The sequence below is a fragment of the Ammospiza nelsoni genome, chromosome 15 (assembly GCF_027579445.1).
Source record: "Ammospiza nelsoni isolate bAmmNel1 chromosome 15, bAmmNel1.pri, whole genome shotgun sequence".
Lineage (NCBI taxonomy): Eukaryota > Metazoa > Chordata > Aves > Passeriformes > Passerellidae > Ammospiza > Ammospiza nelsoni.
Window position 1 is genome coordinate 6,222,522 of NC_080647.1, and position 57,024 is coordinate 6,279,545.

The 57,024-nt window shown below is 51.6% G+C and overlaps 2 protein-coding genes across 2 annotated transcripts; one reads left to right on the plus strand and one right to left on the minus strand.

Annotated features, from left to right (window-relative positions):
- Positions 1 to 14,327: 14,327 nt before the first annotated feature.
- Positions 14,328 to 23,325, plus strand: EDA2R (ectodysplasin A2 receptor). The gene is made up of 9 exons (XM_059483207.1): positions 14,328 to 14,484; positions 19,021 to 19,123; positions 19,760 to 19,938; positions 20,753 to 20,838; positions 20,998 to 21,162; positions 21,631 to 21,777; positions 21,903 to 22,372; positions 22,604 to 22,652; positions 23,030 to 23,325. The coding sequence occupies exons 2-9, from the start codon at positions 19,037 to 19,039 to the stop codon at positions 23,323 to 23,325; spliced, it is 1,479 nt and encodes a 492-aa protein (XP_059339190.1). The 5' UTR covers positions 14,328 to 14,484; positions 19,021 to 19,036.
- A 13,487-nt stretch (positions 23,326 to 36,812) lies between these two features.
- Positions 36,813 to 42,588, minus strand: LOC132080095 (G-protein coupled receptor 83-like). Its single transcript, XM_059483093.1, has 4 exons — positions 42,205 to 42,588; positions 41,292 to 41,417; positions 40,473 to 40,606; positions 36,813 to 37,407 (listed from the first exon to the last, which is right to left on the minus strand). Exons 1-4 carry the CDS (start codon positions 42,586 to 42,588, stop codon positions 36,813 to 36,815), a joined length of 1,239 nt encoding a protein of 412 aa, XP_059339076.1.
- Between the last annotated feature and the right edge of the window lie 14,436 nt (positions 42,589 to 57,024).

A 57,024-nucleotide genomic window follows, 5' to 3' on the forward strand; every position in this document is an offset into this window, starting at 1 on the left:
CCTGACCAACCAAAGGCACCTCTGAACTCTCCTGTGACAGCAGCAGGAACAGAAGAGACTGTTGCCCGAGGTGAAATGTTGCTTTACAAGAACTAAACAAGAAATAACTGTGCCAAACCCAGACGTTTTCCTAAGGAATTCCCTGCCAGTGCTCGTGGGGCACTGCGGTTTTATCTGAGTTCATGGAAGAAGGCAGCTGGAAAGCCTCAAAACTCGCTGGAGGAGAGAACAAAAAGGGCTTCAGGGCACAGAACTGGCTAGGAAAGTGTCTTTGAAAGCTGCCAGCATGGAAACTGCTAGCTATTGCTGACCTTTCCATGTTTACAGAAGCAAAACTTTCAACACCTGTAACTGGGAGGGAATGAGCCGGAGAAAGATCTGACTCACATCGTCATTTTCACCTCCTAAGAGAAACAATTCTCTAAGGCTTCAAGCACTCACCATGCAAGCCACAAGGCAGTGTCCCTGGAGAACGAGCTGTCTCTGAGCTCTGCCACCCCATTTCATTCCCGGTGTTCATTCCACATCCCTCTCCAGCATCCCGACATCGCGCTCTGGCTGTTCACTGCTGCTGCTCCAGCCCTTGCCTCCCTCACTGCTCCTGCCAGGCTGGCAGCAGCCAGGACAGATCCTGCCTGACCTCACCCTGCAGCTCTGCTCTCCATCAGGGGCTTCATGAGGTCTCTGTCACCTCTCACTGGCCCCACTGGCAGTGCAGGGCTTGGGCAGAGCAGGTTCCTGGCAGATCCTTCTCGCTGAGCTGAGTGATGCTGCCCAGGCTCAGAGGGAACAGGAGCTGGGCAGAGCAGCACCTGGGGCCAGGCTCCCTCGCTTGGGATGCAGGTGAGAAAGGGATGCCGGTGATGCAGGCACTGCTGGGATGTGTAAGAGCCTGAATGAGAGATGCTGGACTCCAGGCAGCTCTTCAAAATGCACTTTATTACATCCAAGAGGTTACAGCAGTCCAGGGTCGTAGCTGACAGAGCCTGTGCCTACAGCTGTCAGCTCCAGCTGCAGGCAGGCCTGGAGACCCTTAGTTTAGGCTACCAATGCATTATATACTTTTCTTTTGGTTACAATGCATTATATGCTTTTCTTTTGGTTACAAATGCATTATACGCTTTTCTTTTGGTTACATTGCAACATATACTTTTCTTTGCTGAGCATCTTCATACAGTAGAACCAATCTACACCTTAACTTTCATCTATAGCCTGTCATAACTACTATAATTACCATATTCATGTTACTATTCTCCAATCACAAAGAGTTAGTACATTACAGCTTAAGCTAGAAGTTGTTTTTCAGTTTTCTTGCAGTGGGAAATTCTGAGACCTTTTTTCTGCTTGCCACATCCACAGGCTTGTTTGCCTGTGCTCTCCTTCTGCTTGGTAAAAACATCTTCTTGTTTGGGGTGGGTTTATCCTCTGCTCTAAGTCATAAAAACCCCTTTTAACTAACACACCCTTTGCCTCTTTGATTATCCAGTAAAACTGGCTCAGCAATTCCTTTCTTCTATATCCAAACTTGCTTCCATCTCTATTCATTATTCAGATTCTGCATTCAAAAATCTTTCTGCTAAGCACACATATTTGTGAGACTTTCTTGTCAAACTTTCATCTTTCCCAACAGGGATGTTCTTGCAGGGAGAATAAAGAGTGAAGCTGTTGCCCAGCCTGTCAGGGTCCTCAGGGAGACACTGAAATGCTGGAAGACAGGACAGATATAATAATATCTCATTATTCAGATTTCTGAAAAAAGCTCAGTGGAGAAAAAGCAATTCAGTGTTGTTGAGCTTTTGGATTGGTTTTTGGTTATCCTGAGTAACCTGAGGATATTTAAATTTCTGCTTTCCCAAAAACAAACCAATGAGGCTGAGGCTGGGATGTGGTCATCTGGCACCCGTGGCTGACACTCAGATCTGCACATTGCATAATTAGTGATGAAATTCCACGTGTTGGCAATGCCAGTGACAATCCAGCTGTAGCACAAGTCCTGTGAAGTTGCCCCCATGTGCTTCTACTGTTTCTTGAAGGAACTCAGTATTTGATTTTCCTGCCAAATATTTACCCAATTCCTTTCTCTGAACAAGGAAATTTGGGACACGGGTTAAGGAGAAAGCTCATTGGAAATAACTCTGGGGGATTTTTATTAATATCTCACTGCTACCAGAGTGTGGGTTTGGGTTCTTTTCCTTTCTTTAAAGTTTATTTTATACCAAGTTTATAACTGCAACTGCATTGTTTTTTCTGCCTATAAAATACCAAAAAAACAGAACTAAAATCTGTGAAATGGCAATAATGTACTTTTATTTTTTCAATCTGAGGTAGATTTATTTATCTCTATTAATGCTAGACAGGCATATTTTAGAGATTCATGTAAAGCCAGGCACAACAGGGAGAAATATAGCCATGGTATTGTTTTGTTAGTGCAGTTTTAATGAGCAAATGGAAAAGAACAATCCTTTTCATGCTCTTCTGCAAGAGCAATTCCATGATTATTGATTGTTACTAGAAATAACTGTCTAATATTGAAATAACTGTTTGAGGCACAGGATGCACAATGTTCATGCTGCTTAAGCTTTTTATTTCAAAGTGTTATCAGTACTCATAAATCAGAGTTTCAACTGATTTCCTTCCATAAGATGAGATTTAATTACAAGATTCAATTATTTCTATACTCAAGATTGATTTCTGGAGAAAGAAGTGATAGAGAAGAGGGAACAGAAGGGTGATGCAGAACCAATCACAGTTACACATGTACTCCCAGGCCTAGAAGTCAAGACATTCCCATTTCATCACTCGCAGAAATAAATGATCTCAGCAGTGTGAACGTTGCTAATTTTTTTCCTGGGTATTTAAACGATATTTAAATTTTCTCTCATTATCCAATCCTGTGGTGTTGTCATATAGGGCTCAAATCTGACTTGCCCCAGCTGTTGGGGTCATGGTCCCAGTTCCCCAAAGTACAGATGGGGAGGGAATGGGACAGAGCTGGGAACTGCAGCAGTGCCAAAGCTGCAAGAGGAATGTCTCATTTTCCCTCACAGCCTCACAGCATGCCCAGACAGGCTCTTTTGAATTAAATGCACATAGATAGGTGTGGGAAATCTCTCCACAGATATTTTTAATGGTTTTTTCTTCATCATGCACTGCCTAGGTTAACCCTTATGGTACATAGCAGCTGTCCTTAAGAAGAACAATTTTCTCGGGAAGGCTTTCTAGACAAGCCCCTTCTCTGCCCCAGTGCTGTGTTGTGGAGCAGCTCTGTGTTCTGAGGCTGAGGCAGCCCCGCTGAAGGCGGAGGAGAGGCAGAGGCAGGGACACCCAGCCCTGCAGCTGTGCCAGTGCCATGGGTGATGCCACTTTCCCTCTCCTTGGGAACACGGCCTCTCCCTCCCACTGTCGGCTCAGCACAGCTCTCAGCCCAAGTCAGCTGTGCCTTTGTGACCCTGGAGTGCTCAGAGCCCCGGGGTGGGCAGGGCTGGGATCCCAGCTCCAGGGCAGTCACGGGGGCAGGGGCACAACCTCAGAGCCTTTGATCAGTGTGGCTGGCAGGAGCCCTGGCACAGGCTGTGCATGGCATCCTGTGCTCAGTCTGCTGTCAGCTCTGAGTGTGACATTCCCCGAACACCTACGAGTCACCCTCCAGCTTTGATCATCTCAGTTTGTTGGGAAACAGAGATTGTGTGATACCACTGGGCTGAGCTTCTTGGAATCCTGCAGTTAAATCTGCAGGCAAAGGTAATGCACAAGGTCTGGCCCACAGAAAGTATTTTCTGTAGGATAATAACCACCTTTCATTCTTTTACTGCTCTCAGGAAAACACACACTCGGTTTGGTGTGCATCCTGAACAAAACAAGGAGAACCTTCTCACAGTGCCCCTTTGCCCTCCTCTGCTCTGGGAGACACTCACTGCTGTGCCTGCAGCTGCGGGGAAGCTGGCAGTGTCAGTGCTGCCATTTAGGGATGTTCCCCATTCCACTGGGACAGAGGAGCACCACAAAAAACACAGAAATTATTTTGTAATGGACCTGAATTACTGCACCTGTGTTTCCCTGGGTCAGCTGCCAGGGTGCAGCTCTGGTGCACAAGTTTTGGCAATGTTTGGTGACAAGGAATGGCAGTGCCATGCCCAGCCTGCTCCAGGAATGCCCGTGCTGCTGGAAGCACAGTCACAGTAATTAACACATTTGCACCTGCTGCTGGCTGTGACAGGCTCAGCACTGTGGGAACCTTCTGTTCACCACAGGCAGCTCTGCAGCATCTCCTCATCCTCAGTGAATCATCCCTTCAGTGAGGCAGTTATTTGCATGTTGCCTGACTCTTTGCACAGGGAAAAATGCCACAGAAGCATGGAAGGGTTTGGTTTGGAAGGAGCCTGCAGGATCATTTCATTCCACCCCTCTGGCACAGGCAGGGGCAGCTTCCACCAGCCCTGGCTGCTCCAAGCCCCATCCAGCCTGACCCAGGACACTTGGAGCCCAGTCCTGTCACTGCCCTGGCACAGTTCTGTGCCAAACACCCATCCTGGCTCTTGGCTGGTGAGAACACATGTCCCACAGGGTGTGGGCTGGGAGGGTCTGTGATTTGCTTTACTCTGTCTGTGCACACACACACACACACACACACACACACAGATGGAGTTTCAGGGGGAGCCAGTTCTGGGGTTTTACTGGCACCAGGTGTCTCCTCTGTTGCGGTGTTTGCTTTGCAGATTTGTGCCATCCCCACATCCCTGCCTTGGTCAGTGACTGCCACAGGAGCTGTCAGTGCAGGTGTTCATTCATCCTGTGATGGGATGAGTGAAAATCCCTGCTACCTGTCCCTCCCTGGGCATGTCCCTTCACAGGCCCTGCTGGGCTGTTTGGATGCACCCCCTTCAAAAGGAGCCTCCAGGAGCCCCTTCCAGAGGAGGGGAGGGGGCTGTGTGAGCACTCTGCTCCCAGTTGGGTCACAGATACATACATTCCTTGCAATGTTTGTAACTTGTATTTCTCATTGGGCCAGACATACTGAGGAGAGAAAAAAAAATTATTTAACTATCACAGTTTGTTGAAGTTCCAGTTAAGCTTGAAGTTAGGCAAAAAGGAAAACAGAGCTAGGGAATACAATCATTTTTCATCAGTGACTCGAGATAAAAGATTCAGTGAGAAGCACCCTCTGAAATGCTAAACTGATGATGAGTTCTGGAGACACAGATCTCTGTTCTGAAAGGACCTAATACCACATAAAAGATATTTTTCAAGAAGCAGTGCTTTAAACATTTACTGCTCAGAGACAAGACTCTCAATGAGTACATTTATGCAAAATATAAACCACAATATTAACCTTTACTGAGGAGCAGATAAACATGCTGTGCATTGCTTGGAAGGCACTAGAAATGTCATTTCAAGCATCCTGATTTTCTTCTGCCTCCTCTTTTTTATCATAGAGTAGGAATAGCATGCAGGATCACTGCAGGTTGTGCAGGACTGCAGCTTGCACGTGCTGCCTGTGGTACAGAGGCACTCAGCTCCCATGGCTTGGCAAGGAGAGCCCCAGCTCTGAACAAGCTCAGGACACTCAGAATTCTGCTGCTCTCACCATCCACGCAGAAATGTGGGCATCAGGGTGCTGGAGCCTGGGCAGTGGGCTCACACTTCTCCTTGTGCCAGGCTCAGGAGCAGCTCCACTCCATCCTGCAGCATTCTCCTGCAGCACCTGCCTGCACCAGCCTGCCCTCCTGCTTCAAGCCAGGCTGGCATCTGTACCAGGGGAGAATTGGCAGCTGAGTGCTGTTGTGAGGAAGCTGATGGCATTTTCTGGATGCCAAGGGGTTTATCAGTTTCTTTAGTTACTGAGTAAGACACACCCAATCCAGTGAGAGCCCAAGTTCCACATCCTCTCTTAGAAAAGGCCAGCAGCATGCCTCAGTGCCCTGGCCCACAGGAATCAGCCTTTGCTTTACCCACACAATGAGAGCCTTTGTTCCATGGGAAGAAGGCGCCTGACTGAGGCAGGTGACACCCATTTGATTCTGGGACCTGGGGAGGTGAAAGCTCCCTGACACTTTGTGATGCAGAGCCTGCAGAGGAATGGTCCCCTCCAAGACACCCTGCTCCTGCTGGCTGGGCTGGTTGCTAATGTTGTTATCACTCTGCTATCAGTGGTGCCATCAGCCCCTCTCCATGCTTGGTGAGTTTCCCTTTGTTGTCATCCAGGCCACAAGGTGATCCCTCAGCTGTGGTCCCCACGATGAGCTCCACTGAAGCCAGACTTTGTTTGCTTCCCTGGGATTTCACAGGTGCAGCCAGTCATGGACTCCAGGCACGTGTTCCTCTGAAGGGACAAAAACAAAATTCCTCATCAATCTAGAAATGTTCATGTGAAGCATTTTCTGTGAAAAATCAGCCAAGCCAGTGAGGGAACAGGGAGGAAGAGCACAGTTCTGCTGGGGAGAGGCTGAGGGGGCTGGGGGTGCTCAGCCTGGAGAAAAGGAGGCTCAGGAGCTCCCTGGCAGGAGGCTGTGCCCAGGTGGGGTCAGGCTCTTTTCCCAAGTAACAGGAAAAGGGAAAACAACCTCAAATCGCACCAGGGAAAGTTTAGGTTGGATATTGGGAACATTTCTTCCCAGCAAGGACTGTCCAGCCCTGGCACAGCTTCCCAGGGCAGTGCTGGAGTCCCCATCCCTGGAGGGATTTAACAGGCTCATGGATGTGGCACCTGGGGACATGGGACAGTGGTGGCCTTGTCAGCTGGACTCTGTGATCTCAGGGTGCTGCTCCAGCCTCAGTGCTGTTGTGATTCTGTGTCTAAGGAGGAAGTGGAAAAGAGGAAAAAGGGACAGAAACTCGTGTGCAAGTTTGCTGGCTCAGTCCACCAGGAGTGCACTCTGTGCCAGCCATTCACATGAACGTGCTGAGATAGGATTAGCTTTGACTTCTCTGATACTTATCTGCATAATTTGTTCTATGTTTTCACTTATCTCCTCTTCAATAAGGAAACATGCCAATAACAGAATGCGTGGGTCAAGTTCTATTTATCAATTTAATTTGTTTTGGCTACAAGGTGCAGATTAGAACATGCAAGTGAGAGGGAAATAGGCTGAATATGAAGGCAGGTGATCTGAATGCGCAGCCAGAAACCTGTCCTGGACCATCCACTGCAAACCCCCTGCTTGGGTCAGTAATACTTTCCTGTAAAAGGGAACTGGTGTAGTCAGGTTCAAACTTGCCTCTGGTGAGCCAAAAGGATCTGCTCATTAAATATAAACATGTACCTCAGACTCCCCATTCGGGATTATCCTAAACAAGATTGATTTGCTTTTTAATTGGCTAGTAAATGCAGCTGAAAATAATTTTTCTTTTTGTAACTGCTGGTGTTGTACAGCTGTGGCATGGCCAGTGTTTTGGGAAGAGGATTTAAGGGAAGGTGCTTTCTGCTCAGCTGAAGAACAGAAATTCAAAGGGGAAGCATTCACTGGCGTTCGCCACATCTTGCCCCTGAGGGGAAAGGACAGTGTGTGTTGGACACCTCCATGGGTGTCAGAGTAAGGGACTTGTACAGAGAGAGCAGTTCATCCTGCAGGCAATCCAGGTACACCCTCCCTCTGAGCAAAGAGATTTTTCCTACAAGAAAATCAGTAGTGGAAAGGTAATGTAAGAAAGAGTGATATTTAATGTGATGTGAGAGAGATCATAATTCATGGCAGATGATGGTGACAGCTGGGGAATCACAGTGTCAAACTCCACAGAGTGATGGAGAGGAGTTACAGGTTGTACACACAGGGAATTGCTCCTTTCCTATGAATAAAACATCCTTTGCTTTCACACATTCTTGCTGCTGTGGCAGGCAGGACAGGGCAAAGGATAGAGTATATTTTCACTAAAGGCCTTCTAGGAAGGAAATCTTGTTTTGTTGGGTTTCTTATTTTGCAGAAGTACCTTATTTTTAAATCCAACCCTCCCTGCTCTCAGCAGAAGGCAGCTGGAACTGAACCCTCACACAACCTAGGGTAACACTGTGTGTGTGCACTGGGGTCGTGGTTAGGCTTGATGACCTTAAAGGTCTTCTCCAGCCTAAATAGTTCTGTGATTCAGTGGAAATCCAAACTAGCTAGGGTAGCAGCTGGGACAGACCAGAAAGGACTGTTTGCTTTTCCTTGACTCAAAATGCAGACTGTGGTACCTGGGAATGCTCTCCTTGGACAGGAGCCTGATCAGGGCTGGCTCCTCTTGCCGTGGGGTTTTACAGAGAGGGCTCAGGAGTGTCCATTGCCAGAGCAGGATCACACAGGGATTCGCTGCTGGAACCCACTCAGTGCCCAGGCTCAAACCAAGCTGGGAAATCTGGAGTTGAAGCTGAGCCAGACCCAAGGGACATTCACCCTGCTGGCTCCTGGCATCCCAGCCCACCTCACCCCTACTGCCAGCAGTGACAGCACGAGGGATCTCTCCCCAGAGCAGAGGGGGTCACCCATCAGCAGAGCAGTTCTGTGTTTATTATCTGCTTCTACCTTCCAGGAGCCAGGAATGTTGCAAGTGAGCGAGCAGCTACAAAAGAACCATCTGATTTTTATGACCTCAAGTCATAAATCTGTGATAGTTTGTTTTCACTGTGGCTTTATTTGCTACTTGCCTCAAAAAAAGATCAAGAGAGTCAAGGGCAGAGCAGGCTGTAAGGAATGAGGTGATGGCTTTGTCCCCTGTCTCCTCCTGCACCAGCAGGGCCCAGTGTGGCACAAGGAGAAGTGGACAGTCCTACTCTCCAGCCTGAGGAACAAACCAGGCACGAGGGGTCTGTGGGCTCATCAGACACTCCTCACACTGCTCACACTGCTCACACTGCTCATCAGACACACCTCACACTGCTCACACTGCCCACAGGGCTCTGCTGAGCTGGGCCTCACAATTCTCCCTGTTCTGGGGAGTCTTTGGACTTGTGCTCACCCATGGACATACCTCACCCTCTGGAGAAAACAGATTTGGTAAAGCTGAGGAGAGCAAAGCAAGAAAACTTCTGTCCAAAGTGTTCAGATCAAAGTCAGACAATGAAGATGCTGGAGGCAGAAAGGAAGAAAAAAATCTGATTTGCTTTTGTCTTCCAGAAGAAAATGAGCCTAGGAAGAAACACACCAAAGAGTGGCATTGCCTGGATTTCTGAGCAACTTTCCTGGGCACTCCAAGAGCTGGGCAGAGAAATATTTGAAGCTGTGAGTGCACTGGGTCCTTCAAAGCAGACTGACACAATGACAGCTTTCTCCACAGTGTGCAGCATGAGGAATGATGGCCTGGGCCCCTCTTTAAGCAGTTTCTGCCTCTGCAGCCCGACATCCCAGGCTGGCAGTGCTGGAGCTGCCTGCCCTGTGCCCGTGATCACCGTGCTGTGAAAATGACCTGGAACAGCTCATGGACATGGCTGCTCCTTTATAACACGGCAGAAAAAGTCATTGTCACTGCCAAGGAAAGACAAAAGGCCACCAAACAATAACCCAGCTGTAAATGAAGGGTATAAATATGGAGATAGGTGGGAGGTAACTACAGGATTCCTCTCACACCAGGGTGGAAAGTGTCCTTCAGGTCAAGATGCTGTGTGTGCCATGAGCAGCTTTTTCTGATCAGAAATTTGTCAGTGGGGAAAAAAAATAAAATTTGCTTTTCTTACTTTCCATATGTCAACATTAGGTTGCAAGGTCAGAGCTCAGCTTTGGGTGGAAAACAGGGATAAGTGATGCCTGTGGCCCCTGGACACCCAGTGTCTCATACAGAAGGAGCTCCTGCAGGGATTTGAAAGTAAGTTTGAAAAATCAATTCAAAAATATGATTGATTGCACAGAATGAAGCTGTGGGGACAAGTGAGAGCAAAAGATTGCACAAAGATCATGGTGCATTGAAAAATCACCCTGATGGCAGCTGCATTCATGCTGTGGCTGCCCTCCTGAAACAGATCTCTGCAAGATTCATTGGGCAAAGGCTGAAATGTTATTTAGTTGTGCAATAATGCCATAGCTGTGCCACAGCCATAGCTGCTGCCAGGTGGGTGAGAACAGTTGATTTGCATTAAATCCTGAGGACATACTTCACGCAGCAGTTTGCTCCCGCATTGCTGGGTTTCAGCCCAATTCCTGATCCCAGGTGCAGGTCTGGCAGAGGATGTACACACACATTTAGGGCTGGATTCATTTTGGATGGACTGTGTGTGTGCTGACCACATCTCAGGAGCTGCATCTGTCCTCAGAGTCAGATGGACTCAGTGGCAGTGAGAGGAAAGGAAAGGAAAGGGAAAGGAAAGGAAAGGAAAGGAAAGGAAAGGAAAGGAAAGGAAAGGAAAGGAAAGGAAAGGAAAGGAAAGGAAAGGAAAGGAAAGGAAAGGAAAGGAAAGGAAAGGAAAGGAAAGGAAAGGAAAGGAAAGGAAAGGAAAGGAAAGGAAAGGAAAGGAAAGGAAAGGAAAGGAAAGGAAAGGAAAGGAGAGGACGAGTGAAACTGGGTGCAACAGCAGTAGGAGAGGAAAGGACAAGGCACAACTGGATCTGTGACCTTCGTACACGAAGCTCGGGGAGCTGCTGCTGCTCCTGGGCTCGGGCAGGCTCCCGGCGATCTCCCAGTGCCCTCTGCTGACACCAGACCGGAGCAGCCTCTGCAGAGCCCGAGCGGTATCAGCCGAGTTGCTCAACAGAGATCCCGAGCTCTTCATTCCTCTGGCAGCACAAAACCACAACAATTCCCCTCTGGGAAAACGCTGGAGCGGCGCTGGCCCGTCCCTTCCCGCACTCCTGCGGGGATGCCCCGTGTCCTGCCCGTGCCTGCCCGCCCACGGAAACACCCGGGATTCAGCCTGCAGGATGCTGTGGAAAAGCGCTCGGGGGAGACTGATTTCTGCACCACACCGTGTGTTAGGGGATGATCCTCCTGTGCCATGGAGGGTGTTTCTGTGTCCGTGTGTCCACGCGTCCGTGTGCCCGTATGTCCGTGCTCACAATCTGCTTCGCCTCCCCAGCTGATTCCTGCCTGGTCTCGGTGCCCTCTAGTGTTGTGAATGCTCCAGTGTGTAAAAAAAAACCTGTAAAACCGGTCTCTACTTCAGAATTCCTGGTTTTGCTAACTCTCAATGCACTAATTCCGTTAATTATGCAGCACAGTTACAACTGAACGGAGACAACGTGACCCTGAGCGTATCGGATGATCACAGCACCAGACACCTGAGAACGCGGTTCTGTAAACTGAGGCTCACATCTCCAGGGCCTCAGCCTGCAAAGCACACCCAAACCTGAAGGCTGTGCAGCACTCACCTGACACAGCCATCCCTGCATCTGGGAATAGCAGCTCTCCCAGATGTTCTCCTGGCTTGGCTGCCAGGGGCTGATTGAGCTGGGAAATAATCCACATCAGAACATCCAGCCCAGCAGACAGGAACCGGGATTGGGCAGGACTCCCTGGTTTGGTCTCAGACACAGAGCTGATGGGATTAGGCTGGTTGGAGCAGTGTGGCTGCACAGGACCTCAGTGAGGACCACCACTAACCAACCACTCACTAACCACCACAAACTACCACTAACGAACCACAAAACACCTAACTACCACTGACCAACCACTAACCACAAACCACCACAAACTATCACTAACTACCACTAACCAACCACAAACCACTAACTACCACTAACCAACCACTAAGCACCACAAACTACCACTAACCAAACACAAACCACCACAAACTATCACTAACCACCACTAAACAACTAGAAACCACCACTAACCAACCACAAACTGTTACTAGCTACCAATGACAAACCACCACAAACTATCACTAACTACCACAAACCACAACTCACCAACCACTAACCACCACTAACTAACCACAAACCACTGCAAACTACCACTAACCAACCACTAACCACCACTAACTAACCACAAACCACCACAAACTATCACTATCACTAACCAACCACAAACCACCACAAAACACCACTAACCACCACTAACTATCACTAACCACCACTAACCAACCAATAACCACCACAAACTACCACTAAGCCCCCACAAACCACTGCAAACTATCACTAACTATCACAAACTACCACTAGCCACCACAAATCACCAGAAACTATCACTAACCAACCACTAACCACCACTAACCAAACACAAACCACCACAAAACACCACTAACCACCACTAACTATCACTAACCACCACTAACCAACCAATAACCACCACAAACTACCACTAAGCCCCCACAAACCACTGCAAACTATCACTATCACAAACTACCACTAGCCACCACAAACCACCAGAAACTATCACTAACCAACCACTAACCACCACTAACCAACCACAAACCACCACTAACCACCACTAACTATCGCTAACCACCACTAACCAACCAATAACCACCACAAACTACCACTAAGCCCCCACAAACCACTGCAAACTATCACTAACTGTCACAAACTACCACTAGCCACCACAAATCACCAGAAACTATCACTAACCAACCACTAACCACCACTACCTAACCACAAATCACCACAAACCACCACTAACTAGCCTCAAACCGCCGCAGCCCCGCAGCCAGGCACCAGCAGCCCGCTCCGGGCACTCTGCCCGTGCCCACCCCGAGCCGGCCGATCCTTCCCTGCTGCCGTGGGTTCCCCCAGAGCCCATCCCGCGGTGACCCCTCCCGCTCCGTGACAGCCCCCGCGGGTGTTCCTGTGCCCCACGGACCCCCCCGTGCCGCGGGTGATGCAATGGGGCGATTGCATCAGGCGCGGCCCCGCGGAGCCGCCCGCCCTCCCGTGCGAGTGCTGAAATCATCCAAAAATCATCCAAAAATCATCCAAAAATCATCCAAAACTCATCCCCGCCGCCCCGAGCGGCTCCTCCGAGCTTCCCTCGCTGCGACCGGCTGGAACACCGGGTGAGAAATGCCACCAGATAAGGGGGGACAGGGAGAGGGAGTGCAGGTCCCACTGCGGGGGCTCAGCCTGGAGAAAAGGAGGCTCGGGGGGGACCTTGTGGCTCTGCACAGCTCCTGACAGGAGGGGACAGCCGAGGGTTTGGGCTCTGCTCCCAGGGAACAGCAACAGGGTGAGAGGAAACAGCCCCAAGTTGCACCAGGCGAGGTTCAGGTTGGATATGAAGGAAAACTTCACCAAAAAAGTGGCCAGGCACACGTTGTTCAAGGCACTGGTGCGATGAATCACCTTCCCTGGAGGTGTTCAAAAGGTGAGGGGCGGCACCTGGGGGCTTTGTTTAGTGCTGAACACGCTGCATGCTGGGGTAACTTTTGGATTCGGTGTTCTTAAAGGCCTTTTCCAACCATGATAATTTTGTGAAGTTGACTGCTCAACGGAGTTTTATTAAATCCTTTCAGTTATTTCATTAAATCCTTTCAGTTATTCCTACTTGACAGTCTGAAGCTGCTCCACAGTGACAGTGGGCAGATGAGGAGAGCTCTCAAAAGGCATTGCCTGGAATGACATTGCCTGAGGTTTGAAAAAAGGAAAGAGAGAGAAATGGGGACCACTCCCCAAAAGAACAGGTTTGAACTCAAATACGGTTCAGGTATTCATGCTGCCACAGCAACCAGGGCACAGAAATGAGCAGCACTGAGCGCCCATCCTGCCCCTCCCGGAGGCTGGGAAGGCAGCGGGAAGGCAGCAGGGTCCTGTCCTGGGTCTGGGTCAGGACTGAGGGGCAGCAGTTCGGGGACAGCGCACTGAATGGGGAGCACCAAGGGCTGTCACTGGGTGATTTGCCTGCCCCTGCACAAGGAGGTTCAGTTCCACACACCAGTTTGGTTCACACTGTGGTGGAGTCGGTCATTGCACGGCACTCCTGGGATAACTCTGCGGCTCCCCAGAGCCACCCAGAGACCGCGGGTGAGTCACGGCAAGTGCTGGGGGACGCGAATGCTGATCCTGGGAGAGCCCTCTGCCCTGGGGCTGGCCGTGCCCGGTGTGTGCTGCCCCACACAACCCATACACACACTCTGCCCACCCTACACAGGGTACACACACTGCGTGGCACTCGGAACCCGGGAGTTTATTCATTCCTGGTGTTCCCCCCGCGGCCGGCTCGGGGCTCATTCAGCCTCCAGCCCGCACCTGAGGCGCGGGACAACCCCGGGTATTCAGGAACAATGTCCCGCAAGCCCGGCGGTCTCTAGTGTCACACCCCGGCCGGTGACAGCAGGACACGCCGGCGCTGCTGTGCCCAGACTCCCCCCCGTGCCGGTGCCGGTGCCGCTCCCCGGCCGCCCCCGCCGGCGCCGCTCCCGGCATGGCCCCGCCCCGGCGGCGCCGCAGCCAATGGAACTGCGGGGCGGGGCGGGGGCACTCCCGGTGCCCGGGACGGTACGGGCTCCGACCCGCTCCGCTCCACGCGGGGCCGCCGAGTTGCTGCCGGTGCGGTGCCGGTCCGGCTCCGGGTCCGCGCCCGCGCCGTCTCTCCTGGTGCCGCCGCCCCGCCGGTCCCGGTCCGTGCCGTGCTGTGCTGCTAGCACCGAGACAGGTAACCCGCGGGGGATCGCGCACCTGCCCGCCCGCTCGGCGGTCCGGACCGTCCCCGGTGCCGGTGTCAGCGCCGGGCGGGGGCGGTTGCGGGTCGGTGGGACCGGCGGGACCTGCGGCGGGTTCCGCTCCCGGCGGGGCAGCGGCAGCGGTACACGTGGGCTGCAGCCGGTTCCGTGCTCACCGCTGAACGCCGGCGGTACCGGGCCGGGCGGCACCGGCCCGAGGGGTGCGCGCAGCGGGAGATGCGGAGCCCGGCGCCGGGTCCCGGGGGATGCGGGGCGGGCGATGCGGGGCGGCCGTGCCGCGGCGGAGCCCCTGGCCGGGACGTGCCCGGGCAAATCCCGGCGCGCTGCCGCCAAACCCGAGCGGGCGGCGGGGGGCGCCGGCGGGGTCTGGCCGGGCTGCGGGGGCGGTGGGCGAGCCGGGCTGAGCCGGGCCGGGCCGGGCCGCGCCCACCGCCGGCACCAGCGTGGGCGCAGCGCGCTGCCCCCGCCGCCGTCCCGTCCCGTCTCGCCTCGGTTGGTTTTCCAGACAGGAGCAGCTGCCAGACACGGGGGTCGGGAGGTTTAGGTCGTGTATTAGGCACAAGTTTTTCCCCAAAGAAATTTCATGTCCCGCCACAGGGAGGGGTGAAGTCATCGTTTGGGGAGATCGCATGGACGCGGGGATGTGGCACTTGGGGACGTGGGTTAGTGCTGGGGGCACAGTTGGACTCAGTGGTCTCCGAGAGCTCTTATGGCTACAGTGGTTTTCTGATTATTGCCGAAAGATAGTGAAAGTTACTAAGAATTACATGAGGAGCAAAAACCAGATGGAAATCCAAAGTTTTATGCAAATTGATAGGAGCTTGGAGGTGTTACTTGAGATACCTGGTAAGGCAGCGTGTAGGTTCCCAAGGTGGGCAGCCCTAACTTGGCAGAAATCACTGGGAAGTGGGCATTGTGCCCTGGGGACTCCTGCTGTGCGCTAAAGAGGGGTGAGAGCAGCCCGGAGCACTTCCTCCCCACCCCAGGCACGGTGCTTTCACTTAAAGCAAACACAGGTCCCCAGCCACTCCAGACAAAACTATTAGTGGGCAGTTGAGTGTGTGTAGAATCTCCAGTTTGGGAAACCTGCTGATTTCCCGGCCACGTGGAAAGCCTCAAATTCCACTTTTTTTTCTTCTGTGAGACACCCTTTTCCCAGAGGAGTCCCACTGCTGTAAAGGCTCTCCCAGCGCTGTTTTTATCACAAGGAGATGAGGAGACCCTGTCTGGACCAGAGTGAGGGAATGGCTGAGCAGGAGACTGGAGCTGACTGTGGCCAGCCGTGAGGCATGCACTCATATTTTCCAGAGAGCATTTTTCCCCCCTGCTTTTCACTTGCCGCTCTTATTTAGGATTTCAGCTCTTTGTTCTTAGGTTCCAGTGTGTACAAGTGTCTCATCCCGAGGCATGGTGCTGCCTGACTGTGCCAGTCAGTCCTGCAGCAGAGCAGAAATCTCCTGTAATGTGTGTTCTGGCTCACGTGGTGATGTGGAAGAGCCACTGCTGGGTGGGTGTCTGGGCACCTCCTGTCCCAGACAAGCAGAACCCCATGGCTGGAGGGGACAGGATCCGTGGCTGAGATGGGAAGCAGCCCCACCCCATCTCCTCCTGTCCTGCCTGCATCCCTGCCAGCCCCCCTGCCCCAGCCCCTGCTGGGCACATGGGGAGAATCAGCAGCACTGAAGCTTTCACTGGTTGCTTTCATTTTGTACCTTCTCATTTATTATTTTCCTCACCCTTGTTTTCCTCCCATAATCCTTTAGCTGCACACAAAAGAAATAGATTGGATTCCAATACAGTCTAATTTTTTTTTTTTAAATTACACTTTCACAGAGAAAAGACAATGGCTGAGCTGTGGTGCTGTCACAGGGTGGATGAACTGCAGCTCATGCTGTGTCTCTGCTGGAACCATTTCATCTCATGCAGTGAAACTCATTCAGCAGCTCATGGCTTTGGTATCTTAAGGGCTGATGCAGTGGGGAGCCCATTCTGCTCTCCTGCTCAGGCAGGATGTCTCTTTAAGGCAATAAAAGAGTTCTTTAACAAATTAGAGATGTTTTCAAGCTGGATCTCGTACATTTGGGACTGATGGCAGGAGGTTCTTCTTCCCCTCAACCTCTGAGTACATCGATACTGTGCCCCATGAATACTCATTGTTACTGTGTCACCTTTATATTCTCCTGTGATAGATAAAATGTGCAGCCCTGGAAGTGTCAGGGAGACTCTATGTGGCTCCCAAAGAGGTGGGAATTGTTAGTTTTGGCTTTTCCTTGGCTTTTCCAGTTGTTTCAGTCAAACATTAGGTGATCTATGGTTGCTGCCATACCAGAGCAGCACCAGGTGGTTTAGATGTGTCCTCCATGTACAAATCAAATGCCTTGGGTCTGGTGGTATTGAAATAAGAATTACAAAGATCCCCCAGCTTTGAATTTCCTGCCTGATACTCAACCAAGTGTTGGTGCCCTGTACTGTCACACTTGAGCAGCAGCAGAGCTGCCCTGTGCCCAGTATCCTGCTAGCACGCTGGGTATGGCTGTCTGCCCCATCTTGAGTGATTCCATCATCCTGGCAGAGCTCCTTGTGCTTGGAGCAGCCCTGACACAGGATTCCTTTGGCCTGTGTAACTTTCTGTATTTGGCAAACTGCTTTAAACTGGGTTCTTGTGGGGAGGGGGCTTTGAGGCCATTGTCTCAGCTGCAGGCCCTTTGAAAGGCTGGAAAATTCTGTAAATATATGAGGAAAAGTGGCAAAGCTGTGTTCACAGGACAGTTTCACCAAAAACCCTGATGGTTTGGGTTTGGGTTTTTTTGGTTTGTTGTTTTTTTTGTTGTTGTTGTTTTGGTTTTCGTTTGTTTGTTTTGTTGATTTTTTTTCTACTAGTGCTCTTTTCCTTGCATTACAGCACTTTAGAGGGCAGGTAAAAATCAGCCCCTTGCTCTCCCTATTCTGGTGTCTGGGTTCCTTTCCTGTTGCCTGCAATCCTGTTTCATTCATCTTGTGCTGTTATTAGGAGCAAAAGCCTGACCCAACTCCAGTCCTGTGGCATGCTGGGCTCCTGGATCAGCTGGGTGGCACCTGCCCAGTGTGCCAGCCCCCAGAGGAGCTGTGTGTCATTCATCTGGGACCTGCTTCCCTGCTTTTTATTTTCCCCCCTGCACTCAACCTGTAGCTGAACCCTGACACCCAGTCCTGCGCTTGAGACAGAGACACTGGGATCACCACCTTCTGAGATGGTGACAAATCTTCTTTTATTCAGTGGTGTCAGGACCTTTATGCCAGTTACAAGCTGTGCCCGTGCCCCTCCCGAGTCCCTTGAGCCCCTGCTGGCCTGTCCCCATGGGCTTGGCTGCTGATCCTGCATCAGCCCATGTGCTGTGAGCAGGAGGGAGTGTGACTCATGCTCTGTGCTCGTCTGGGCAGACCTCATCTCCCATGAATCTCGGCCCTCCAGAGCCGGGGGAGCCCAGCCAAGTGTCCTCTTCCAAAAGGCACCGGCAAGGGAGTGGTGGGATTAGGCAGAAAAAGCCTGCAGAGGAATGCTGCTGTGGGAGGGGAAGGAGCTGTGGCAGGAGGTGTGGGGGCTCTGTAGATGATCCCCCCTCTGCTGCAAGAGCCAGACATCTGGCCAAGCTTCCCTCCCAGAGGACAGCTCTGGTTCTCCAGGCAGTCCAGGCTGGTGTCCTCCAAAATGTGTTCACTATTCCTGATGGGTGTTGAGAACTTGCTCCCAAGGCAGGTTGAACAGTTTCTCTCCTGACTTTCTGCACGAGGTAACAGGAAAAGCAAAGTGGAGATTGGTATAGTGAAAATGGATTTTATTCCCTGTCTGTCGTCATGGGAAGCACCCATCTAGAATCTGCAGAAATAATCAGGCAGCCCCAAAACTCCACATAAATATTGCTCAGATTTGCAGCGTCAGTCTGAACTGCTTGCTCTGATTGAGATGCTGGTCCTGGGCTGGTTCTGGTGTTACCTTCTGCTGAGCTATTCATGCACCTGGGGAAGGCTCTGGAGGTGTTTCAGAGGGAGGTGGGAGCTTGTTCTGTTTGCTGTGAGTGACACCATGCAGAGATGAAATGTGCATGGAGCAAGAGCCTGAGAGATTGCACAGCTCCAGGCTTTTTTTTTTTTGCTGAGCCTTTGCTGGGGCCAGGCTCTCTCCTGATTGTCTCTGGTACCCAGAGCCACAGCTGGGGCTGGCAGAATGCACTGGTGACCCGAGAAGTTCGTGGTCACACTTCAATGCTGTGACTGAAATTTCATTTGCTGCATTGTGAGGCTGTGAAATGGCAGCAGAATGGGGCAGCCCATGACCAGCCTGGGGCTGATGGAGCCATGTGGAAGGAGCAGGAGTTCCCTCCTGCCCAAGTCCCACCCACAGTGCTCAGCAGTGCTGGCTGCTGTCCTGGCCAGGTGGAGATGTCTACCCAGAGATGGGCACACTGCTCATCCCAAATGTGTTAGGGCTGGTTTTGATCTTTCTGCCTTCTCTTCCTCTCATCCCCAAGCTCCCCTCTCAGCACAATGGCCTGCCAAGAGAGCGAGTACCTGGATGACCAGAAGAAATGTGTCCCCTGCAGGAAGTGCATGCCCGGGCAGGAGCTTTCCAAGGTAAATTGACTTCTCTGTAAGGAGTAGAGATGATCATGGGTGGCACAGCTGGGTTAATCCTCTGCCAGCCTCCCTTCAGAAAGGTGATCTTAGGTCCCAGCATGTTGGGAAGAGCTGAGACTTGGCAGGATGGGATGGTGGCTTGTTTCACTTACCCTGGTAGAAATGTGAGACAGTGGAAGCAGGAGGTGATGAGGGATTTAAGGCAGCACAAGAAACAACCTGATTTCCTTTTTTGCTGGTGGAAGTCTAAATTTCGTTTGGGCTATAGCCCTGAGCAAAGTCACACTGCGTGGCTGGGCTGCATCAGGGTGGGTGCCAGCAGGACACTGCTCCAGGGGGTCTCAGTGGTGGGAGGTTTGGGTTGGTGGGAGGTTTGATCGGTGGGAAGCAGCAGGGTTCACCTGGTGGTGCTGCTGGTGCTTTCCAACACCCAGAGCACACCGATGGGCCCCAGCTGGGAGCAGACAGGGTCCCTTAGTGTCTCCTGGGAGCTGCACTGGTGGTGGCTGCTCTCAGCTGGGTTCTGAGGACCCCACGTGAACGGTGGCCCTCAGCCCCCAAAGAAGGGACACTCAGCACCATTTTGAGCAACGGTGGCCCCTCACCTCATGTCCCCACCCTGTCCCCTTGCAGGACTGCGGTGATGGCAGCGGCGGGGACGCGCAGTGCGTGGCCTGCCCTCCCAGGAAGTTCAAGGACCGCTGGGGACACCACGGCTGCAAGCCCTGCCTGTCCTGTGCCCTCATCAACCGCGTGCAGAAATCCAACTGCACAGCCACGGCCGACGCTGTCTGCGGGGAGTGCCTGCCGGGGTGAGCAGGGCTGGGCCAGCACAGCCACACCTGGGGCAGGCAGGGAGGGGCTGGGCACAGGGGGCCACCCAGGGTCCCACATGGCACCCAAGAGGAGCCTGGTGACCCAGTGGTGTCTCTGTGAGGACGCTGCTAATGGTGTGGAAGTCAGACCCCTCTGGAGGGTCCTGTTGTAGCTCCAGAGAAGGAAACCTGAAGGTTCACATAAATGAGCTGTGAAAGAAAACTTCCAGACTCTCCTTGTTCTGTAGACACCGGGGTGGCTGAGCTCTGGAAGATGAAGTGTTGTAGACCACTATGGTTAGTAGTCCCCAAAGAGGGGGTTTAAGGGGTTACTGAAATGAAATGGCTGCATACAGATAGCCTGTGCTGCAGACACTGCTGGCCAGCTCCAGTGTAGAGTCTCTTCTCAGACAGAGCCATAGCTGGGGTGTTCCCAGCCCTGTAGGGAGCTATTAACCATTAAAATCCACTTCAGCAGACATGCTGGGGAGGGAGGGCTCTTGGAAAGATGTTGCTTCTTGACAAATGTCTAGACATGAGCTAGTAGGTGTGGTGTGGCTCCAGCCAGCAATGAGAGCCCTGTTGCTCCTGTTGCCAGCCAGGCAGGGGTGCAGGATAGCTGTCCCCTGTGCTGTGGGGTGCAGGATAGCTGTCCCCTGTGCTGTGGGGTGCAGGATAGCTGTCCCCTGTGCTGTGGGGTGCAGGATAGCTGTCCCCTGTGCTGTGGGGTGGGTGGCACAGCTGGCTGCACAGCAGGGTGGTGTAACACACGGGTTACCAGGCTAAGCTGAGCCCGTGTGCTGTGTTCCAGGTTCTACAGGAAGGCGCGGATCAGCGGGCAGCTGGAGTGGGAGTGCATCCCCTGCACCAAGCAGACGCCGTCCTCCGAGCCACAGTGTAGGTGTCCCACCCTGCTGGGCTCAGGGCAGGTGACGTGGGCACAGGGGAGCCACAGCCCTGCTGGGGGAGGCACAGCCAGGCATGGGGTGAGGGATGGGCAGGGAAGGGTGGTCCAAGCCTCGGAGTTTGGCTCCAATGCTGTGTGGATGTTTGCAGGTCGCTCCAGAACAAACCTGGTGAAGGTCGCTGTCCCTACTGTACCACCACAGGACACAGCCCTTCTTGCACTGACCAGCAGTGCCCTGGTCATCATCGTCCTGGTGCTTCTGGCACTTTCCATCATCTACTGCAAGCGATTCTGGAAAAGCCAGTGCCAGAGAGGTGAGTTGGTGCTCTCCTCCCTGCTGTGCCACTCACCTGTGCCTGTGGCCCCTTCTTGCAGTGTAGGGCATTGCTGAATTCACAGCACAGTGACCCAGCTGTTCCTCAGCTCACACAGAATAGACACCTCATCCTGCTTTTCATGCCTGCAGGGCCTCTGTGTGTGCTTTACCTGCTCAGTGACAGAGGAGCCTTCCTCCTTCTTAGGGCCATCAGGAGGAGGAGGCCATTTCACTGTCAGAACTGGCAACCCTCCCCTCTGAGGTTTTTCTGCTTGGGTGGCTCTTTGCTGCAGAATGAGGAGGGCTGTAGGTGTGGTGGCCAGGGTTGGGGCAGGATGGCATCCAGCAGCATGCCAGGGAGCTGCTGGGCTCCAGCTCCTCGCTGGCAGACATACCACAGGGCTGAGCACATGCTAGGGAAGCGAGCCAAGCCTTTGCTCAGGCTGTTTCTTCTCTTTCCTCCAAGTCTTCCTGAGGACTCAGAACTTCTCAGGCCAGCGAGCAACGTTCCCAACTGCAGCAGCTCCTGGCAGGTTCCTGTGTGAGGAGCAGATGTCTGGACCCTGCTGCCTGGGTGTGAAGAATTTGAGCCCTTGCTACAGGCAGGCAGAAGGTACCTGCTCTTGTTCTTGCCCTGGGGAAGGGAGGATGGTGCTGGGCTCCAGGATGAGAAGCCCTGAGGCAGGAAGGATGGACTGGATGCTGAGCTTCACCGATGAGTGCTGGTTTCTGTTCCAGGCCCCGTGGAAGCGGTGCAGTTCATTTCTGATGGGGAAGCCGTGGGTCTCCAGCTCCCCTCTCTCCAGCCAGAGATGGACTTGCCACCAGCCATCGCAGCCAGCACTGCCTCCAAGGCCCAGCTGGGCAGGAGCCTGCTGGAAAGCCAGCCCCTGATCCGGGCCTCGGGCCATGGGGACTGCCTGGAGGGGGTCCTGCCGCCCCCCGCCCCCAGGCAGGGCACGGTGGAGGCCCTGGCCCCCCTCTCCTCCTGCGCCTCCGAGATGCAGCACAAGTGGCCCCACGCGCCCGTGGAGTGCACTGAGCTGGACCTGCAGAAGTTCTCCAGCCAGGCGGAGTTTGTGGGTGCTGAACGGCTGGAGGACACTGCCGGCCGGGCTGGGAGGAGGATTCCAGCAGAGAGCAGTGCTGGGGTGCAGGAGAGGGCTCATCACCTGCCCACAGCTGAAACCCCACCTGGGGAGCAGCCGGTGAGTTCCTCCTGCCTTATGACTGCTCAGAACTGCTGCCAGTTGCCCAAGGGCTCAGGCACAGAGGGCTTGACATAGGGGTAGGAATATGGACTGAGTTGTGTTAATATGGGGTGGAGAGGCTGGAGAAGGAGCACCATTCCCTGAGCCCCTGTGTGAGCCCTGGGAGCAGAGCCAGGCTTGGCTGTTCTCAGGGGACTGCCACCAACCTTGGGGTCTTTGTCTTGCCAGGTGGATGATGCCCAGAGCCTGGTGACTCAGATCAGCAGCACGGCCAGTGGTAAGTGACCTTCAGTCTCCTCTTTGTGCTCCAAGTACGGGCATATCAGAGGCAGGTTCTTGGAAGGGAGCTCCTCCAGAAGCCCACCAGGGACTCACCTGACTTGTGGCCTTTGGTCCACAGGGTATATTTTCTTTGATGCTGCCTCGAGTGGCCTGTGGGCAGGTGGCCCAGCTGTCACCAGTTACCAGCTTCACCAGGACTGAGCCAGCTCCATGTTGCTGCGCTCTAAAAGCGATGTTGGAGGAGATCCCTGCCCTGGCAGGGTGGCCTTTCACCTGCTCAGCAGGGCCTGAGGCTGGAGGCTGTTCTCTTAGCCCTTTTCCTATTTGCCTAGGATGTGTCCTAACCCACCTTTGCTGTGTTGCTGTCCCCAGGTCTCCCCATAGCAGAGCTGCCCCATTCCTTGGTGCAGTCTCTGGCCTTCCTGTTGGACCCTTCCTTGAACGGAGTAAAGAACTTCAGCCACGTGGCTCTGGAGCTGGGGCTGATGCCGCAGCTGCTGGGGCGGATCTCGGGCTTTGAGCAGCTGGTGGCACACTTCACCTCTGCAGGAGCCGTGGTCACCGTCCCTCTGCTGGCGCGGGCGCTGCAGCGGCTCCAGCGCGTCGACGCCCTGCTGCTGCTCTGTGACCACTTCACGCTGAGCCCCGCGCCCGACCGCCAGCGCTAGGGGACACCCGGGGACACAGGGACTCCAGGCACTGCTGAAACTGTGGCCTGCAGGCACAGAACCTCCCTGGGCAGGAGGACACAGAGATGGTTTTTGCGTCGTGGAATGGACATGATGGGCGCCTCTGCACAGGGGTTCGGGAAGCACAGCTGTGCCTTTTCCTTGCTCAGGCCCCTCCAGAGGCTGTTTTTGCTCTAGTTGTGGCACCCTTCCCTGTTGGTTACTGTGGTGCTCTGGCTCTGCAGTGAGCCCTGTCCTGCCCCACTGTTGCCATGGGGTTCCTCAGCCATGGGGCTCACTGTCCACGGGTAGTGCCCTCCTATGAGCCCAGCCATCTCCTCCCTTCCATTCCAGCTTTTCCATCCTTCCTCTGGGTGCCAGTTGCTGTTTTCTCAGTTTACTTTTCAGTTGCTTCTCTTCCTCTGTGCTGCGACTTCCTTGGCAGAGGACCTGACCATGGCTGATGTGCCAGGCTCCATCCTTTGTCCCTCTGTGCCACCCTGGCACCTTCCTCTCGTGCCCCTTTGTGGTGCAGTGTAGCATCCTGGCACAAGTTTCAGGCTGACTCTCATGATGAGCTGATGTAAGCCCCTGTTGGGCTGTGGCTGTTGGCCATGGGCAGGTGCTGGCTCACCCCAGCCCCATGGCTGTTCACTGCCCATTGCCTCCAAGGCTTCACAAACCACCTGTGGTTGCACAGGGTGTCAGGGGCAGGGACAGTGCCCCATGGGTGGCAGCTGAGGCTGAAGCTGTGGCTGTGGTCACAGGCAGCGGTGACATTCCTGTGTCAGCCACAGCAGGAGCTCCTCCGGAAGCTCCTCCTCTTTTAAAATAACATTTTTCTTTTTTTTTTTTTTTTCCTGCCTAAAAATGGCCTGATTTCTCATTCCTGGGAGCTGCTACTGGGAAGGGGGAGCACCCTTCTGCTTGGTATTTCACCCTGGGGGATTTGTCATGACTTGCCATGGCCTTGCTGTCACCCTGATTTCAGTGTTGTGCCTGAGGCTGGGGGCTGCAGGCAGCTGGGCTGTTCTCGGTGTGCCCTGGCCATGGGGCTGTGCTGGTGGCCCTGGAAGGGAGCAGGGGCTGCAGGACACGTTCCTGAGCGGGGCAGAGCAGTGTGGGGGCGGCTGAGCACGCCGGGGGTCACAGGCAGGGCAGCTGCCAGCAGGGCTGTGGCTGTGGCTCAGCTCCCAGCAGAGCATGCTGCTGGTCACACCAGGGCTGAGGGCTCAATGCCTCTGTGAGCCATTTACTTCAGAGTTAAACTCTGTGATCTTTGTGGTCCCTTCCAACTCAGGGTGTTCTGTGATGTGGTGTCACCGGAGGCACCCCGAGGCTCGCAGACAGCATCGCTGGGGCTGAGCTGAGCTGGTGGCACTTGCTTTGTCCCTCACTGTGTGGCTGGGGCTGCTCTCTGCTGTCCTGCCTGTCACCGGGGTCTCAGCACGAGCCGGTGCTGTGGTGGTCACCAGCAAGTGGCACTGTTACCCCACTGCCTGCTGCCCCTCCCAGACCCCACAGAATTCTCCTTTATCTGTACCTCAGAGAAGTGAGTGCCCTTCTAGGAAGGCAGATCTCCCCCACACCCCAGGGAGCAATAGCTGCTGGTGTTTTCTTTCCCTGTTTAAAGATGTTGGGGCTTGAACACACCCAGGATGTGCTCAGATAAACAAAGGCATGGGCAGTTGGAGCTGGAGCTGGCACTTTCCCTCTCTGCTTGTTTCTTCCACAGTCAAGGTCGTTTTATTGCTCTTTGCTCCCCAAGACCTACAGCATTGAACTTTGAGCCATGTGGGGCCAGGATTAGTCAGACTCTTGGACTGTTAGGGAGTGTTGCTATAGCACACACAGCCTGGGGCCAGGGATTTCCTGTTTGAGGCTTTTCTGTGGAAGGGAGAGTGCTGGGTTTAATCACCTCGCAAAATCCAATAAATATTTAATCCCTCTGTGGACATAGTCACTTCCAGTGGGAAGGAAAATAACTTCACCCACTGCCTCTGAGTAAGAGCCTCCCTGCAGCTCAGTTTGCTGGCCCTGGCTTTGAAGTTGGAACTGGACTGGGCAGCTTGTCCCGTGTGCTCTGTGTCACCAGTGTGTGGTCACTTGGAGTGCACAGAGCAGTGGCGGCCAGGCAGGATGGCAGTGCCAGCCTGCCCCTGTCAGGAGCAGGAGATGGGCAGGAAGGGCTGGTGAATTAGAGCTGTGGATGATGGTGGCATGCCACAGGTGTGTGCTGCAAATCTCCTCACATGCTGGGCAGCTCCATTGGTGTGCCAGAGTGGGGCTCTGGGCCAAGCAAGTGAAGTGAGGATTTAGTTCTTTTGTTTAGGGGTTTTTCTCACTTTTATAATGAAATCAACCTCGTTTTCTTCATAGCTTTTAAGGTAAACTTATTTTTCAAATGTTTGATGTCTGAGCAATATTACTTGTACTCAAAACTCACCCCCTGCCTCGAGGGTGCAGCACAGAGGGTGTGTGCTGTGCTGGGTGTGGGTATGGGCTGTGCCATACGGGGTGTGTGCCATGGCCCAGCCCCTGCCCCATGGTGCTGCCCCTCAGGCCCTGGCTGTGCCACAGGGTGTGGCAGGGGCTGGTTTTCTGTGTGTTTGAGCTGTTCTGGGTTCCCCCAAGAGGCTCACTTGTGGTGTCAGTGCGAGCCTCACTGGCTGGTGCTCCAGCAGGGCTGGGCACTGCACAGGAGCCCTGCAGGACGTGGCTTTGCAGCAGTGAGGCTCCCCCAGCTCCCAGGCAAAGGCTGCTCCCCACTCTCACTGTGCTCGTGGCAGAAACCTTCCTTCAGCTGTAGTGACAAACCCAGCTGTGTTTACAAGGGCCAAAAGTTCAACAGGGAGCCTTTAGCCCACCCTAAAACCACCTGGCCAGGCTGCCTCGAGCCCAGCCAGAGCCCTCAGGGAACCATGAGAGCCTTGAAAACAGGGAAATGCTGTGACTCAGACATCAGAACAACAGTGATCCCTGAGCAGGGAGCTGCTTCACTGGGGAACCAATGGAATTGATACTTGACTTGCTTTTTAATAGTATTTTCAACATAGCACATAGAATGTAAGGTAGGGAAATTCCTGTAGTGCTGGATCTCATGTCACAGCCTCAGGAAGCCATTTGTGCCAAGCTGGCATGGCTCACAGAGAGGTGAAACAAATCAAATAACTCTGAAATCTGTGCAAACTTGACCTAGGACTGAACAGTGGGAACACTCCAGTGCAGTGGGGCTATTTTTTAACAAGTGATTGGTTTCCACACCAGTCTTGCCTGGAAGTCTGATTTGAAGAGGAATTTGTATGATAAGTTTAAATCTAGCCCTGTTCTGGGAAGCTCTTAAGCATAGACTTAAAATAGGCACATACTTCACTGTTGTTAAAGTGTTTATTCTGGTGAACAATTGGTGAACATCCCTCGGGTGCTGTTCCTGAACAGGGGGCTCATGAGAGCTCTCCCTCCAATGTGCTTTTACAGAAATAGCAATACTGAAGAAGACTTGATGTTACTGATCTGGGCACACTTCTTGGAAGAGTCTGCAAGTGTTGGGGGGAGATACCCCCTCTGTGTTGGATTGTTTAATACTTCAGACTCTGGTGCTTTTCAACAACACAAATCACTACATTTCTGTAGCCATGGTTTACCCAAGGGAATATGTGTGGTTTTTTATGGTAGATGTTATTTTTCTTTAAGGTTACGAATAGGTTATTTATATTTTTGTAAATTCTGTGCCATTACCGTTGTAATTCTGCTGTAGCATTATTTCTGTTGGGTTGGGGGTGTTGTCTGTGTTCAAATCAAGCAGAAGCTGATGCTCCTGCCCCCTGTTAGTGGCAGGGGCTTGGTCCCTCACATTCCTCCAGACCTGGTGCTCTTGAGTGATGTGTGTTTGTAGTTCAATAAATTTGGTGCCAGACACGGTGACGCTCAGTGAGTTTTGATTCCTCTCGGCATTGCTGTGGGCCCCCTGCCCACCTGCTGCTGGGGGCTGATGCTGAGGGGCCAGGGGGGCTGGGAGGGGGCTGGCCCTGTCTGGCAGGGCTGCTCAGAGATGCTGCAGCAGCCTCAGCTCTGGTGTGGGAAGGGGCAGGAGGGGCTGCAGTGGTGGTGCTGGGTGGTGTGGCCGTGGTGCTGTGCCTGCCCCCACCAGGGCATCAGCTTTAGTTTTCACATGGGTTTCACGTTCCCCAGAGTGGCCAAGGCTCAGGTGTGGTTCACTGCATGGCCTGGGGTCAGGGGGAGCAGAGACCCCTCAATGATGCCCAAGGAGCTCCCATTCCCAAAGCTTTGCTGAGGAGCAGCTGCTGTTTAACCTTGGTAATTACAGAGCTCATGCCCTTCTGCTGGTGTGTTTAAAATAATTATTAGCATCAAGGGTGTTTTCTGTTCTAATTAAAGTTGTGATATTTGTCCAAACTCTGGCAGGCTCTGTGAGTGCCTGCAGTGCTGCAGCTCTGTGAGGATCCCCATGCAGTGCTGTGTGTGCCTCTGTCACAGCACAGCTATGGACAGCACAGCTCTGCAGTCAGGGCCCACAAGAACCACCCGTCCACCACCAAACACAAAGCCATGGCAGAGGTGGGGGTATTCAGCATCCACAGTTTCCAAAGAAGCCTTTTCTGAGCAGGGTGTGGTGCCTGGAGCTGCTGGCACAGGGGCTGTTCATGGTGCAGCCCAGGTGTTCCCAGTGCCCAATCTCACCAGAGCCTGCCAGGGGTGATGATCCCAGAGGCCCTGCCTGCACCAGCCCGTGGGTGGGGTGCTGTGGGCACGGTGCTGTGGCCTTCCAAAGCTCTGCCTGTGCCTGTCACTTGGCTGAGGCCTCTGTCACTGCAGGAGGAGAGGGCCAGAAGCGTCCATTGGGAGAGCAGCTTCCTGCACACCTTTGGGATGGGAATTCAGTGTATGCCAGGCCTTACCTTTGAGTGACTCCTGGCCCTGGGGTTGTGCCCATCCACACTCTGCATTCCCAGGTGATTCCATACTGCAGGAGGCAAAATGGGGATGGGTTTGGCCACAGCTCAGCTCTGTTCTTCAGGAAGAGCAGGGCTGCCCCTCCCATGCAGAGCAGATGCTCCCACCCAAGGCAGGAACTCCCAGTGATCAAGAGCTTCACACCCCCTCTGCTCCTCACCTCAGACTCTTGTGCTGTCTGGTCTTGCCTTGTTTTTGGCAGGAGCCCAAGGAGCAATGATAAATCAATCCTGCTCCCCTCTCAGTACTTGGGATTCTCCATGCTGGGATAAGAGGCAGCTCCTGGCAGAGAAACATGTGGCGTGCTCCATGTGAGCAGACAAGTGTTGGCTGAGGAGCCTCTCCTTGGTGGGCAGAGCAAGGCTGGCTCCCATCCCTGCTCCTGGTGCCACCTCAGCCTCTCTTCACAAGGCTGGCAGCAGGTCAGGGTGCTGAGGCACCCAGTCCTTACCTCAGCTCCTCCAGCAAGAACATCTCCAGCTGGGCTGCAGAGCTGAGGACAGGCACTGACAGCTTGGAGAGCCTCCAGCTGCACAGGCAATGCCAGGGAATGCTGCTTGGCCCCACCAGGCACACACAGGGCCCTCTCCTGAGCTGTCTGTGGACAGACAGATGTCTGTCCTGCTGCTCCCAGCAGTCACACACCACAGCCAGCAGTCCTGCTGAGATTTTCCTGACCCATGGGGTTTTGCTCTGAATAACGCAAGTGAAATGTGTGGGGTGTGGACACATTACCTGCATGCCCTGAAATTACCTGCAGAGGTGGGGACCGTGGCCATCTCCTTGTGTGGACAGGGACCCCTGAGCAGAGCTCATCTCAGAGCTGCTGGGGTGAGATTGCAGTCACAGGAGGTCTTTGCATCCTTCTCACAGGAGACCCCTCTCTGAGGGCACGTCCTTCTCCCCATGAGCACAGGAGTTAGGGTTAGGGTTAGGGTTAGGGTTAGGGTTAGGAGGTGTTCCCACTAATGAAGCATTCCAGGTGGGATCCTGCTTGGAACCAGATTAATTAATGAGCCCTGTGTTAACAAGGACTGCATGGTCTATGGCAGTGAAGTCAGAGGAGCTTTCTAGGATCTCCCTCGTGTGCAGGTTCTGGAGGCACAGAGCAGGAGATTTCACAGTTGCACTTTTTATTAAAGCCCTGTGTTTGCTTTGGGCTGAGATGACCTGGAATAAGAGCAATATTTTGTTAAAACACTGATTGAAATTCTGTAGTTACAGGGAGAGGATGGCTGCCCTTTTCTGTGCAGGAGAGGGTAAGCACACAGTCCTCAGGGGAGTCTGAGCTGTAGCATTTAGTGAGAAAAGGGCAGGAATGAGACTGACAGCTCTGGAGTGCTCTGCTAAACAGCTTCCCTGCTTTCACCCTTCATTTCCTTGCCTAACCATAACCAGGAGGCTCACCAGTGAAGAAACCTTAAACACCTGCCCTCCATGTGCCCCTGGGCCCAGCATGGGGGCTGGGGGACAGGCAGATAAATTTCCATTGCTAAAACTGAAGACTGAAATCCATTAGAGAGACATGAATTTCCATACCCAAGTTCCTTTCCTTCTCCACTTTCCTTCCCCACAGGTGGTGTTTTCACTGTTCCTTCTCTGATTTTCTCATTCTGTGTTTCCCCCAGGCTTCCCCTGCACACTCAGTTCTTACCTCATTGTGTCTCTGCAGGACACGAGGGCAAGCACAAGCGAAGGAAAACTCACATTTCACAGCGCATTATTGAAGTGGATGTGCTTGCCAGGAGGCAGAAATCTGCTGTTCTTCTGCCTTCCACACTCACCTTCCCAACCTGTCAGGTCACTCACAGGGGCTTTCAGAAAGCAGCTGAAAAGCTGCACAGAGATTGTTTGGGGCTGCAGGGTGCCTGTGCAGGGAGTGCCACCATCACCCTCTGCGGGCAAAACAGCCACCAGGCTCTGGGGAACTGGGAACATCATTAATGAGAGCAAACCATCTCATCTAGGACCAAACTGTGAGCAACATCCACCACAAAACAAAACAAAACAAAACAAAAGTCCTTATTCTTTTTATTGGCAGCAGATGTTCATTTCTAAGGGGAAACAAATCCAGTTCCAATGCCAGAGCTGTGCTGGAGGCAAAAAAACTCTGTCTTTGGGGACAACCTGATGCCAATAATTATTATTATCCTTCAAAACTACATTATCATCCCAAATGGAATTGCTATATTCCTGCCATGAGCCCTGGTGGTAAATGAGGTTTTTCAGCCTGGCCAGGCTGTTTCTCCGTGACAATTAATGGGAGCTCAAAGCCTGGGTGCTGGGCTGGTTTGCCTTCCAATGCAGCAGCAATAGGGATGGAATTTTAGCAAAAGAATAAAAGTGTTTATACAACCCCTTAAATACCTCTTCACACTCCCCCTCATTCTCCTCAGAGCTGGCCTGAAGGGATCACAGGATTACAAATAAATACCCCAATCAAGTGCAATAACAAGAGAGCCAATGTCCATCATTCCTTACCTCCTACAGTTCCTATTCACATGTCAGAGCAAGGAGCACACAATGCCCCAGGTCTGTGCCCTGGCCACCTCCAAGGTCACACAAGGCAGACACGACCCCAGGCTGGGGCTCCCATCCTGCCCCAGCCCCAGGACATCCCCAGTGGGAGCAGGTGGGCTGGGAGCTGCTCTGCTCCATGCTCTCATCCTGGTCCTGTCCAGAGGTTCCTCCCAAAGACGTGCCCCCCACCCTCTGCCCTGGGCACCAACAGGGCTGTGCCCCTGCCCTGTGCCACCTGTGCCATGGAAAGCATTAGAAATGGCACCTGCGCACGCAGAGAGTGTGTGTGGACACAAACACATCAGTGCAGACAGGAATGGAATGGGGGAAATGCTCCTGTCCCCACTTTGTACAGGGAGGAGAGCAGAGAATGGGTTAGCAACGCTCAACACTGCAAACAGGAAAATGGACCCTTGTCCTTCCTTCCCCCTCAATCCCTCCTTCCTTCACAGTGACCAGGAGAAACAAAGGCAAAACAAACAATCTGACAACTTGGCTTCACAAAGAAGCTGAGAATTAGTCAAGTGGTGAAGATGTTCCCATTTATAGCTGAAATGCCTGAACATGTTGCTAAATATTCGTGGTCTTTATTAGCTCTGCTAATCATAACAGTTCTCCTGAAGAATGAATTTCCCTACATCCTGCCCTGCAAGCTGTGCAAGACAGCAAAATACTTATATTCTCCTGAATATTACTAATAATACTTATATTCTCCTGAATGGAAGGCAAAGGAAGGCAAGTTAGTGCAATTCTGTTAAATAGAACACAGAGTGTGTCAAATTTAATAAAGGGAGAAAAATTCATATCCTGCCATAGAAACATGAAAATAAAGAGGAAAGGGACACTGAAATAAAGACTTTATTTGGAGTGCAGCCATTGCCATCTCCATGAGGGAACAGTCAGCATCAGTCACTGCTCCTCAGCACGAGCAACTGGTGGGTTTAATTCCAGAACAGGGTGGGAAATGGAGACAAACACTTAAATAACTGAACTGTGAAGAGGAGTTCAGGAATGACCATGTACTGTGAAAGTAAAACTGTAATGCTAAAAACTAAAACTCAATTCCTTTCCAGCCTTTAGGAAAGACTTGGTTTATTAACCTGAATGTGAAAGGTCTGAGCAGTGTATCACAGTTCAGAAGCAAATGAAACTGTCCAAAACAGCCCAGAGCCACCCAGCCTACTGCAACTCCCCACTGATGGAACTGTGGTAAATCCATCATGGAAGTGATCCAGGCACTCCTTGTGCTCTGAATTCTGCCATGTTTGGCATGTATCACCAGTAAAAGGTCAAAATAAGCCGTGGAAGGAGCAGAAAGCTGCAAAATGTTAAGGCCATTGATTAATTGATTGCTTAATTCCTGTGGAAAACTGCCTGAAGGAGGATGTGGCTGCAAAAAAAACATTGTCTGTCTCAAAAACAGGAACAAAATCTGCTGCTCTGAAACTTGCTGCCATCATTATTTGAGGTATCATAAATTATATCCTAACAGTACACACAGTCTGGGCACCTGGAATCACACTGATGGTGGTGTTCAGCTTGGCTCCAAGTGTGGGCTTTAAATGGAATTGACTTCTGCAGTGCTGTAGGAACAGCAAGAAATGGTCAAAATGAGGCTTTGAAAATCCCTGTTGTTGCTGTCAGCTCCACCAACTGCAGGGTGGAAAATTTGGAAACAGGAGACCACCAATCCACAGCCTGCAGGACACAGCATGGATGGGATGCAGATGTATGCAATGCAAGCATGTGGGAATGATATCGAGGATATAAACCTTTATATGCTCTGAAGCCCCATTAATTGTGAAGTAATGAGCAGGAATTCCATTAATGGGGACACTCCCTGTACTTGCCCCTTACAGTGCCCCATAAAGCAATTGGCATTGTCTCCAGCAGATGCATTAGATGCTCCATTCATCTGATTTTATAAAGCAATTAGTCTGGTCTCATCTGCCAATGAGACTTTTATGGGCCAGCCATGGAGAAATCTCTTCAAGTGACAGACTATTGTGTTGTACAAGCAGACCTGGTTCCTGCAGAGCTCAGCCTGTGGCTTTGAGGGTGTTTATTACTATTTTTGCCTTCTCACGTCTGGCTAAGTGACAGCTGCTCTCCACTTCTACAATTTGGCACTACTGAACTGAGCAGCATCAGCCAGCGTGGGCTGCTGGGGGAGTGAAACATTAATCAAGGACCAAGTGCATTAATTCAGCCCTTATTACCAGGGCAAACAACAACAAAACACCAGGGATGGGGAGCAGGGCAAGAGGTGCTTTTGATCTGCTCCATGTGAGCTCCCGAGGGAGGGCTGGTTCCAGCACAGCCCCAGGCACAGCACCCACACCTCTGCCTGCTCTGGCTGCTCAGAGCAGCCCTGGGTTCCTGCTGCTGCCCCCTGCCCCATCCCATCAGGGACCCCAAAGAACATCAGCCCTGCTGCAGTGCAGAAACCCAGCATCTGCACCACATCTGGGCAAGGGGACACCTCCAATGTACCTGCTCAGCTCAGACTGGGCTGAGCCAAGCTCTGGGAGTGCTCTGGTATCACCTCAGAGGAGCAGACCCTGGAACTGGGGTGGGGATCACTGCTGAGCACTGGTGGGACAGGGCAGCCTGTGAAATGCCATCAGTCTGCAAACCAAGCGCTGTCTGCAGCCCGTGCCTGGTGCTAAACCTGTCCTCACTTGCTGCTACTCCTGCCTGGGCTCCTCCAAAGCCTGGGAGATCAGACACGTTCCTTTGCCCACCGCAGAGCAGGGGTGGGGAGGGAGGAGCAGCGGGGGAGAGCAGGCGGGGTCTGTGGGCACAGGTGAGTCCTTTGGGGGGCAGGTGAATCCTTTGGGGGGCAGGTGGGCTCTGTGGGGGCAGGTGGCATCCTTGGGGGGCAGGCAGGCTGTCTCCACAGTCAGTGAGAGAGCAGAGCTGTGTGTCCTGCTCCAGGGAGAGCCTTGGCTGCTGCCTGGGGCACAGGGCGGCTGCACATCCTCTCCCACGCGGGAATTCGGGGTGTGCCCTCACATCCAGGCTCCCAGGTAAGGGCAAGGCTCCTTCCTCCCTCTTCCTCCCCTGCTCTGTGATTGACCTAAGATGCTGAGTTATGATGGTTTGACTCTGACCCACCTACACCCCAACATTCAGGCCTCAAGCTGGATTTAACTGAGGACATTCCCCCTTATCCCTGCAGCGTGCTTTGGCCAGCCCCTCCGTGCTGTTTTCCACTTGAAGAGCTAAGTGATGATAATTGTATTCTGTTTCTCCTTCCTGAGCTAATTTTCTGACTCATTGTGGGGGTTTTTCTGCTAGCTTTTTGTTAATCTAGTTGGCATGTTGTGGTTTCTTTGTTCATTATGTGGTGGGGCTATATAAGAGGATTTGTCTCTGGAATTCAGGTATCCCCTGCGCTGCGCTCCCTGTTATCGTCTTCATCAGCAACTCTGCTGAAGGCACTCTGCTGCATTTGGCATGAGCTAACCTTAATAAATTCAGGCTGTTAATCACTCAGACATGTCTCGCTGGATCTTTGCACGCTGATTTCTGTGTGCTCAAATAGTTTCCCCGGGAGTAGACTTGTGGTGACTCAGTGTTTCAGTCATTTGCCCTCCAAACTCACCCTCGGTTCTGCCTCCTGAGGGGCTTTGCCTGCATCAATAGGGAGGGGTCTCCTGATGGCAGAGGGTTCTCCTGGCACCCTGCACTCCTCTGGGGTCCCAGGCTGGTGTGCAGGGAGCAAAGAGCTCTGGTGGTGCTGCCCCAGCAGCCCTGTCTGGGCAGAGCCGAGCACAGCCTTGCTCCTGTCCCTGGGAGCTCTCCTGGGATCCCAGCACTGCTCAGGATGACATTTCCACAGGTGCCCGGCGGGATGGAGACAGATTGAGGAATGTTTATAAGGAATGTTTAAGCAGCTATTTATGTGCTGAGCTAACTCAGACCCAGCAGAAGCTGAATTTCAGAGATTCCCTTTTCCAGAGCCTGGCTTGGAGTCAGCAGAGATGCAGCCTCCTGCCCTCCAGGCACTGATCAAACAACACTCAAGTTATACCTTTTTATATATATATTGTGCATTCTGTGTTTGCCTGAGAGCTGCTGGGAGGCAGGGCACCCTCGAGTGATACAGGAACCTTGAGGCACTGGATGAAGTGTGTGAAGCTCTGAATCTCACTCAGGCATTGATAATTATCAGTCCAGATAGCTGAGCCATTACAGAGATTCGATACAGTCAGCTCTTGCATCCTGCCCATTTAGGGGAGAAAAATTCAGCAATGAGGAGATGTTGTGATCGACAGATCCAAGGAAAACCAGCCAGGTTATTTCTGACAGCAAGAGATAGATAACTACAGGGATTAGCAGAAGATCCAGGGAGTGTGGAGAGACCCCTTCTTTGGAGTAAGGGCTTGGACTCCTCCAGAAAAAGGTTATTCAGCCATTTAAAGAAAGAAAGGAAGGAAAACAAACCTAACAAATATTAAAGAAAATACATGGCAGTTTGACAGCTGCTCACCAAAAGCTAGTGAGGAACAGTAAAAAAACAAATGATAGCTTCTTTAACTAATTAAATGAGGTGATGCTTATTAATTAGAGATTATCTTAACATTTTGAGAAACTCACAGTGATGTTTTTTGACTGAAAACAAACCCTTGTGTACACTGAGGGAGCACAGCGCTGGCAACCAGCACAGACAGCTTTGAATTCCCATGTTCAATAATGGTGAGCTCCAAGCAAAGTGCCTCAGGGACAGAGTATTCACCCACTCCTGCTGCCACTCCTTGTGTTCTGCTGTTTTCTTCTGGTGCAGGCACTGCAGTGCCCACCCAAGGTGCCCAGCTGGGGTCAAGTGAAGCCTGAAGCAAGGATCCCCCTCCTTTCTGTCCTTTTCCTTCCCACTGCAAAAATGGAAAATAACAAAAAAAAAAAAAAAAAAAAAAAAAAAAAAAAAAAAAAACCATAAAAATCAGTCCTTAGTTTCCCTTCTTTGGTCTGGCTTATTCTCCCCTGGGAAGGTGCTGGGAATTCTTATTCCCTCAAGCCACCCAGGCCTCCACTGCCTCTCTGGGCTGAGGATCTGTCTGGGTATCACCAGGGCAGACCAGGAGCCCCCCAGCAGACACAGCTGCCCTTGGGCTACTGAAATCCATCACCTGGTTTGCACCAACCAGACAGCTCCAGAGTCCTTGGTGGCTCCTCACAGGACATCCCTTCTGGCCCCTTCTTGCCCTCCTGTTGTTTAAATGAGACTTTTACAGCAACTAGCAACAATGCAGAATGATTCCATTCTTCAGTGAGTGAATGCTACAGCCCTGATGAAATATTTTGTGGCCTTTTACAAAGTGCCAGTGTAGCTCTCTTTACTGAATTAATGTATTTATAATAAAAATAACTTCTCAGTGGACTGCATTAATCTGTCATTGTGCCATCTGAGCCTGTGGCCATGGCTCCTGGGGTGCATCCCTGCTCCCCTTGTCTGGGGCTGGCTTCCAGCTGCTGTGGGTGGGACAGACAGGGCAGGAGGAGCAGCAGAATCTGAGAGCAAAATCGCTGTCAACAATCCTTACCTCTGCTGGAGGCTTTGCTATACACTAACTGGTGAGGCTCCCTGTGGATGGAGTTCATCTGCATGTCCAAGTCCTTCCTTCAAACAGCTGTCATCATGGATTTGTTCCTGCTGCTGTGCAGAGCCCCACGTTATGGCACGTGTTACAGCCAGTGACAGAAACCTGGGTCCACTCCCTCTGATAGCAATGAATGGGAAACCCTGAAAGCAGATCACGATGTCTGAGAAGCTCCACGTCCCCTGTACATATTCCTGCCCCCTGGGCCAGCTGCAGCGTGGGTTTTACTGGTGCTAGAGAGGCTGTGTGCCCACCATGCCAAGCAGAGGAGGGGCTATAGTAAGACAAGCCAAAAAATCAGCAGTAAAACAACAGAGCAGCCATGCTGGCTCCTGAGGAGAGCCTGAGAGATGCCCTTTGGTGCCTCCCACACCAGGTGACTCCCTCAGCTCACAGGTCCGTGCTGGCCATCGGGAGGTTCCTGGCGGAGCAGCTGGCCTGGCAGGCCGGTCCCTTCCTGCACCTGGCCTGCTCCAGCCACGCCTCACGGCAGGACAGGGCCCTGGGAGGCAGCGCCTGCTCCCGGGGCTGGGGCACCCTGTGGCAGATGCAGAGCAGGGAGCGCAGCCCCGCGCGGAAGCTCTCGTTCAGCCAGCAGTAGATGAAGGGGTTGTAGCAGGTGCTGCTCATGGCGAACCAGTGCAGAGCAAAATAGAGCGAGTTCTTGGTCCTGATGCCCAGGCTGGAGATCAGCACCACGTAGCAGTTCAGGGGGAACCAGCAGACTGCAAAGACCACCACCACCAGCATCAGCATCTTGATGCTCTTCTTCTTGTTCCTGTGGTGGGTGACGTACTGCTGCGTGGTGACGTCCCCGATGGCGTTGCGCAGCCACAGCTTCTTGGCCAGGCGCAGGTAGGTGACGGTGATGATCAGCAGGGGCAGGAGGTAAAGAAGGAGGAAGGTAGACAGGTCCAGATACTTCCAGACCAGCTCTGCAGGCTCGGGGAAGTCAGGGAGGCACAGACTCCGGACGGTGGCTTCCCTTGAAAACAGGAAATACAGATATGGCGTGTGGCCATTGCTGTCCCGTGGGTGCTGCTGGCTCAGCAAACCACACTGCCCACAGCCACCTGCTCAGAGGTGTAGTGGGGACAGAGGGAGGACACAGAGCCACAGCTCTGGCATGTCTCTCTCAGGTGGAGCTGCAGCCCCTGCCCTCCATGGCAGAACCCACCCTGCTGTGTCCCCCAGCAGCCAGGACCCCTTGCCCCGGCACAGTCCCCAGCACAGGATCCCTCAGCCACAGCCACTGCAGCAGCTCCAAGCCAAAGCTGCTCTGGAGGGGAGGGAAGGGCTGGAGGCAGTGAGAAAGCCTCAAAGGCATGACAAGCCCACCTCACTTCCCTTCCCTACCCACCATTCCCTTGCATCAGCTCCTACAACCTTCCTGCTACCTCTTAAAACTGCTGTGATGATTACTCACTTGGCTCCAGTTGAACCACTGACAGTGAACTAACAAAAGAAAGTGTAACCATACACAACAGCTCATTTTAACAACCTCTCACACCTGTCCCATCCCATCCAGCCCCAGGATCTGGGTGTGTTCCCACTGCCTGGCCTGCAGTGGCTCTCATCCCTCACCCTTCACTGCACTGCATGTGTCCCCTCCACACCCTGCAGCTGGTGTAATGGAATTTATTTCCAGTGGATGTTTTCTCCTTTTCTTTCTTTTCCCCTCTCTTTTTCTTTCTCTAATTCCATTTTACTCTTCTCTCTTCATCCCCCATCCTCGGTTCTCCTCTATCCAGCACAGATTTTAGCTCCCATCAAGCTGTACTATTCACTGCAGTATTGATTAATATCTTTAATATCCTGTTTTCAACTGCTGGAGCTGCCTTTTGTGCCACAAATAGGAGACTGCTGAGAACAGGCAGCTGAAGCAGGGGATGAGGTCAGAGCAGTGACAATGGGTCCACCGAGTACGGAGGGCCTGGAGATGCCACTCGAGATGGGAACTGACGCAGAAGGGAGAATCATCTTTTCTGAACTGCAGTCTTGGCTCTTCCTCCCCTGGATCTGGGGGACCTCACCACAGGGGATGCCAAAGGGGATGTGACAGGACAGTGTTTTGGTGAATCCTGACATGACCAGGGACTCAGATGGCTGCTGTGCAGTGCAGCCAGAGATGGATGTTGCTGGAGCTCCTGTTTCCCATCCCAGAACCCTAACCACTCCCTGGTAGCCATCCCAGGAGCCCTGACCCTGCAGGAGCTATTACAAGCAATATTACAACTGTGATTTTTTTTTTCAATGGAAAGCAGGGACAGGAATAGCATGTCCTGGAAGTCCTTATATTGCTGAGCTGCCTCGTGCCAGCCCAGGGCTCGGTTTCCTCTGGCCATGCCAAGGGATGAGCAGAGACAGGTGCCCCGAAACAGATCGTAGGGTTCCTTCATTCATGAGCAATTCGTTCCCTAATCCCCAAGCACAGCTGCAGAGCAATGCAAGCACAGAGTAACCCTGCCCTGTGTTTACAGTCTGCACAGTTATGGGTATGATATCCCCTGGCTATGTCAGCCACATCGGGCACAAGCACAGGCAGGGGAGGGCTGTGAAGCCCCCATCCCACTTGCAGCCCCTCAGACACCAGAACAGTGACAGCCCAGGCAGGCACTCACACCCTCCTGCCTCACCAACAGGAAGGATCTGGCTGGGCTGCAGGAAATTAGATTTGTCCTCTATACAGAAGGTCAATGTCTACAATAGAAATCTCATTCCTACTGCCTGTCAGTGTCTCCTTGCCCCACTCCCTGGGATGCTGATCTCAGCCTGAAAATACAGGTCATGGTAAGATTATCCCCTTGGCCTCAAGGCTGGCATTCCTGCGAAGGGCAGCACCAGCAGCGTGACACCTGCCACAGAAATCCCACTTGGGTACTGTTACAGACTGTTTTCTAGACAAGAGAGGTCACAGCAATGCCACAGGCTGCTGGGGACAGGAGGGACAGAACAAGTTGGGTACCACAGAGGAAAGGACTGAGAGGGAAAAGAACTCAGAGTTTGGGGTTTGTATTTCTCCCTGGCAGAGGGTGACAGCAGAGACAAGTGCCACTTCTGGGCCTTTGTGAGGAGATAAGTTTCTGCTTTTATTTTTTTTTTTCTTTTTCTTTCTTTCCCTCTACATTAGAACCTTCTTTTTTTTTTTTTTTTTTCCTGGTATTTCAGTCCTTATGTTGATGTGAAATTTCACTTCATCTGCAGTCATTGTGTTCAGCCAAGCCAAGAGTTCCCTTTCCTGAGGAGAGGCACCATGGCACACCAGACCAGCTCAGGTTCCTGCCAAAGCACTGGTCCCTCACCTGTCCCACCCTGGTCCCCCACAGCCCTGCTTCATGTAGAATATCTGTTCTCTATGTTTTTCTGTTAGTGTAACACTGGACAGAGGAACCTCAAACTTCAGGGAAGGCTGGTCCTGCTTTGTGAATCCACATGGATGAAATACAGGGAAGTCACAACCTGAGACTCAGTGTAGGAAATCCTGGGGAAGAGGGATGAGTAAACCAGAGTGGTCCCCTGCTCGTGCTCCCTGCAGAGCCTTGGTGATGTCAGCACAGGTATTCCCAACAGGAAGTTTATTTTCTTTCTTTTTCAAACTGCAGTTTGACTCTCTCTCCTCCCTGCCTGAGTGAGTTAGATGGGCTTGGTCTGAGGAGCTGAGCAGGCAAAAGGAGGGAAGAGGAAAGTCCCTCAGGAGAAAGTTACCTTCTCAGGACAGAGCCTCTCCTGGCCAGGCCATGGCACTGGAGGAGGTGTGTGCTGCCAACAGCTGGGCCCCAGCCAGGCTGTGCCTGGGACTGCCCCAGAGCCTCATCTGGGCATGTGGGAGGTGGTGAGAGCAAGCCCTGGCCAGCAGGCCAGGCAGAGAGCAGGCCAGGCAGCTCTTCCACAGCCCCAGCCTCTGCTGGGAGAAGGGGGATGTCACCCATACACCAACTGCCTCTCATCCCACATCGCCCTGGGACACTCAGGTGCCCTCCCTGCTGAGCAAGGCACTGCACAAGGGCTGCCAGACCTCCACACACTCCCTGGGAAGGGGAGATCACTCACCTGTAGTTATACTGGAAAAGTTTTTGATAGACAGCATGGGGCAGGGAGAAACAGGTTGCCATCAGCCAGATGACAGAGATGCTCAGAGCTCCCTTTGTCAGGGACATCCTCTGCTTCAGTGGGTTCAGGATGACCTGCAACAGAGACTCTGTCATGACTCCTCTCCCACAGGAAGCAAAAGCCCTCACAGCCCACAAGAGGAGTGGGCAGATTGTGACATAACCTAACACAGCTAATGATAGGAAAATGACAGCCATGATTAGGAAAATGTCCTGTTCATTAGAGTGACCTGGAAAATGGGAAATGTTGAACTTCTCAGTTTGCTCAGAAGAGCTTTCAAACTTTATCCTCAATCTTGTTATGTGAGAACTGTTTTCCTTAAGCTGGAGGTTACATTAGGTAAAAAAAAAAAAAAAAAAAAAAAAAAAAAAAAAAAAAAAAAGGAAGAGATCTACCCAAGTGTCTTCACTCAAGGGTATGTTTTTTTATTCTATAGGAACTACATAAGAAATGTCTCTTGTTCCAGCTGGGCCTGTGAAGCTGAGCTTTCCTCCCCTCTGCTGAGGAGAAATTCACCTTTCATGAGATTTTCTTTGTTAGATCTTTAAGCTGATAAAATCTGATAGTCTGGAACTTACTATTTGCCAATAGCACGTGAAAGGGGAGTGATTGCTGGGGACAAGCACATGGCCTGGGCTGTCCTTGCTGCCTTGCACTGGACACAGAGCCAGCATTTGCCATGGCCAGGGAGGGACAGAAAAACTTTTCATAGCTCCAGTCTCCTCCCAGAGCCTTGGAGAAGGGGGCAGGCAGTGTCACCTGGTGCCTGTCGAGGGCGATGGCCGTCAGGGTCAGCGTGGACACGTGCAGGGAGCAGTACTGCACAAAGCGGCTGATGTGGCACATGGCCTTCCCAAAGATCCACGTGCTGTTCACAAAGCGGACCTGGGGCGAAACAACACCTCATCAGCCAGGAAATGTGCTGAAAACAAACCCATGGGGGTCTGGTTTGTTTTCCTACAAGTCCTATAGCTGGAACCCGAGCTGGCTCAGGGGTGCTGACTGGTTGGGCAGCTTCACCCGGAACTTATAGAAAGATCAGCTATGCTGGTCTCTGAAACACCTTTACAGAAGAGTTTATAGGGTCAAACCCTGCTGATTGTGAAGTGGTGATGCCACAGCCCTTCTGGCCGGTTCTACAGACACTGTGAACAGTGGTAAAATTTTTTATTACGCTAACAACTATATTTGGAAATAGTGAACCAAGGTTTGATATCAACCCCACTGTCAGATTTGGAATGCTTTCATTGAAGCCTTTATCCAGCTGGCATCTCTGAAATGCTTGACTATTTTCTTCCAGTCACCCAGTATGACTGGCATTCAGACTGTTCTGACCCACTAAGGGACTCTCTAGTGCTCTGCTGCATGAACATTAAAAACACAGGAACTTGTTCTCATTCCCCAAGAAGCTCTTGCTGGGGTTTGGTAGCACACATTGTGAGAGACTTTGGAGTTTCTAGGAGTTACAGAGTCTAACAGAGCAACAGAGAGCCCACAGGTTGCTGAACAGTGTTTTGCTTGCCTGGCAGAGTTATCAGTTAGGCTTGGTGGGGTTGGGCTCCCACCTCAGCCCTAGGAGAGAGGGCATGGAAAGCCCATGACCACCAGGCATAGCTCTGGTGGGTGGGAGGTTCCTGTCCTGCTTGAAGGGACAGCAATACCAGCTACTTACCAAGGTGAAAGGTGTGTTGAGCAGCGTGATCATGATGTCTGACACTGCCAGGTTGACGATGAAGAGGCTGGTGGCTGAGTGCATCCTCTTGTTCTTCAGCACCACGTGGCACACCAGCATGTTCCCAAAGAGAGACATGACGATAATGACCGAGTAGGCCACGATCAGCAGCGCTTTCACTGTTGGCTTCTGGGATTCTGGCTCATATTTAGCCAGCTCAGCAAATTTCTCCCACTCAACAATGCGGCTCTCTGTCCAGTTGAAGATGCTCCTGTTTGTTGCGTGGTAGATGGACATGAGTTTGGCCATGGAAGAGTAATGGTCAAACTCCTCAAGAAACCCTGTCACCTGTGACTTGGATGGCTGGAGCAGTGAGCGAGGCATGGTAGGTTGACCCCAGTTTTCCATGCTGAGGAGCAATACCAATGGTGTGTCAGAAAGGGGTTGATTTGGGACCACACACTCTCTCACACAGCAGGAAGAGCAAAAACTTCACAGGTGAGCTCTGGGCTCAGGCAGGCTGCCTGAACATCCTGTGCTGCTGTCGCAGGAACTTCTTCCCAATGCAGAAACGTCACCTTCCGCTCTAAACAAATCCAAAGACGTCTTTCCAGCAACGATGTGAATTCTGAATAGAAACCAACATTTCACTTCCAAATCAGACAGGTCTGTATGTGACACTGCATACATCACAGCATGATTACACCCCAGCCACGAGGAGAAACCAAATTCCCCTCCCTAACTCCTACCCTTACCCCCTCTCACTTACCTCGCACTGCCCGGCCGTGTTTGTTCCCGACCGTGCCCGGTCCCGAGGGGCAGCAGCGGCTCCTCCGGCTTCTGCGCTGGACACCGCGCACCGCACACCGCGCACTGCACACACCCTGCACCGCACACCCCGCACCGCACACTCTGCACTCACCGCCGCACCCCGCGCACCTTCCGCACCGCACACACACCACTCTCAACGCACTCCGCACACACCCCGCACCGCACCCCTGCACCGCACACACCCCGCGCACCTTGCACCCCCCTCTCACCGCACCCCGCGCACCTTGCGCACCCCTCTCACCGCACCCCCGCACCTTGCGCACCCCGCGCACTCTCCGCCCCGCACCTTGCACACCCCTCTCACCGCACCCCTGCACCTTGCACACTCCTCTCACCGCACCCCCGCACCTTGCACACTCCTCTCACCGCACCCCCGCACCTTGCACACCCCTCTCACCGCACCCCCGCACCTTGCGCACCCCGCGCACTCTCCGCCCCGCACCGCGCCCCCCGCGCACCCCCGGCCCGCCCGCACGTGCCGCCGGCGGGGCCGGAGCCGCCGCTCGGGGCGGAGCTCGGGGGGCGGAGCTGCTCCATTCATAAATCGGCACGGGCGGGGCCCGAGAGTCGTTACCGGGGCTGAATCCGTGCCGCGGGTCCCTGCGCGCATCCGCCGGTACCGGTACCGGTCCCTCGGTAGCCAGCGGGGCTGCTGCAGGCAGGGGCAGAGGGCAATGCCCACCACACGGAGCGTCCCTTTCCCTGCCTTAACGGGAAAAGGGGAAAACCACCTTCAAAAAGCTCTCCCGGCCCGAATCTTTGCGGAAAGGCTCCCGATGGAGTTTCAGAGCTTGTTTTTTGATAAGTGTTTTTCTCACGGCTGGATCACTCTTGACAGGTGCTGACACAGAAGACAGTTTAGGTTTCAAAGAGTTTAGGCAACATATTTTTAAACGAGATAGTACCATATTTCTCATTTTGCATTCCATATGTGTCATTTATTCCTTATTATATATATCTAAAGGGGTTTTTTTTCCCTGTCCATTTCCAGTCACCTGCATCATCTCCTTCCTCTGTCCATGTACATGCTGTGGCCAGGCCATGCAAGGACTAAGGCAGGGGAGTAGCTACAGGATGGGGAACACATGGGAGGGACACGGGACATGGGACACAGAGAATGTGCCTCTTGCCAGACTCCAAATCCTGCTTCTGAGTAAAAAGGTCCCATGCTGACACGAGGAGCCAAGAATTCACTTTCATGGTCAGTGTGGGGTTTAACAGCCCAGTGCAGTTCAATAAACACCTGCAGTCATCCTGTGTGTTCCAATGATAAGAACACTTACATTTTCCAAATTATCTAATTTTTCCTAATTCCAGTTAATAATGCATTTTTAAATGTTGTTTGCAAGCCTGATGTCTCTCCTGGTACCTGGCATTTGTAACCTCTATCAGGGCACATAAACCATGATGACAGGTATAATGTTAGATTTTTCCTAGTTTTGGGGGCTATTTGCCATGGAGCAAACCGGGCATCCCAGCTTGCACTGTGTCAGCCATAGGCTTTTAGAGAGACTAATGAAGATCTTCCTGGCAAACAGTAGAAAAAGAGTCCAGATGAAGAGAGGAGGAAATTATTTGTATATTTGGTGTGTATTTCTAAGGAACTGGTTCTTGGCTCAGAATTTTGTACTCATGGATCCACAGGTGTAAGAGATGCACCAGTTCCTGACTGTGCCAGAGCTCCAGCTGCCTTCAGCAGAAGCAGAATGAGCTTTGCAGTTGCTCTCTGGAGTTTCTTGCCTGAGAGCTACAGAAAAGACACACTGGATGTTTATTACCACTATAGCAAGATGATCTGGGAGGTTTCTGCTATTTTTCAGTCCCCCTGAAGCCATTCTCACTGTGGCTGTGAGATTCTTGTGCATCCAAAGAGCTGTTTCATTATCCTCCCATGCTGTTCTTGCTGGCAAACCTTGTCACTGGCTTTAGAGCTGCAAGCTCAGTAGAGGAGAGCTGTGAGTTTAGTCTAATCATATTTCCAGCAAAAACCCAGGCATGTTAGCTTTCCCCAGGTGCAAATTATCAAACTACAGTGTGTGCTAGAGCCTACTGAAACACTCAGGCCCTCACTGGCTGAGGAGTTAAGACTTGATCCCTTACAGAGCAATAATCCCAACCAGCCTCTCGTGCCTTGGACCCCTGATGGAGCTGCCAGCCCCGTGTGTTCCATGCCATCAGACAAGTCTCTGGCTGATGCTCCTCTGGTTCTTAGCTGTCAGAAAACACTTCAGGAGCAGGAATGGTTGTGTTGTGGAATAAAATAGTTAGAGTTTTCTCCCTGCCCTTCTTGAGCAAAATTCCAGTTACCTGCCTGTCTCTGAGGAGACTGAATGCAGGAGGTATTAAAGGTATTCAGTGCCTTTCATTCTTGTGTCTTACACTTAAATGTCAGAAGGTCCTTTTGTTTTGTGGAGGGCTGGTTTCCCTCTGGACAGAAAATAATAAAAGTGCAGATACACAGGCACCAGAGGCTTTGGAACTGAGGAGCTGCAGAACTACTCCTTTTGTCCTCAGACACTGATGTCTGTTAGATTTTAGGGCACAGAAAGTGTAGCTGAGCCCCTGAAATATTAATTACCAAGATTTATATTGCATGTGCTACCAATGTGCACAGGTCAGGCTGAGAGCTTTGGGACCAGGCACTCCCACCTGAGCCTGGCTCTCTGAGAGCTTCTGGAACCTTCCTCCCATCCGAGCTTTCAGCAGCCTCACGGAGGCTTTCAGGCTCCTCTCACGTGGCATGAACACACCAGATTTCTAAACAATGGACATTGCACATCTAAAACAGAAACTGCAACCAAATTTTAAACTCATATTCCAACTTAAATTAAAATTCAGGAGGCAGGAACTGGGAAGTGTAAATAGTCATCCATGATAACCAAACCTCAATTCCCCCAGGGTCAGAGTGTGATCTGGCATCAATTGCCACTGACATGGGAGCAGTGCTTCATGTGCATTAGGTCAGGTCAGAGCTGCCTTTATCATGGGCTCTGACTGGCTCTGAGATTCAGCACAGGCGAGTGGGTGGAGGGGCACCTTGTACAAAATGGGCTTCAAAAGGAGAAATAAGAAAAGAGCAACAATGCCATAGCAATGGAAATCGATGTCCTGTGAACAGTTACAATTTAGAATTCATTATTCAAAATACAAATGGCAATTACATAATAGCTACTAATAGTGCAGCTTCAGGGTATTTGGAAAAGAAAAGCTTTATAATGGATTTGATAGTCCTTGAGGTTCAGCTGTAAGGTTTGGGTGACAGAACAAAAGAGAACTACAATTTTATCTATCTATTACAATCTTCCATTGTAACTGTGCCCCCTCCCCACTCTGATGGCCTTTGTCTAGTGGCCCACTGGGGCTGGATCTTCAGAGTTCTTCTGTTTTGTTTTTCTTCTCCTTGGAAAAATATCATACAGAATGACTGACAGCACACCCAGTTCCTGTCTGATTGCTGGCCCCCTGATTTTCAGTGGGATGTGAAACCCTAGCAGGCAGCAGTGACAGCCAGCTCCCACCTGTGCTCCAGCCTGGCCGTGGCTTGGCCCATCAAAGTCTGCCCTTTGCTTTGGTGCAGCCCATCTGTGTGGGAGTTAGACCCATCCATTTCATTGTCCTTTGCTGGGGTGAACTCTCTGCTTCAGAAGCCTCTGAGCCTTGAACACTCCGTACGGTGTTTTCTTTTTAGGAGGTGGTTCTCCTCCCTTTGTGTGGTAGTCAAGACAGAAAAACAAATAAACAAACAAACAAAACCCAATAAAATCCTGTTTTCCTTAACAGAAAACTCTTTGCTAATGAAAGGGTCTTGACAAAGAGTAGGAGAGGGAAGTCACTCTCTGTGTGTGGTGTGCATGGGGGCTGTTATTTAGGATATTAATTCCTTCATCCCTGCCTGCAGCTCACTCTGCAGGGGCACCAGCCAGAGCTTCTTTGAGGTACAGGAACAGTGAGCAGAGACACCCCCACACCCAGGTGGGACCGTGTGCCACCCACACTCACATCCCCACTGCACTGAGCTCACAACAACCTTTGCTGAACAGTTCAAAACTCACACATCTCTCCCAGGGTCTGAGCCCAGCCCCTGTGTGGGCACATTGCTGGTTTGAGGCCAGGGAGCTGCAGCTCTGCAAGCAGGGCTTTGTCAGAGCAGCTTCCCTTCAGAGGTGTCTGGAGTGGAGGCCAGCAGCTGTCAGACACTGCACAGACCCTGCCACAAGCTCAGGAAAGAGCTGGATATGTTTGACAAGGTGAGGAAGGCTCAGGCAGCACCCTCCCCTGTGCTGTACATCCCCTGGCTTTTAAGAAATGCTGTCCTGGAATGGCTCATTATCTCTGTCCCCTTCCAAGACCCAATTAATTTAAAGCATGATAGGTTTGCTGGGATGACTCACACACCAAAGGAAGGGAGGAATGAAGACAGGACTTTAAAGTATTGGTACAATATACAATTACTTCAAAACTCTGTCCTTTGTGCAGCTCTGACCAAAGGAAGAGATGTGACCAAGGCTGAAGTTCCTGATCCAGGAAGGGACAGTCGTGCAGAGGCTGATGGCAGCTGTAGCATCCTGCTGAGGGATTCTATGTGGGGACAAATCCAGATATGTTCTATCTGGGGACAAATCACCCACCAGGGCTCTGATTCAGGGGCCTCACTGTGTGGCAAATATCTGTGTGTCAGCTCAGAAAGCCCCTGAGCTGTGGAGCTCTGGTGAAAGCTCCATGCCTCCCTCAGCTGGAAGGATCCCTCATGGATCCCAGGAAGGATCCCCCAGGATCCCTGTGTTTGCCCAGTTTCTGGGTATGGGAGGAATGGTTCAGCCAGCAGCAGCACTGGTGACAGGTACCTTCCTGTGTCACCCCCTGGGTGCCCCTGCCAGGGGTGCAGCTCTGCCACCCAGCCCAGGGCAGCCAGGACTGGGGAGCAGCTCAGCCAGAGGATGGAGGATGCTGAGGCAGAACAACCACAGGCACCAGCAGCTGATGCTGGGGGCACTGTCGGCAGGAGCCTCTGCAAAGCTGAGCTGCAGCAGCTCCCAGCAGGCTGCCAAGGTCCCTCCCTCTGGGTTTGCAAATGCGTGGAAGAAGCAGGAGCACAAACGGCCAGGAAAGGAGGGGCAGTTCTGACAGACACTTGTGCTGAAGCATTTAAAACTCAATTTTCAGCTCATTCAGTTAAAAGAGGTTGTGAAATTACAGCAATAAAAATCTGAAGAGCATAATCCAATTGGCACTTTCCTGGGAGGTCTAAGGAGCTCAAACACAAAAGTAGTGATTATCTTGCTCTTAAATTATAAGTTCAACTATTTTACCACCAAGGGAACAAAAGATGGCCAGTAGGGCATCCTTCTTGAAAGGGACTCCAGGGGCAATCCTGGTTATTTTACATCCAAATTCCCTTCCAAGCAGCCTGAAATAAAAGGATTAATACATTCTGGAGGAATGTGATTTATTGGAGCATGCAGACGTGTCAGAGAAAGGACCCCCTTGCTGGAAGGAGGCCACCATGGATAAAGAGGACCTTTCCCTTTGGATCCCTAGGAGGATTTCCACTGGTTTCCCCTGCAAAAGCTCTTGAAGAGGCTGATGTGGGTGGGAGGGTGGGCACAGGGCAGCCTTGAGGATGGACAGAGAGTGACTGGCTGCCTCTCTGCACAGGACACATGGATGGCCACGGGACAACTTCAGGGAACTGCAACAAAGAGGAATGGCTGGGCAGGTTTAGAATGAAAGGGGCATTTCTCACTGCTGTGCACAACTGGGTAGTGCTGGGATTGCTCAGGCAGCTCCCTGTGCAGCCCCACGCTGCCCCTCTGCCCCTGGAGCAGCCAGACAGCACTGGGGTGACTCACCAAAGCCTGGTACTGCAGATAATTGGAGCCTCCAAACTCTGTCAGGAGCTAGACAAGAGCACTGAGCAGTGAGCTCTGGCCCTAGGATCAAGCAGCACAAAGATTTCCAGGGCCACTTGGAGACTTCGTTTTCTGTAACAACTGTAGACAAGGCAGTAATTTTCCATTTCTTTACTTACTGGTGTAGAATTCTAAACAACCCAGGCAAGAAATGAACACACAAACCAGCCAGCCAGCATATGGCTGCAGAACACTGCCAGCCAGCATCTCTGCTCCCAGCTGCAATTATCCAGCAAAACACGTTACCTGTGCCAGCTCTGGCTGGTTCATCAGCAGAATTTTGATCAACTTAAATGGAAACGGGCCCACAGGGTGAAGTCAAGGCCCATCAATGTGCATTTCACAGCTGGGTAAAGTCAAGGCAGGTTTTTTCCACTTCACAATAGTAATACACTATTTCTAGCAAAAACTTTTGTATTAAATCCTCTGGACCTGTGACTGCAGAGCAAGTTCAGGAATCAGCAGAACCAGAAAGGACATACCTGAAGGTGTCTTCTTCTTACCAGTTCCTTTGGTTTCCAGCCACCAGCATCACTTGGCCCCTAGCCACTGGAACCTCTCCTGCAGCATGTTATTTATTAAACCAGAAGATTAGGTTTTCACAAAAACAAACCACAAACAAACAAACAAACACAAGAATAACTAACTTACTATCAGAGAGCTCAGCTAATGAAGCCTCCCAGGCTGTGACAGTGGCAGTGAGGTCACATCTCAGCCCCTCAGCTGGCACTGGGCAGGAGCTGCTTGCTGCAGCCCAGTTACTGCCCCTTGGATTTGGGTTCTGCAGGGGCTGGGCCCCTCCCCAGCCATGGCAGGAAATGTTCTCCTTGCCAAAATGAAGCTTGGCTATATTTTGAAATTTCTGGGCTTCTCCTGGATTCATGGAGCTCTGCTGAGGGTGCAACACCTGTCAGAACAGAGGAGGGATTGTTCCTCTGCTCCAGAGCTAAGGTACCTCAGGTACCAGGAGAGGTTTCAGAAATGCTGATTTCTTGCTTCTGCTCAGCTTTCTTGCTCCAGGAACTGATCTAAATCACAGTTTTGTGGGCTTTCTCCCTTTCCAGGTGTAAGAGGAAAAATTACGAAACCTCTTCTTGCTTTTGAGAAGTTCACCAAGGATAGGAGGCCCAAACACCCCAGGGCTGCTGCTGGGGCAGGGACCACTGGGCCAGGGCTGGAAGGAGCAGGGATGGGGAGAGAATGCTGGCAGGGGCTGCCCTTGCTTCCTGCCCAGCACATCTCCAAATCCCTGAAACCCCGAAACCCTGACCATGGGGCTGCAGAGCCTTTGGTGGCACAGAGACCCACACATGGCAGGGGCTCCTGCTGGGCAAAAGTGGGGGGACCAAGGGAAATGTTACTGCTGCTGCTGCTGAGGCTTTTCCCAGGAGGAAACACAGAGAAGGATCTCAAAGCCTTTGTTTGGTTCAATGCCATCCCCCTTGGGACCTCCAGCAACCCTGCCCAGATCCTCCCTGGATTTCTCTGGTTCACAGTGCTTAATTACACTGGGTGATTGATTAATTTCTGTATTTGGGGCTTATCCAATCTGGGACTCAGGTTCTCTCATTTTTCTTCCAGTTTCTTCCTGCTCTAGATGATAACTCATTCAGGAAGCTTCACCTCAAAGAAGCCCCTTCTGTTAGATTTTCCCAACCGAGGCCCTCGAGGCCGTGGGCATCAGGTGGATGTATCTGCCAAATATTTTTTCTATTTTCTTAAGACTTTAGAGTGCCTGGGATTTAAATGCACTAATGTTCTGTGTTTTCTGTTTCCTTGACTAGTTTGGCAAGCACAGAAGCTAAACCTTTCCCAGAGGCAAATGAATGGCTGCAAAGAAGGAGAAGCAGGAGCCTGTTTTTGTTCACTTAAGAATTTGTGAACAAAAAACTGAAAGGAAACTCAGGAGACAGGCATTTCCTTTTTGTATAGAGAATTCAATGCCAAGTGCTGGGCTCAAAGAGGCATTTTCCACTTTCTATTCAGCTCATTTGTGCTAATCAACAGGGGTATAATCTAAGTGAAACTAGTAAGTGCAGGTCAGTGGCCCTGATGTGGTTTGCTGGGATGGAGGGACAGCTGGCTTAGACCAGTCTAAACTGATGTGTGGACCTGAACCCTAAAATACTCCTGTGAAGAAAACAACCTGTTGTCAGCACTGAAGACCTCATTTGAGAGTGGAGATCCTGCACAGGTCTTGGGCTGGCTCCTCATTTTGGCAGTCTAAGTCCTCTCATTCTGATTCAGGAGAAAATCCTGAATTCCCTGGGAAGAGGGAAAGAACAGAACTCAGTGTTGCAGTTGTGTGGCAGCTGTGAGCAAAGATGAGCTGACCGTGATTCTGCTTTGCTTGCAGCTCAGGTGACAATAAAGTGGCAGATTCCCCATGTAGCAGAAGCTCATTGATGTGCTAAAACTCAGTGTGGCTCTGGAGGCAGCCACAATCCCACATCCCTGACCACCAGCCTGTGTTTTGTACTCCAGTCAATCAGCCCTGACACAGAGCGCTGGAAGGCCCCAGTGCCTTTGTTGCTGTGACAAGGAGGGACCTTCAGCAGGGAGATTCTTTGCCAGGCTGCTCAGTGAGAAGTCTTCTCTCTTCCCTCCTTAGCATGTGATTGGGCTCAAACACACCAACAGCTTAAAGAAAGGCTTAAAACAGAAAACTCTGTTGTGTGTATGTGTGGGGAAACAGGAACAGCACAATAACAAATTTCAGGAGTTCTGTAATGTGGTGGTGTTTTGCAGGCACCCCCAACATGGACGAGACGAGGATCTGACTCCATGTTTCAGAAGGTTGATTTATTATTTTGTGATATATATTATATTAAAACTATACTAAAAGAATAGAAGAAAGGATTTAATCAGAAGGCTGGCTAAGAATAGAATAGCAAAGAATGATAACAAAGACTTGTGACTGAGACAGTCAGGACAGCTGGACTGTGATTGGGCATTAATTAGAAACAACCACATGAGACCAATCACAGATGCACCTGTTGCACTCCACAGCAGCAGATAATCATTGTTTGCATTTTGCTCCTGAGGCCTCCCAGCTTCTCAGGAGAAAAAATCCTAAGGAAAGGATTTTTCATAAAATGTGTCTGTGACACTGTAACATAAACCATGCCCTGGGTCTGGGGGGTTCCAGCTGTAGGTGTTGCAGGAGCAGGGGCAGCTCAGGCTCCTGCAGCACAGCAAACAGGCACCACAGGCTCAGAGCATCCTCTCCCAGCTCAGGATTGTTCCAGGCTCACCTGCAATTGCAGCCATGGGCAGGTGCCTCAGCAGAGCCCTCACTAAGGCTCAGAGCCAGAGCAGCACTAATGGGTATGACCAGAATGAAGATCTCTTGAGCAACATGAACCCTGATTGGTCCATGTCTGATGACAGTCTGCTTTTGCAGTTCTCCTTCAGGACTTCTGTTTCTTCTCCAGGACTGAATAATTCTTATTCAATGAGCCCTTCATCAATATGCAGCTACATTCTGAGAATGAGCTGCCAGGACATGACAGACACTTTCTGCTGGATGATATTAAAATTTCTTACACAGGCATTTTGATTCAAATGAATCTAATTTTCTAATAAAAGCTTTGAATCAACCTGTAGCTCTCATACTTGAAACACCAGAGTGGTCTGGAGAAGAACAATGAATATTCAGAACTCCAAATCTAGACACAACAATGGTTTTTTCCTCCACGTTTGCTCCCACCTCCTTTCTAGGGGTCAGTGCATTAAAGGAAAAGGTGTGAAGTGTAATTGTCCTCCTGGTGCCTCTCTCTGTGCTGCCCATCACATGCTGGGGCTTCTGGGGGTCACCAGTCAAGCAGGTTCATGTTCCCCAGTAATATGATGGCTTTCAGCAGTCTGCTCCCTCTCTCAAAAGCTGCCTGCTACACCAGGAGAGCCCAACACAGGCTTTGATGCTGTTATCTGCCTTTGCTCCCCTGCTTATCAAACACTTTGAAATATGTGACACTCCTTCTGCAGGCACTCCAAACCATCCAAGCACTCCCTTTCCACAGGGCTCAGCAATTAACACCAATCCCTGGCAATAAGAACATAAGAGGAACCAGAAGACAAGGGGCAGCTCTTCACAGGCTGGGAACCTGCCTTTAGAGTTGCCTCAAGAAAACTCTTCCTGGACACTCAGGCAGTTTATCCCTCGGTGAGGACAGAGGTTTCCTAGAACCTCTTCAGATAGCTTGTAGGATTTGCTTCATTGAAATGCCAGGAAACAGCATCCCCACTCCTATGCCCTTTTGCACTGGGTTTCTTCCCCAGCCAGGAAAGACAGAGCAAACTTTTCTTGAGAAATTTATTAAGATGCAAAGGTTTGCAAGGATGGCCAGAGGGGACAGCTCCTGGTGCCAACCTCCTGAGCAGGGCGACACAGGGAGGGAGAGGCACCTCTGAGGTGGCTGTGCTGCTCCTTCCATCCCCTCTGCCCAGCACAGCCTCATTCTCTTTGTGATCTTTAACACCCCCTGTCCTCCATGGGTTTGTTTTTCCATATCTGAGCACATGCTTGGCTTAATGCTCCCTCAGCATGAAAAACTGCACACAGACAGGGATGACCGTGATCTCAGAAGCAAAAAGTGAAGGTAACTGCAGCTGAGCTAATCCTTCATCAAGATGCTGTTCAAAGTGCAAAAGGATGGGGGGCAAACCCTCAGGAGTTGTGAAATTTCAGGAGTTCTGAACTGGCATTTCCAAGCATCACAAAATAGTGTCTTTCCTGCAGATCATTTGGACTATGAGAAGGAAAATGGGCAGAATAATCAGATGCCATTGAACCCTCACAGGAGTGCAGTGACACTCAGGGAAGGGAGAGCTGTGGAACAGCCTGACCAGCAGCACAGGAGAGAGAGATATAGAAGGATTCCCTGGAGGGAGAAATCACTTCACAACTCTGAAAAGCAGACAAGAATAGGCAATTATACTGCTAGGGCAGCAAATCAGGCTTTTAGGTGCAAAATGAAGCCTAAACTTTTCCTGAAATCCCTAAGTACTTCAAGATCTGGGAAATGGAACTTCAACCACATCCCTGTGAGGAGCAGAGCCCCTGGCCAGCGTGGGTACCAAGCTGGAGGAGGCCAGAAACACGGAGCAGATACAGCCAGACCCTGATGTGCCCCCCAGCTCCCCACAGCCCAGAGAAATCAGCTCTGGACACAGACCCACCAAACCAGATCCCTGCACCCACAGAGCCAGAACCTTCCCAAACCTCCTGGGCCTCAGCCCTTCACAAACCTGCTGGGCTTGGGTGCCAAAACCACCCTCCAAGGGCAATTCAAGGTTTATTAAATGCCCAACAGCTCATGCACAAACCCCAGCACAGCCAGTGCAGCCAGGAGCACACAAGGATTTGCTGCCCCTCAGATATCATTTTCCAGTGGTACAAATAAGATCCACTGAGATCCAGACTTCTTCATTTATGCTTCTTCTGAAGCTGGAGCTTACTGAAGATGGGGATGAATCTCTAGTCTACACCATATCATGCAGCACAAACCTGCTCACGGATTCTAAGGCGGTGAAGAATTATCTGACCCTCAGAAAATGCTGTACAGTCTGTCCTATCCTGATTTTCTTGCTCCTCCAGCAAATCACTCTGCAATTTCCTGCTGTACAGTGCTAAAATAGAAGGGAAATTGTTTCCTTATGAATCAGCACAACCAGCATTTTTTGCTTGTTTTATCTGGCTGAGCAATTTTCTCTTAGGAGAGAGAAAATAGTGCCCATGATCCTGTGAAACACCCATGGTCAAACACCTGTATATCCCAGGGTGAGTGAGTGAGTGACTCTGGACATGGGAGCCAAATATTGAGAGGCAATATTTATTTTTTCACCTGCCATTGAGGGGACCCTGTGGGCTCTGCCGGGGTGCACAGGCAGCATCTCCCTGGTCCCAGGGCAGTGAAGCAGAGATCACCATTGAGGCAGCACCGTGCCAGTTTGCCACCCACGCTGTTCTGCATGCTCCCACTCTGGGAAGGGGGCCAGTGGTGACACAGGCAGGACAGCCCAAGAGTTCATGCACTGCAGGCACACCATCCCTGCTCTGCTCCCTGTTTGGGAAGTTTGGAGTTGCTGTGGAGACACAGAACAGGATGTGACATGACAACTCCTCTGCCTACGACCTTAAAAAAAGATTTATTTTTATTAACAAGGAATGCACGCAGACAAATATTCCTGTGCTGCTGGCAGGCATCTGTGTGGCTTGGCAGGAGCCACATCCCAGGCAGTGGGAGGGCAGGGGATGGACAGAGCTCAGCTGGGCCACAGCTCCCCCTGATACAGGGCACAGACACTCCTGCCCCCTGCGCCAGCTGCCTTGGGAGGGAGCACCAAGGGGACACACACTCCTGTGCGGGGCTGGGTGCCCTCCTGGTGTCAGAGCCAGGCTTTCCCCCTGCAGCAGCTTCCCCAAAAGAGCCCTCAGACAGAGCAGGATGGAGAATCCCACAGATCCCTGCTCAGGATAAGGTTTTTCCTCTCATTCTCTGCACAGCAGCTTCCCCAAAAGAGCCCTCAGACAGAGCAGGATGGAGAATCCCACAGATCCCTGCTCAGGATAAGGTTTTTCCTCTCATTCTCTGCACAGCAGCTTCCCCAAAAGAGCCCTCAGACAGAGCATTATGGAGAATCCCACAGATCCCTGCTCACGATAAGGCTTTTGCTCTCCTTCTCTGCACAGCAGCTCAGTGTTATAAAGCCTGACATGGAGCATCCTCAGCCCTGATGAGGGTCCACCTGCATCTGTCCCTTCAGAGCCAGGTTTGGAGTTCTGTGCCAGTCTCACACCGGGCACTTTGCCTCTGAAATTAAATCTCTTGCAGTTGCAGCAATCCACAAGGAATCGTGAGTTCCATAGGAGTGATGGATAACTCCTCTTTCTGAGCAAACACGACTTGACACAAGCTTAAAGAGCTTTTAAAAGCTGATCAAGAAGAAGCTGTAATTCATTACTGGAAGCTGGAATTAATTACTGCTGATAATCACATTAACCAGAGAATGCACATTCTTTGCAGGGAGTGATGAGGAGTGCTGACAGGTAAAACAGTTAAGCTCAAGAGCGTGGAATTACCCTTTTCTTCAGGAAGACCAGAGACAGAGTAGGAGAAACACATTCATCTGAAACTCCTCGTGCCATTTAGTTTTCTGTCCCCCTTTCAGGACATCCCCAGTTTCTTCCCTCTCTCCAGAGCTGGCCATGCTGAACCATGCTGTCACTCTCACCTGGATCCCTGGGATCCCATCCAAATGAGCTCAGGCTCTCTGCAGTGCTATTTGAAAGGTCAGGATCTGAGTCATGACTCCAGTATGGTGATATTTTTGGCACTGCTTTAATCATTTTCTCCTGTATGTCTCATGCACTGCCTGCCAGAACCCCTTGTCCTCCCAATTATGGTGAAAATAGATAATTAGTAATAGCCTAATTCAGGCACTACTTGGAATTATTGACGAACATACTCTAGTCCAACAATATGAATTCTTCATTTATCTTTTCCACTTCAGTGCTGGCACAGGGATAAATGCTAGACCAGGCTTTCCAAGGGAGAGGTTTGTCAGCTGCTGGCAATGTTTATGTTAGAGTCCTGACGTGTAATGCTCACATGCTGGTGCAAAAAGGGACATGAAGCCCGTCACTAGGATCCCTGCTGCTCCCTTGGGGTCTCCTCTGGACTCCCAGTGACAGAACTCTCTTCTGTGCTCTGCAGAAAAACAGTACCCTGCTCCACAACCCTTGTGCTCTCACCACACCAGCCACCAGGCATTCCAGATCACATGAACTCACAAATATTTCTGACATTAATTTGTGTTCCTCAGTCTAGACTCATCATGTCCAGCTATTTCATTCCTGAGATCCCAAAAATTTCAAAACTGCATTTCCTCTGCCGAAGTTTCATTCCACATAAATATTTGTTTTTAATGTCTCATATTATTTGACAAATATTAATTCATACCAGCCCTCCTGTGAAGCAGAGAAATTGGTATCATTAACTTCACTTTATGGAACGAAAAGAGAAAATATTTGCTGATGGCAAAGAGGGAAAACTGGTGTTAATGTGGGAGTGAGAGC

Bases quoted from the DNA above. Each gene is read 5' to 3' on its own strand.
- EDA2R (XM_059483207.1), top strand. From the start codon at position 19,037: ATGGCCTGCCAAGAGAGCGAGTACCTGGATGACCAGAAGAAATGTGTC. The intron at 19,124-19,759 runs GTAAATTGACTT...GTCCCCTTGCAG, and splicing joins CCGGGCAGGAGCTTTCCAAG to GACTGCGGTGATGGCAGCGG. The intron at 20,839-20,997 runs GTAGGTGTCCCA...GGATGTTTGCAG, and splicing joins GCCGTCCTCCGAGCCACAGT to GTCGCTCCAGAACAAACCTG.
- LOC132080095 (XM_059483093.1), bottom strand. From the start codon at position 42,588: ATGCCTCGCTCACTGCTCCAGCCATCCAAGTCACAGGTGACAGGGTTT. The intron at 41,418-42,204 runs GTAAGTAGCTGG...GTTTCGCCCCAG, and splicing joins TCAACACACCTTTCACCTTG to GTCCGCTTTGTGAACAGCAC. The intron at 40,607-41,291 runs GTGACACTGCCT...TCTCTGTTGCAG, and splicing joins TCGCCCTCGACAGGCACCAG to GTCATCCTGAACCCACTGAA.